Source organism: Podarcis liolepis (genome assembly GCF_965112155.1).
Source record: "Podarcis liolepis genome assembly, chromosome: 4".
Classification (NCBI taxonomy): Eukaryota; Metazoa; Chordata; class Lepidosauria; order Squamata; family Lacertidae; genus Podarcis; species Podarcis liolepis.
Genome location: NC_139558.1, coordinates 3,125,007 through 3,197,095, shown reverse-complemented (window position 1 = coordinate 3,197,095; position 72,089 = coordinate 3,125,007). Strand labels below are relative to the sequence as shown.

The following is a 72,089-nucleotide window of genomic DNA, read 5'->3' as shown; positions in this document are numbered from 1 at the left end:
GGAGGAGCAGGCTTCTCCCCCCCGCCAGCCTTCTAGCCAAGTCGGGGGACAGCGGGAAAGGCGCGCTGCGCCTCCTGCTGTCCCCCGAGTTTGCGGGGCTGGCGACGGGGAGGAGCAGGCTTCTCCCCCCCGCCAGCCTTCTAGCCAAGTCGGGGGACAGCGGGAAAGGCGCGCTGCGCCTCCTGCTGTCCCCCGAGTTTGCGGGGCTGGCGACGGGGCTCTCCTGAAGCCTGGAGAGCAAGAGGGGTCGGTGCGCACCGACCCCTCTCCCTCTCCAGGCTTCAGCGAAAGCCTGCATTCGCCCCATAGGACGCACACACATTTCCCCTTCATTTTTGGAGGGGGAAAAGTGCGTCCTATAGGGCGAAAAATACAGTAGGTTATTCATGAGAACTGTTAAAAACAGCAACAAAAGCCCAGAAAACTGTTTGCACCTGGTGCCTAAAAACCATCAGATTTGGTGTCAGGTGAACATAGAGTGAGATGCGTAGCCTGCTAAAGGATCTTATGGCAGCAGAGCTGGGGAGAGCTGCTGTTGGAAATGCTGGAAACAAGCTGACAGCGAATATAAACACCGGACATTCACATTTTCATACCATTAAGGAAAGGGATGGTGAATCTGTTTTTGGCCTTCACATCCCATCAATCCCAGGCAACATGACCAATAGTCAAGGATGAGGGGATTTGGCCCTCAGCAATATCTGAGTTGTCCTCCCTGATTTAGGGCAATATCTCAGTAGTTGGGTACCTGGTTGCACTATATCCCAGCTTTAATTTGTTTTTGCAAATTTGTTTTTGTTAAATTTGCAAATTTAACAAGGAAAGGGTTAAAGGGGAAAAGTTGAAAAAGAGAAAAAAAAATTAAAACAAAAATACTAATATGCCACCCTGGTTGGCATCTCGGGAAACAATGGAGGAGTGTGTCTTCAGGGGTGCAGTCAAGCCCTTGGAGAGTTACAGCGCCTGCTGTGGCTGGGGAGAGACTAATATAAGATACATGTTTTGTTGCAGCTGGGGCAGAGGAAGGCATCTGGTTGTATGCAGGTGTTTGGGCTCCTCCCAGCAGTCATTCCGCCTCTAGTCACTGCTGTGGGTGCATGACCTGACTGTCTCTCTCCAGGCACTGCAGATGTCTGCAAGGGATTTCTACACAGCAGGGTTGATGTTGCCAGCCTTCATGTCTTGTTTGCAGACATCTTTGTAACACAGAGTTGGTCTGGCAATGCACCTGGTGCCTGAAGCCAGCTCCCCACATCTCAACACCTTCCACATGTGTTGCATCAGGAAGATTGGGGGCATCACATGGCAGGGCAAACAAAGGTGTGCTGTCCCAAACCCACATTCCCAGCATGTTTGTGCTCCTGTCTCAGTGACGTCTACTCTGGCTTGGTCATGTCAACAGAATGGAAGATGTCGGGATCCCCAAAGATGTGCTCTACAGGGAACTAACTTCTGCTAATAATACCAACGATAACAGTAGATCTCCACCAGTTCACACTGCAGGCACACTGACCATCAGTAAATGAATCTGCCTGAGAACTTGAAGACCCACCAAGTAGCTAGTTTGGGGACACATAGCACACACAACTCTGTCCTCCAACATCTGAAATCCTAGTTTAAAAGTCTTCCAAGCAGCTTCAGCAGGCTGCATCCACAGCAGACATACTGTCCTGACCTCCTCAGCCATAATACCTGGTTCTGAAAAATGACTCCTTTGTTCTTTTCTCAGAGGTGGTAGAGATGCTGCCAGTGCTGCTGCAACTATTGCTGAAGCAAAAAAATGTCTTTAAGCAAAATGTAGGAGAGGGGCCTGGGAAGGGAAGGGAAGGGAAGGGAAGGGAAGGGAAGGGAAGGGAAGGGAAGGGAAGGGAAGGGAAGGTGAGCAGCGGAGAAGGAAGAAGAAGGCAATGGTGCTGCTGCAGCTAAGAGGAAGAGCAGGGGGTCCATCCACAGGTGGAGGCAGCACTGGCTGGAGTGTGCTGAGGATGTCTGAAGTGTGATGCCAGTCCGGCATGCCATATGCAACAACACCTGGAATTGCACCTGAAAACAGGCTAACCCAATGCTATAATTTGCTGTCTGGGTGTGTGTGTGTGTGTGTGTGTGCAGCCAGTTCTGAATACTAGGGATGTTCATCTGTTGAATATAGTGGTATTAGGCTAAATAGCTTGTGACCCAGCAAGACAAATACAGCTTGGCTGCCTGCCCAATTCTTCACATGAGAACCTGGAATGGTCTGATTCAGTCATAAGCAAGCAGCAACTGCATGTGCAGACAAAAACTCAAGGCAGACTACTGAGCACTAGGGAGGATTGTGTTCTGCTTGGTGAGTCACAAGGACGTTTGCAATTCATTCCCTCTGTACCTCCTTTTCCTGCTTCCTGTTCCTGTGATGAGTGCTATACATGTGCAAGGGGGGGGGGATCAGCTAGCAAATAAAATGACAGGAAGATGTCACAAGGAATTCATCTGGGAACACTGCAGGTGATAAATGAATTTAAATTGTAAGGGTGGGATTAAGTCTATCTGATCAAATGGGAGTCTATTACAATTCTGGCTTAAATATATCAGCCATAGGCCACATATAATCTGCATAAAACTATAGTGGGTGGAAGATCAGGGCAAAGAGTGGAAAATAGGAAAGGTGCCAATGCCTCATAAATCTGCTATATAAACACAGACTTAATGTGTTTCACAAGGCTTTAATCAGACATTTACTCAACTCTAATGGGATGCTGCTTTAATACTCAACATACATATTCCCAATATATGGACAGAGGCCATCTCCATTAAAAAGCTTTCATTAATGCTGCATTTATTTTTAGCCAACATTGCTATTTTAAAAATAGATTTGATGGAATGCTGGCATCTGTTATAGAATTATAATGTCTAGGGCCGTATGAACATGGCAAGGGCCAGGGTTCAGTTTTTAAGACGATGGCATCCCAGAATGTAATGGCAGTAATGGAATTTTCAATACTTAAGCATGCATTATAAATCAGTCTTCTATATTAGTGCCATCAAAAAAGCAGGAGCATTATTTATTCCAGAGACTGTAAATAATCCATTTGAGCTGTGGGGTGCTGAAATACCATCATCACAAGGGGCAGCATCTCAGGAATCAGGAATCCCTTCTAAAGAGAACCTGGAATGGTCTGATTCTGCCTCACCAAAACTCCAGACAGCAGAATCTGGATTGCAGTGAAAGGTCAGTGGTATCACGTGAGAAAAAGTTAGCTATGTAGGCTCGCTTTGCCCAGCAGAATGCAGCAGGTACCTCATCCAGCCTCCCTCTGCACCCAGAGCCTAACCTCCGACTTGGCCAGGGCAGTAGATCTTGCTTCCATCCCTACTTCTTTTCTGTTGAAAAATGCATAGTGTAAAATGTGATAAAAATCTTGGATGGAGCAGGAAATGTGTATTTGATGTTTGGGGATTAAATGTGCTACCTAGAATGACACAACAGTTGTGAATTATTTACAAATGTGGAAGCGGTATGCTTCTGAAGGGCAAAGTCTGAGCTGGCAACCTCTGTGTACCTGAGAAATAAACCCCTTTGGCTCTTGCCTGGCATTTGGGTTAGAGTTAAGCAGGAGTCAGTCCTCCCGTCATGAATACCTTTATTGATTCTGGCCTTTGAGTAAAAGAAAACTCAAGCAAGGTCAGAAAGTTTGTAGCATGGCAGCCACAGAGCAGGTGATTAAAGCCCTGTCTCTCACCTTAAGTGTTCCAATTCAGCCTTGTGAGGTTTAACACCTCACCTCAAGTCTCCAGTGGCTTTGAGTCGACTTCACAAACACACCTCCAAGTTTAACAAAGAAGGCAAAAAGAGGACAAATAAAGGGAAAAAATGTTTCTATGTGCTAGAATGAGCTGCTCCGCAGAGATTTAAAAACAAAGCAGAGCTGCAAGAATACATTGCAAAAGCACATTCGGTTGTTGTTGTTTTTCCACAGCAAGCAGCTAGAGCCGGGGCCTACCTTTGGAGCGCACACTAGTGTCCAGATAAAACACTATCATCCTTTACCGTAATGAACTCTGCACTGACAAGTCTGTTATGACAAATTTTGTTTTTCTGGCAGTAACTTCGAAACTCGGTGAGATTTGGAGTCCCATTTAAAGACATCTCTGGTCTTGTCTCCTCACCTGTGTGACAAGTTCTCTCAAGTCTCATCTGGGTCACTAAATGGAGATCCCATGATAGGGAAAACTGACACCCCATTCATCTTGCTTTGCATGAGTGCTCTTTCTGTCAGGAGAACCACATAACAATGTTAGTTTTATATACTCTCAAGAAATACAGCCCCAAATCAGCTGCCTCCAGTCAAGTAAAAGAACCAGCACAAAGGAAAGCAGAGGAAAGAAACTGTAAATTTAGATTACAACAGGCAAACAGAAGTACATTATGTGTGTAATTTTACAAAAGAAAAAAACACCTTCCCTCTTTAGCAATCAGAAATTAGGCACATCAAGCACGTTGTTTGCTACAAGCAGGATGTCCATCACTTATACATAACCTACTTGTCAATGGATGAAATGGCTTCTCAATCTGCCATATTAAGCCACACAACAGAGTGGTCATTAGTGCAATGCACTTCACAGAATGAACCCTGGGTGTCACTACATGGGATCCTCCTACATCCCTAAAGTGGTGCTGAAAGTGTGCTAACTCCACATAGCAGATTTTTAAATAGCAACCTTCAGAAACCAGATTGAGAGCATTGCAAATCTCCAAGGACATTGTCCCTCACCTTAAAATTACCATTCTTCCATGAAAATGGAGACACCAGAATAAAAATACCTAGTTGGAATTCATTAACAAACTTGATCCTGTGGAACTCACTTAACAAGCATTGGGAGTTGCTTTGTCACTACAGTAAGGAGTTGTCCCACTTTACATGTTAATACTACCTTTACTGCTCCATTAATTTATCAGCAGTGGCCCCTTTTGGAAAGCAGATCAGGCCTACCCTGGCAGGATCTTGAATTCATTTTTGTGGTGCTCATAACATCAACAAATTTACGACCAGCCCATGTGTTTTATTGACTTTTGGTTTCTATGTAAAATACAAAATAAAATAAAAAATTACCTCTTTTCTTCAGCTAGGTTTTACCATCTTGTCAGTTAGCCTCTGTAGCTGCTCCTTAAAAGCAGCTAAGGATTAGCAGGTGAAGCTTTTACAGCCTTTGTCACCCAATATAATGCAGTCAGATCAGTCAGTAACTGATCATGGATGCCATGCACATTAGTAATTTTGGATGGTCTGCCTCTGCTGAATGTGCTGGAATGGCAGAGGTGGAGCAGGCAAACTAGTAGGCAGGAAGGGAAGGCGGATGAGCCAGATGCAGAGAGGTGTTTTCCCGTTGGATCATCTGTTTAATTTCTGAGTAACTTGGAATTTCCTGTTGATTCTCTTCAACATCTTATCACCTCTCAGAACCTTAACCACAAGTGTCTTCCTGGTTAGGTGGTCTAAAATAAATTTCAGTGAAACTGAATGATGACATTTATGTTTCTATTTGGATGACTTGTTGCAGAAGGACGACTCTCGGGTTCCTTGGCATTTAAGCTATGGAGCCCTACAAGGATGTCTCTTCCCAACCACCCCCAATTGTTTTTTCAAAGCCTACATCAAAACAGCGGCCTTAGAGCTTGGTGCCATCAGTATGGTGGCAACACCCAGTTCTATCTCTCTTTTACGGTTGAAGAACTGAACCCCTGCCTGGACTTGGTCATAGGCTACATAACGGCCAACAAGCTGAAGCTCAGTCAAGGCCAGATAGAGACATTAGGTGCACAAGCTAATTCCACCTGGGATCTTCCACCTGAATGGACAGGACTGCCGGCTGCTATAGCTCTTTCACTGAATGCACAAGTGTCTTACATGGCATTTTGAGACTAGCACACCGCAGACAGCCTGTCCATAGTAACTCATGTGTTGCTAATCTCCAGGATAGATTACAGCAAGGCAGTGTTCATGGAGCTACCTTTGGAGACTGTACAGAAAATGTTGTAAGTTTAGAATACAGCTACTGGAACTGGGTTTTGGGATCACATTTTGCCACAGCTGGAACAGATGCATTGCTTCACTGTCTTTTTCTGGCATTGTTCAGTGTGTTGCTGCTTATCTTCAAAGTCCTGCATGTCATGGGCTATAGGTAGCTAAAAGACTGCCTGCCTCCATATCAGCCAAACTATATAGTGATATCTTTGTCAAAGATCTCCATCCATGTTCAACTGACACCTGAACTAATGGAAGTGGCCATGTGAAAGAGAGTCTTCCTAACATTGATACCATAGCTATGAAATGCTCTTTCTGGTAAGTGTTCCCGAGGTTCTTAATTAATTTTATTCTTTCCAGAATTGGTTCCATGATGCATTTATTTGCTGTTGTATTTTTTATTACATACTTTTAGTGTAGTTTTTATTTATTGCTGAAGGATGCTGAAGTCTCTGCCTGAGCTGATGATCAGTCCAAGGCAGCAAGCATTGTTGGCCAAGAAAAAAAGAAAGATAGACTGTGATCCTCTTTATTTTCTTGGATCTCTCAGGGCCATCTGATATCAAACCATGATATCCTTCCTGAAGGATTCTCCAAGTTGTGTGTTGAATGCATAGGAAGAGGAGAGAAATTCTGTTCAGTTTTCATTATCATATGAAACGTTCTAACTCACAGTTCACCAAACAATATGGAGACTTCATCAGGCAAGGCCTTCTTCCACCTTTCTTGCCCCACCCTCCAGCCCTGGACTCCATTCTATCACCTATGATGTTCAACGTCTACATGAAACATCTGAGTGAGCACACCTGGACAGCTGGACTGAAGTGCCACCAGTATGCAGATGACAGCCAGCGCTCTCTCTCTCTATTTTTCATCTTAATCCAAGTGAGACAGTGTGGATGTCAAATTAGTGCCGCAATGGTGCTGCACTGAATGAGGGTCAATAAACATGGGCGTCATCCAGACAAGATGGGGGTACTGCTGGTATTCCATTGCCTGCCCAGGTGAGTGTTGTTCACCCTGTTCTGGAAGGGGTTGCAATCCCCTAAAGGACGTCGTGTGCAGTTTGGTAGGCTCATTAATTGTCACTAGTGCCACAAGCAGCCACTTTTTAGGTTTGGATGAAATATCAGCTGCAGCCATACCTGAAGAGAGATAACTTGGCTTCAGTTACCCATATTTCCTGTTTGGATTATTTAAATGTGCTGTACATGGGACTGCCTTAAAAAAATTATGCTGAAAACTTCAGTTAGTCCAAAACAGGGCTGCATAATGGTTAATTGCGTTGCAATGGTAACTGGCTAAAACAATAAACACCTGACTGACTGCCAACTGGAACTGGACAGTTTGAACATATTTTGTCAGTTCTTCATCATCTGCAGCAGCTTTCAATCTGTTTCTGTTCCCAGTTCCAAGTGCTGGTTTTGACCTTTAAAGCTCTTTGCAACTTGTAACCTGAAATATGGTTTTCTGTCATAAATACTTGCACAGTCTTTGACAACATCTTCAGGGGTCTTTCTCTGGGTAGCCCATCTAGTGAAGTTAGGTGGGTGACAGTTAGGGAGGAGGCCATTTTGGTGGTGGCACTCCAGCTGGGGAATGCTCTTTCCAGAGGTGTGTGGCCTTGTGGGATCACCCAAACTTCCTCATCAGAAGACCCCCAGCAATCGAGGTGGAACATAAGGTAATATATTCACTTTATTTGCAGTAAACACAAGAGAAGGAAAAGAGATGACTGAGGAACACTGGGGTCCCCATTTCACTTTTTTTCTTCATCACATATAGCTATGCACAGTTTTTGAAAGGTTGCTTATGGTACTTTTTAAAAGGTATCACTTCACTTTATATATGCACATCTTCAGTTATCTAGAAACTCATTTTTCCCTTTCAGTTTTGCTATTCCAGGTTAACTACTTGCAATAAACAACCCATTATTTGGCTAAAGTTCCTGGAATTTATTTAGAATCCTGAAAATTTATATTAGAAATTAATGCTTATATTTTTACTTTAGCAAATGTCTTAACGTGACTATTTCTTATTGTTTTTTAACTAGGAATGGCTGAAAATATGCTTAGCTAAAGTTGTAACATTGCATGGCTGTTTATTAAAAAAACATGCAGCAACTGAGGTATTAAAAATACTCCAAGGTATTTAAAATGAGTAGATATTAAAATAGGAAGATACTGAAATTTTAATGCTTTGTGTTAACATTGGCAGTGGTCTCCCCTGCATGATACCTATAGCTAGGCAACCCCCCACAGCTTTTAATAAACAACATGTTACTTCAAGTAATTCCTAAATGATATTCTAGTCAAATTAAAGATGGCATTTGTCATGTACACAAGTGAAGTGACTCATGCACATAATTGGGAGAAAAAACCCTGTCATGGTAAAGTCTTTTATTTGCCACTTCATCATAATATAGCACATAAGGAAACGAGGCTAAAACTGCCTAAACCCTGATGAAGTCTGAAAGTAATAAACAGGATATCAGCCAAGTCTAGTCAACTGTGAATGCTTATTAAAGATGAGTTTAAAAGGGATTGTAAAGTTACTGGCCTAAAAGAAGGCCAATAAAAAGAACATTAATTGAAAAAGATAGAATGACAAATTGCATTTTACATACACACACACACACACACACACGAAGCATACAGGCAGATTTTAAATTTTCCAAGTCTGAAATGCTTCATAAAAGGAACATGTCCTCCTACTGTGATTTATCCCTCTGTACCTTTTGTCTCACCTCACACACGTACTATTATGGATGTCTGTGGAGGAAAATTGTATAAAGCATAGTCTCCTTTCTGTGAAGGGATAAGTTACAAATTCACTCTGCCAGTGTTAACCCCAATGGAAACAAGCTGGCATTGCTTGGGCAACACATAATAGTCCCCCTCCCCATTTCACCTCCGCCCTTCTCTTGAAAGCAAAGGAATTGAATTTCGCAACGCTGTTTTTCACAGCAGAGACCTGTTTAGTTTAGAAGAAATATAGGTTAAAGTGTAATCTTTTGGTAATCTGGTGGATAAGCTCCACAAGAAGCAGGACTAGGGGCAGCTTGTAGTAAAGCAGGAAAATGTAAAATTCTTAGCATTTTTCACAGGAGTCCAGAACTGCTACGGATCTAAGTGAGGGGCGAGTGCACTGGAAGATGCAAGTTCAAAAGCCCCTTTGGCCATGAAACCTCCTTGGGGACTTGGGACCATTTGCTGAGTCTTAACCTGACCTTCCTCAGAGGGTTGCTGTGATAAATTTGAATCCTGGGCTTTATGGAGGAAGAGCAGGATACAAACTACAAGCGCTTTCTGGTTCCAGTCCTCAAATATACACTGTATCTCACAATGAACTCAGTATGAACTTTGCTGCCATAATGCTTGATTTCCTTTCTGTTTCCCAGTTGTCATTCTAATGGCGATATCATAATGTTATGTAAACAAAAAAGACAGCATTGTTACAGAGAGTGCATTAAATATTAAGAGGAGTTTGTTGAAAGACAGATCTAAGGAGCAATTCACACATCAATTCAATAGTCTGTTTATAGATGGTATTTGCAAACAGTATTCGAGTGTTGTTCCCCCTATGCCTAAGTGAATATAACACCAATTTTTGCTAAGTTTTTGACAAAATAGTTTATTGGCTGAGAACTGTGGGCCACACTGAGAATACACACACAAACACACACAATCTGTCACACAAAGGTGTATGCATACTACACATAACACTTCCTGTACACTGCCCACCCCCAACTAAAGCCTACCGTATTTTTTGCTCTATAAGACTCACTTTTTCCCTCCTAAAAAGTAAGGGGAAATGTGTGTGCGTCTTATGGAGCGAATGCAGGCTGCGCGGCTATCCCAGAAGCCAGAACAGCAAGAGGGATTGCTGCTTTCACTGCACAGCGATCCCTCTTGCTGTTCTGGCTTCTGGGATTCAGAATATTTTTTTTCTTGTTTTCCTCCTCCAAAAACTAGGTGCGTATTGTGGTCTGGTGCGTCTTATAGAGCGAAAAATACTAATTAAGAGGGATGAGAGGGTTGCGATGGTGCTGTGGTCTAAACCACAGAGCCTTGAGCTTGCCAATCAAAAGGTCAGCAGTTCGAATCCCCGCGACGGGGTGAGCTCCCGTTGCTCGGTCCCTGCTCCTGCCCACCTAGCAGTTCAAAAGCACATCAAAGTGCAAGTAGGTAAATAGGTACCACTCTGGTGGAAAGGTAAACAGCATTTCCGTGTGCTGCTCTGGTTCGCCAGAAGCGGCTTAGTCATGCTGGCCACATGACCTGGAAGCTGTACGCCGGCTCCCTCAGCCAATAAAGCGAGATGAGCGGCGCCACCCCAGAGTCGTCTGTGACTGGACTTAACGGTCAGGGGTACCTTTACCTTTACCTAAGAGGGATGAAATTTCATTTCATGTGCGATCCCTGACTGAGTGAGATTGTCCATGTGGCTAATCCAAACAGAAGAATCAGCAGCCGGATGGGGAGGCACTGAAGCAGCTGTAGCCAGATTTCTACAAAAGGCCGGCCCACCCTTCAGGGAAGCTGAGGCAACTGCCTCTGGCGGTAAGATCTACAGGGAAAGCATATCCCACACCCTCTTGTTCCTAATGAAGATCTTCACTTCCCCATTAGTGTGTGTGTGGGTACATTTTGTACAAAATGCATTGTTCCCACCCCACCAAAAACTACCAGTTTCCTTTCTACCCCAAACTGATATTCAGATTGACACTATTGATCAAATTATCATTTGACACGTGATTTGGATGCACAAATGTGGTTCCCCACTGGTTGGCAATGTCCAGCCCACCAGGACCCTCCTGTCAATCACGCTCCCAATTATTCCCCTCCATTTTGCTGCTTCGTGTGCTTCTGGGGGCTGAGTAAGAAGGCACTGCTTCAATCAATGCCTTTCTTGAATTCCCAGAGGTTCACCTTTCATCAGCCATGCCCACTCCTGATTCCCAACCCGCCACACAGCAGCACCACCCTCCTGCAAACCTTCCCTTCTGCAGCTTCTTCTCTTTTTTTTGGTAATAAATGTTTATTAGTTTACAATTACAGTTCAGTAATAGCTTCGTTATAACAATACCAATTTATAACACATAGAATCATAGAATCATAGAGTTGGAAGAGACCACAAGGGCCATCGAGTCCAACCCCCTGCCAAGCAGGAAACACCATCAGAGCACTCCTGACATATGGTTGTCAAGCCTCTGCTTAAAGACCTCCAAAGTAGGAGACTCCACCACACTCCTTGGCAGCAAATTCCACTGTCGAACAGCTCTTATTGTCAGGAAGTTCTTCCTAATGTTTAGGTGGAATCTTCTTTCTTGTAGTTTGGATCCATTGCTCCGTGTCCGCTTCTCTGGAGCAGCAGAAAACAACCTTTCTCCCTCCTCTATGTGACATCCTTTTATATATTTGAACATGGCTATCATATCACCCCTTAACCTCCTCTTCTCCAGGCTAAACATGCCCAGCTCCCTTAGCCGTTCCTCATAAGGCATCGTTTCCAGGCCTTTGACCATTTTGGTTGCCCTCCTCTGGACACATTCCAGTTTGTCAGTGTCCTTCTTGAACTGTGGTGCCCAGAACTGGACACAGTACTCCAGGTGAGGTCTGACCAGAGCAGAATACAGTGGCACTATTACTTCCCTTGATCTAGATGCTATACTCCTATTGATGCAGCCCAGAATTGCATTGGCTTTTTTAGCTGCCGCGTCACACTGTTGGCTCATGTCAAGTTTGTGGTCAACCAAGACTCCTAGATCCTTTTCACATGTACTGCTCTCAAGCCAGGTGTCACCCATCTGGTATTTGTGCCTCTCATTTTTTTTGCCCAAGTGCAATACTTTACATTTCTCCCTGTTAAAATTCATCTTGTTTGTTTTGGCCCAGTTCTCTAATCTGTCAAGGTCATTTTGAAGTGTGATCCTGTCCTCTGGGGTGTTAGCCACCCCTCCCAGTTTGGTGTCATCTGCAAATTTGATCAAGATGCCTTTGAGTCCATCATCCATGTCGTTGATGTTGAATAAGACCGGGCCCAAGACAGAACCCTGTGGCACCCCACTAGTCACTCTTCTCCAGGATGAAGAGGAACCATTGATGAGCCCCCTTTGGGTTCGGTCAGTCAGCCAGTTACAAATCCACTGAGTGGTAGCATAGTCAAGACCGCATTTTACCAGCTTCTTTACAAGAATATCATGGGGGACCTTGTTAAATGCCTTGCTGAAATCAAGGTAGGCTACATCCACTGTGTTCCCTTCATCTACCAGGCTTGTAATTCTGTCAAAAAACGAGATCAGGTTAGTCTGACAGGACTTATTTTTCAGAAATCCATGCTGACTATTGGTGATCACAGCATTCCTTTCTAGGTGCTCGCAGACTGTTTGCTTAATGATCTGCTCCAGAATCTTCCCTGGTATTGATGTCAGACTGACTGGGCGGTAATTATTTGGGTCCTCTCTTTTCCCCTTTTTGAAAATAGGGACAACATTTGCCCTCCTGCAGTCTGCCGGGACTTCGCCTTTTCTCCAGGAATTCTCAAAGATGACTGCCAGTGGTTCTGAGATCACATCTGCCAGTTCTTTTAATACTCTTGGATGTAGTTCATCTGGCCCTGGAGACTTGAATACATCTAAACTAGCCAAGTATTATTGTACTATCTCCTTAGTTATTCTGGGCTGTGTTTCCTCTGCTGAATCATTTGCTTCAAATTCTTCAGGTCGGGCATTGTTTTCTTTATCAGAGAAGACTGGGGCAAAGAAGGCATTGAGGAGTCCATCCCTTTCTGTGTCCCCTGTTTGCATTTCACCATCTTCTCCTCTGAGTGACCCCACTGTTTCTTTGTTCTTCCTTTTGCTACTGACATACCCATAAAAGCCTTTTTTGTTGCTTTTAACCTCTCTAGCAAGCCTGAGTTCATTCTGTGCTTTAGCTTTTCTGACTTTGTGTCTACATGTGCTGGCTATTTGTTTGAATTCCTCTTTGGTGGTTTCCCCCCTTTTCCATTTTTTGTACACATCCTTTTTTAATCTTAACTCAGTTAAAAGTTCTTTAGATAGCCACCCTGGCTTCTTTAGGCACCTTCCATGTTTCCGTCTCATTGGTATTGCCTGATGTTGTGCTTTTACTATCTCCCTCTTAACAAACTCCCAGCCATCATGAACTCCCTTTCCCTTTAGTATTACTGTCCATGGGACACAAATAGCGAATTATATAATTTGTTAAAGTGGCCCCCCACATGCTAGATTTGATGATTTTCTCTATTTCTTTGTTCTAAAATCTTCTAGATTCTAGCTGCTCCAGTGTCGCTGCAGACTGTTACAGCTTGCCACCAACTGCTTCAACACACAGCCACTGGCTCCATACACCACCAGGACTCACCAGCTTCCCGCTGAGATGTTGTCAGTTGTTTTGCACTGCACACGATCAGAAACACTGGGCCCATAACCTGTCAGTGTTTGAAAAGGAAAAGGTTCTGGTCTACTTTGCCTGGTCCTCAGACCCTAGTCAGCACAAAGAGTCCTTGAGAAAGAATACTTTGCAGAATGCTGCTTTTATTCTTAAAAGTCTTCTTTTTCAACGAAAACCGAGAGCTTCATACATATCAAACACAACCAGCTTTCTACCATCCAACCAACCAACACCACATGAAATCAATGACCGCTCTATGTATACAGGCATATGCAGGTGAAAGGTTGCATGAGTCATGCAGGCTTTGCCAATTCATTGTAGGCCGCTGACTCATGGTGACTCAGTTCCCTTTGTATTAAAGAAACAGTGGCTAATTTCAAGCTGTGACAGTTAGTTTCAATTACATTTCAGTCATAATAATAATCCCTTTTACAACTAACTTCTATTCGTGTTGACACATTAAATGATTTATAAAACTACAAGTGAGGAACTCAAACTATATCCTTTCTGTGTGTGGCAGTTATTCTGTCTGTGGTGTTTCTTCCCGTCCTTGTAAGAGGTTATGTCTTTCTTTCCCCCGATTGTTGCTGTTATCCATCATGCCTTGGGCGGAGCTGATATCCCATAGTTGTTCCAGAAATTTCTCCATTGCTTCGTCCCATGCTTCATTGTTTTGCACCGAGAACTTTAACAACAGCTGCAAAAGTTGCTCTGTCCCAGTAAATAAACTTTTATCACCATTTTTCTTCTCAACCTGGGAAGAAGAGTGATCTGTTGAACTGCAGATGACTCAATAAGGAACCTTATCAGTTCCTTGGCAGCTCACAGACTCCTTTCATCCTTCCTTCTAGCTGAAGATATATGGCAAATTATACTTCCAATTAAATTAAATTCCAAGCCCTCTTAGTGTTATTCAGTTCACTTCATAGATAATAAAGGATGGGGAACAGCAAGTTCTAAGTTTCCATCATAAACATTTTGCAATATAGAGCTTTACTCCCTTTTTCCTTTTTTTTTTTTTACACACACAGTTCGTTTGATATTATAATCCAATTTCTTCCATCCTCTCTTGTAGAAATATAATTTGAACTAACATTTAGAGGAGAGTTGCTGAATCATAAATGTAGAAAAGAAAACTTTAAATAAAGAAACTGTAAGCTCCCCACCGCCCCGTCTTTTGCACTGAACGAAGTCTTATCTCAAATTCAAACCTTGAAGTCCTTGCAGTTGGTTTGCTCTGCAGTTTGTGATCTCATCTCTTCTAGCACGGGCCTGTACTTTAGTCCAATTAAGCTCTAATTAACAGAACCTCTGCTTCTTAATGGCAGTGTTGGAGAGTTTACACCAGGTGAAGGGCTTTTCTACTCAGCGCCTCCCTGCCCCCCACATTCTATGCCAGAGCAAGAGCCAGGTATTGAGATGAACTGCGAGTGAAGCCCGTTCCCCCCATCCCTGGGGAGAATTTGCAAGGATGATTCATCCTTGTTTTTCCTTCGCCAACGATCTCCCGCTGTCATGGGGACTGCCTCCATTAAGGCAGAGTGGAACTGGAAGCCCCTTCTGCAGCTTCTTGGTTCCTGCTTCTTGCTTCTTTGAGAATGATTGTCAGTGATTGTCAGACGGTTCCGCTCTCAAGACGCCAGAGATTCTTAAGCCACAGGGCTGGCAGCTGGCCATAGCAGAGGGGGTAACCAACAGAACTTACAAGAAGTCAAGGCTCTCAGGGGCCTTTGTGATGAGGGCCTTCCACCTGGGGGTGAGTTGAAATCCTTCCTTCAGATGCAGCTGGAGTTTAGGACGAGGCCAATCCTGAACCTCCCAGGTCTCAAGGCACCTGAGATTGAGCCTACCCAGGTGGCAGCTGGGGGACGGTCGGTCCCGGAGGCAGCAACACTGGCGGCTCCCACCCTGGCATGGAGAACGGTGAGGTAACAGAGGCTCCTCCCCCCAAGGTATCACCCCGTGGCCCCTGAGAAACCAGCTGCGGGGGAAACCAGAGGGCTCCTGATGCTAAGAGGAACACTTTCTCTGCTGCTTCAAGTGCTAGCGCAACAGCAAGGGGAGGGCCCCCTGAGACCATTGGGCACAGCATCAACACCAAACAGGGAATTTACCGAGCCTGCCCCTACTTCCTTTGCCTGTCCCCCGATGTTGCTTGCTTGTCCAGGTTGGCAGATTCGGAGATCATTTGAGTAGACTCAAGCTGGCACATAATGCTACAAAAACCTCTGGGCCCCAGAATTGTCAATAGCACAGGGGGAAGAATCGATCAGGTTTGGCATTAGCCATTCCTTGTTTAGCTCTTCATTTTAGAGGAAAACATGATATATCACCTCCCTTGTTGTCCATTAATAGCATCTTATGTGGAATTCTGGGTCCAATATTAAGGGTGGGAGGAACTTTTTTCCCTTCCCCCCTTCCTTTGCCAGCTGTTTTAGTACTTTATAGTCCATTATTTCATGATTGTATTTAAGTTTTGCTTGCCTATTGTTAGATACTTGATTGTTGTTTTCCTGCTAGTTAGGTGGTTTTTCTTCCCTGAATGTATGTTATATGGTAGCTTTGTTTAGCCATGGAATGTTTTGTGGTTTATTTTCTAATTTAATTAATTAGTTAGTTTAATATTATAATAGTAGGTTGACAAATAATATCATAGTTTTCATATAATCAGATAGGTAGCTGATGGTTAGCTGGTTTGTCCTACTCGACTAATTAGAGTATATCAAGTTGTTGATATTATAAGCAGAATAACTGGGCTGGGAAAGAATAACATCAGTGCCATCAATGGAGGCAAGTATGAGGCTTGGGACTGCTACCGTGGAGGGGCGAGGGAGGTATGGTGGTGGGGGCAGATGTTATAGGCAAAGGGGATCGAGATATGGATATGCTCGTACCCCTTCCAATCTGCGCCCCATCCCGAGGGACGAGGGTAGGGTGAGCAAGGATTATTCACCTCTGTCACTGGTACTGTCCAACGCCATGTCTATAGGCAACAAAACCGCCACCCTGCGAGATTTCTTTACCTCACAGGGGGTTGACCTGGCTTGTGTGACGGAGACCTGGGCGCACGAAGGGAAAACAGTTACCTTACGAGAGATGGCGCCCCTGGGTTTCTCCGTCCTCCACCAGTTGCAAGGGCCAGTTGCAAGGGTCGGGGGTGTGTGGCATTGTTAATCCAGGAAGATTGTTCTTTCAGGGCTCTGCCATCACCATCAGTCCTTGGCATTGAATGTGTCGGCCTAGTGATGGATGGCGGCTAACAGACTGAGGTTGAATCCTGACAAGACAGAAGTACTGTTTTTGGGGGACAGGGAGCGGGTTGGTGTGGGGGATTCCCTGGTCTTGAATGGGGTAACTGTGCCCCTGAAGGACCAGGTGCGCAGCCTGGGAGTCATTTTGGACTCACAGCTGTCCATGGAGGCGCAGGTTAACTCTGTGTCCAGGGCAGCTGTCTACCAGCTCCACCTGGTACGCAGGCTAAGTCCCTACCTGCCCGCGAACTGTCTCGCCAGAGTGGTGCATGCTCTAGTTTTCTCACGCTTGAACTACTGCAACGTGCTCTATGTGGGGCTACCTTTGAAGGTGACCCGGAAACTGCAATTAATCCAGAATGCGGCAGCTAGACTGGTGACTGGGAGTGGCCGCCGGGACCACATAACACCGGTTCTGAGAGATCTGCATTGGCTCCCAGTACATTTCCGAGCACGATTCAAAGTGTTGGTGCTGACCTTTAAAGCCCTAAACGGCCTTGGTCCTGTATACCTGAAGGAGCGCCTCCACCCCCATCGTTCAGCCCGGACACTGAGATCCAGCACCGAGGGCCTTCTGGCGGTTCCCTCATTGCGAGAAGTGAGGCTACAGGGAACCAGACAGAGGGCCTTCTTGGTAGTGGTGCCCGCCCTGTGGAACGCCCTCCCATCAGATGTCAAAGAGATAAATAATTACCTGACATTCAGAAGACATCTTAAGGCAGCCCTGTTCAGGGAAGTTTTTAATATGTAACGCTGTACTGTTTTTAACACTGATTGGGAGCCGCCCAGAGTGGCTGGGGAAACTCAGCCAGATGGGCGGGGTAGAAATAATAATAATAATAATAATAATAATAATAATAATAATAATAATAATAATAATTATTATTATTATTATTATTATTATTATTATTATTATTATTATTATTATAGTGTGGGGTTCCTAGGAGAGCTTGGCTGTCTGTCTGGTGTACCGGCCACCTAGCGCACCAGCAGCCACCCTGTCAGGCCTACTGGAGGTAGTGGTCGGCTGGACCTTGGAGTTCCCTAACCTATTGGTATTGGGGGACTTCAACATCCATGCTGATGCCACTCCCTCCTCACAGGCTCTGGACCTGGTGTCTTCCATGGCGACACTAGGGCTCTCCCAGTTTGTTTTGGGCCCCACACACCAAGCAGGCCACATGCTGGATTTGATCTTTGGTGCAGGCATAGATGTGATCATGTCCCCCTCGATGAAGGTGCCATGGTCTGACCACTATGCTCTGAAAGCCAGGATTGACTTTCCACCCCCACCCTGCTTAGATTGCGAGCCAATTTGGGCTCATTCATGGAGGCTGATGGACCCTGATAGATTCCACCAAGCCTTTTAGGAACTATATCTAAGCAGGTCTAGGCTCTTCAGAGGTAGGAGACAAAATTAAGTATTACTTAGCAATTACAGGCTTCATGTAGATTTATTACAACACACTGGTCCTGATGCTGCAGTACTAACTGGACTATTACACTTGAGCACTCCCTGAAACATCATCAGTGGTACCTTATAGAAAAGAATGAGAAGCCCATACATATGGAACATTTTCGTTTCAGCTCTATAGTCTTGCTCATGACATAGTTCATCATGAATAAGTCCTCTGAAATTAATAGGGCTCAGTAAGTTGTAACTTTCTATGGATGGGGACCAGTCCATTTTAGTTGCTGGCTTAAATTTATTCTAATTAGGAAAAAACTTTCAGAAAAGGTGAGCAATGACAAGAATTCACAGGGGAAGCTGCAGAATCTCTTTCACTGGAAGTTTTAAAAATAGATGGGATAAACAGCTGTCAGGAATAGTTATAGGAAATGCTGCTCTCATGCTGTGATTTTGGCTAGATGTCTTTGGGTTGTCCTTCACCTTGATAACAAAGATCAAACAGATATTTTAAAAAGTTGCAAGTGTTTGTATGAAATTAACAAGTGGCTATCAATCTCGAAACCAGCAGACCCAGGCCCTAATCCAGGTCTGGTCATGGGAAATAATTTGCTGTGGACAAAAACAAGGGCATGAAAAGATGCACCCAGCCATTTGAATGCTGGATACACATGTCTGGTATTAGCTTTGCACGCAGAAGCTGTTAATGCAGGTGCCCCATCCTGGATTGGGGCCTTCATCTCTTTTTATATGTGTGTTTGCCATTGTGATAGACATTGTTTTTTCAACTTAAAATGGAAACTAATGCTAGTAATATTGCATTTCAGGTTGATTTTATCAAACAGATTACTATTTTGTTGTTTTCTTATATAAGAATTTTAAATATGGGTTGGCTGTACCAAAACTATCAATTATTTTGGGTAACCCATTCATGGACAGTGGGGTCATCACACTAACTTTCTGCTTGCATGATTTTCTCTTAGGAAAATATTTCTTCCCCTAATAGTGGGACAAGTAACTGATGTGTGGTGTTTCCTTCGCCTCAGTTTCTTGTATGAGTTTCCACTACAGCAGCCAATAGATGTGCATAAGACACTTGGAGGAGTACAGTCAACAATCCCTATGCCTGACCTTTCCTCATCATGGTTGATCACTAGCAGCAAGGATGTGTCCAGTTGGATCCAAGAGGTGGTAAGTGAGACTGCTCCTGCAGAAACATCAATGGTAGCAAAACTCCCCCTATTGGGGAAGCTCTTTGCGTGATGGCAGGTAACACCAGACATTTCTGGATGGCATTTCTGAACCCATTTCTGGCAGTTTTGGGAACTGAAACCTTTGTGGGCAGTCTGCACTGGGATGAGATACTTGATTAACTTGTTGTTCTCAGCAGCTTTTACGCCATTCCATCAGTCATGGTATCCTCCTGCTTTGCCTATTTGGAATGCAAGGATGTGCAACACTCTGTTGCAGTGGCTTCACCTGACTTGACAGGCAGATTCCAGCAGGTAGAGCTGGATGACTATTCATTGACTCTGAGGTGGATTTGCCCTGCCAGACTTTAAACTTTACTATGAATCAGCAGCTTTTTGCTGGTTGAAAGAATGGTTGCTTCTTGAAAACACTGACATTTTGGATTTAGAAGGTTTTAACAATGTATTTGGATGGCATGCATATCTGTGGTATGATAAGGTCAAAGCACATAAAGCATTTAAAAATCACATTGTCAGGAAAGCATTGTTTAATGTCTGGATAAGATACAAGGACTTATTGGAAAATAAAACTCCAAGGTGGTTGTCACCGATGGAAGCAAAAGCTCTGAAAAAGCTCAATATGGAGGCCAAATGGCCGAAATATTGGGAAATTTTGGAACAAGACGGAGATAGATTGAAATTGCAGAGTTTTAAGAAATTAAAAAACAAAGTGCAAGACTGGCTTCATTATTATCAGATAATGGAGACATATAATTTGGATAAGAAAATTGGTTTCCAGGTGGAAAAATCAAAATTAGAAACAGAACTGTTAGAACCTAAAACTAAGATTTTGTCAAAAATGTATAACTTGCTGTTGAAATGGAATACTCAGGATTAAATGGTGAAATCTGCTATGATTAAATGGGCACAAGATGTTGGACATAACATTATGTTTGCTGACTGGGAACAGTTGTGGACCACAGGTATGAAGTTTACGGCATGTAATGCCTTGAGAGAGAATATTATGAAAATGATTTACAGGTGGTACATGACCCCAGTCAAGCTTGCAAAAATCTATCATTTGCCCGATAATAAATGTTGGAAATGTAAAGAAACTGAAGGTACATTCTTTCACCTTTGGTGGACGTGCCCAAGGATTAAAGCTTTCTGGGAAATGATTTATAATGAATTAAAAAAGGTATTTAAATATACCTTCTTGAAGAAACCAGAGGCATTTCTCCTGGGCATAGTCGGCCAATTGGTGCCAAAGAAGGATAGAACTTTTTTATGTACGCTACAACAGCAGCAAGAATACTCATTGCAAAGTATTGGAAGACACAAGATTTACCCACTCTGGAAGAATGGCAGATGAAGCTGATGGACTATATGGAACTGGCAGAAATGACTGGCAGAATCTGAGACCAGGGTGAAGAGTCGGTGGAAGAAGATTGGAAGAAATTTAAAGACTATCTACAGAAATATTGTAAAATTAATGAATGTTAGAATGCTTTAAGGGAATATGAAAAATGGGTTGTTAATAGGGAAAAATCTAATGTTACTATTTTAAGACCAAAGATTAGGATAAACAAAGAGGGTAAGGATTTGCTGAGCCAACAAATTGAACTGGAATACAAAAAAGGGAGGTACGAGGAGGTCCAGGAAACAAGTTAAGGAAAATAAGTAATAGAAAAATGGAGTGGTTTTTTAAAAATCATTTTTATTTTGGTTTTTTTCCCCATTTTGTATTGTAATTTTTTTTGAAAATCTTAATAAATATCTTATAAAAAAAAAAGACAGGCAGATTCCAGCAGGTAGAGCTGGATGACTATTCATTGACTCTGTGGCATTTATCTTATGGGATTCCATCTGGTTTTATTCAACCATGCTACATGAAACCACTAGGAGAGGCCATCTACTAAGGGGAAGTACCGTCAATACGCGGACAACACCAAACACTAAATCTATTTTTAATCTTATCTGAAAGTAGCTATGCATGTCCAGAATAGGGATTTGTAGTCTGCAGTGATCTACATAAAGGATAATAGACGAATGCTTAACCCTGTCCAGACAGGAGACGAGTGTGGTGGTTAGTTGAGTCAACACCCATGAGAATAGTAGTTGGCCTGTATTGGATGGGCTTGTACTTCCTTAAGTTTTGCTGTTGGTCACAGAAATGGCATCTATAGCATTTAGTGGATGCCCCCAGCTTTGCCTCCTCCTGAAAAGCGGTGACTGTTCCAGAGACTGGTAATATCCGTGCTATATTATTACAGCTTCTCAAGTCTCTTTCATTTGCCAAAGCTGCAAATTCTGCTGTACTTCTGTTTACATATACTTTTTTGTTTTAATATATTTCATATTGTATTGTTTGGTCTTCATAAGCTACCTTAAAGACTTCTAAAAATATTAAATGGCTGATTTTTTAAATAATAATAATAATGATAATAATAATAATACAATTTTGTACTATGAGAACTTGATTGCTCAGCCTGATTCGCCTTAAGGTTCAGTGGCACCATGTCCCTTCTTTTCTTCCTCTTTCTCACAATCTCATGCGATCTGCAGTTTATATAATATAGTCAAAGCTACCACAAGTCACTGAGCAACCCTTTACATGTAAATATTTATCCTACTTAGTACAAAGTTTGCATAATAATGTGTATACTAAAAATGCAGAAGCTATATTCATGTAGAATTTCTGATTCATAGGATAAAAAGATTTAGATAAAAGGAATTTCAAGGATGATTAAGATTATGCAAATTTTTGGTCATATTTGTATCTACAAATCCATGGGCTGGCACATGCTGGCCCAAAACTTTAAATGTTGGGCACCCATTCACATGTAATACTGTCAAAGAGTTGTTGCACCAGTTCTAATGTGCCATGCACCAGGTTGTTGGCCTTTTGCACCTGAACCATGCGCATGGTATCAGCAGAAAGGCTATGACCTGAAAGCTGTGAAAGAGGGGCCCACTGTTCTTTTAAGAACCTGAACAGTTAACCTGCAGAGGAGTCCCCAAATGGCTCTTCCTTCTAGAACCTAATTGTAAAAAAACAACCTCTCAAAGCGGTTTGCAAAAGATAAAACAGTAACACCAAGGGGCGGGGACACAACCCTACCTTAAAACATACAAAAGTTAAAATACTATAACAGATTAAAAATACCTCAAATTTCTAAGCAGCTGGGTAGACATGGATGCTTGCGCACCACCTCCAAAGCCCACTCCTGAGCTCCCCATACATGAGCAGGAAAGTCTGAAGGGGAATTCTTTGTGGGTTTGCAAGCTTCCTAGCTGGGGAAGATTCCAAGCATGTTCTAAACACATGAATAATTCCCTCTCAGATGTAAGTCTGGGGTGGAAGCAGCAAAGTCGGGGGGGGGGCACGCCTAGTGCACATGGTTCGTGCATTGCTCATTTCCCTTCTGCATTCTGTGAACACCTGAATGTGGCTATTGTCTTTGGGTCGTCATCAGGCTTTACAGCAATCCTCGTGCTTATCTCAAAACCTTTTCTCATGCCTAGCAGTCAACATATCCCACAAAATCTGGGGACTGTTGACTCTGGTGTCTCAGCAGTAGATGTGTGTGGCGGGGGTGTCATTGGTTTTGAACAGGAATGAAATAGTGGAAGGCAAGGTTTTGTCTGAAAATGTTTGTGTTCCTGAAATGGCAACTGTTGCAGTAAAAACAACCTCATAAAATTAGGTGCAGTGTTCTGCTGCGGGCAAAAGTAGATTTGGCCCGCAGCAGAACACTTTTAAGGGGGGAAACCACCAAAGAGGACTTCAAACAAATAGCCAGCACGTGTAGACACAAAGTCAGAAAAGCTAAAGCACAGAATGAACTCAGGCTTGCTAGAGAGGTTAAAAGCAACAAAAAAGGCTTTTATGGGTATGTTCGTAGCAAAAGGAAGAACAAAGAAACAGTGGGGTCACTCAGAGGAGAAGATGGTGAAATGCAAACAGGGGACACAGAAAGGGCTGAACTCCTCAACGCCTTCTTTGCCTCAGTCTTCTCCGATAAAGAAAACAATGCCTGACCTGAAGAATTTGAAGCAAATGATTCAGCAGAGGAAACACAGCCCAGAATAACTAAGGAGATAGTACAAGAATACTTGGCTAGTTTAGATGTATTCAAGTCTCCAGGGCCAGATGAACTACATCCAAGAGTATTAAAAGAACTGGCAGATGTGATCTCAGAACCACTGGCAGTCATCTTTGAGAATTCCTGGAGAACAGGCGAAGTCCCGGCAGACTGGAGGAGGGCAAATGTTGTCCCTATTTTCAAAAAGGGGAAAAGAGAGGACCCAAATAATTACCGCTCAGTCAGTCTGACATCAATACCAGGGAAGATTCTGGAGCAGATCATTAAGCAAACAGTCTGTGAGCACCTAGAAAGGAATGCTGTGATCACCAATAGTCAGCATGGATTTCTGAAAAATAAGTCATGTCTGACTAACCTGATCTCGTTTTTTGACAGAATTACAAGCCTGGTAGATGAAGGGAATGCAGTGGATGTAGCCTACCTTGATTTCAGCAAGGCATTTGACAAGGTGCCCCATGATATTCTTGTAAAGAAGCTGGTAAATTGCGGTCTTGACTATGCTGCCACTCAGTGGATTTGTAACTGGCTGACTGACCGAACCCAAAGGGTGCTCATCAATGGTTCCTCTTCATCCTGGAGAAGAGTGACTAGTGGGGTGCCACAGGGTTCTGTCTTGGGCCCGGTCTTATTCAACATCTTTATCAACGACTTTAATGATGGACTCAAGGGCATCCTGATCAAATTTGCAGATGACACCAAACTGGGAGGGGTGGCTAACACCCCAGAGGACAGGATCACACTTCAAAACGACCTTGACAGATTAGAGAACTGGGCCAAAACAAACAAGATGAATTTTAACAGGGAGAAATGTAAAGTATTGCACTTGGGCAAAAAAAATGAGAGGCACAAATACAAGATGGGTGACACCTGGCTTGAGAGCAGTACATGTGAAAAGGATCTAGGAGTCTTGGTTGACCACAAACTTGACATGAGCCAACAGTGTGACGCGGCAGCTAAAAAAGCCAATGCAATTCTGGGTTGCATCAATAGGAGTATAGCATCTTGATCAAGGGAAGTAATAGTGCCACTGTATTCTGCTCTGGTCAGACCTCACCTGGAGTACTGTGTCCAGTTCTGGGCACCACAATTCAAGAAGGACACTGACAAACTGGAACGTGTCCAGAGGAGGGCAACCAAAATGGTCAAAGGCCTGGAAACGATGCCTTATGAGGAACGGCTAAGGGAGCTGGGCATGTTTAGCCTGGAGAAGAGGAGGTTAAGGGGTGATATGATAGCCATGTTCAAATATATAAAAGGATGTCATATAGAGGAGGGAGAAAGGTTGTTTTCTGCTGCTCCAGAGAAGCGGACACGGAGCAATGGATCCAAACTACAAGAAAGAAGATTCCACCTAAACATTAGGAAGAACTTCCTGACAGTAAGAGCTGTTCGACAGTGGAATTTGCTGCCAAGGAGTGTGGTGGAGTCTCCTACTTTGGAGGTCTTTAAGCAGAGGCTTGACAACCATATGTCAGGAGTGCTCTGATGGTGTTTCCTGCTTGGCAGGGGGTTGGACTCGATGGCCCTTGTGGTCTATTCCATTTTTTTTTTTTTATAAAATTTTTATTGGTTTTACAAAATTTTTAAGAAAAACAGACAAACACTAAAAATGACAAACATACACGTATAGTTTCAAACATATTTTCATAAACCTCTTTTCTTGGACTTCCCCATACCCCCCCTCTCTGCATCCCAATGTCCAAAATTCAACTAGCAACTTCCAATTGTTACTTTCCAATCTTTATCATCTTAGTCCTCTTTTATAATCTAACCTTGTATCCCTGTACCCTTTTGCTTCTGAAAACCACAACATTTTAGCATTCATTAAGTTTATAGTAGTCCTTAAGATAACTTTTAAATTTTTTCCACTCTTCTTCCACCGTCTCTTTTCGTTGGTCACGGATTCTGCCTGTCATCTCGGCCAGTGTCATATAGTCCATCACTTTCATCTGCCATTCTTCCACAGTGGGTAAATCTTGTGTCTTCCAATACTTTGCGATGAGTATTCTTGCTGCTGTTGTGGCATACATGAAAAAGGCTCTGTCTTTCTTTGTCACCAGTTGGCCGACAATGCCCAAGAGAAAGGCCTCTGGTTTTTTAGGGAAGGTACATTTAAGTACCTTTTTCATTTCATTATAGATCGTTTCCCAGAAGGCCTTAATCTTCGGGCATGTCCACCAAAGGTGATAAAAGGTACCTTCAGTCTCTTTACACTTCCAACATTTGTTATCGGGCAAGTGATAGATTTTTGCTAGCTTGACTGGGGTCATGTACCACCTGTATACCATTTTCATAATGTTTTCCTTTAAGGCATTACATGCCGTAAATTTTATACCGGTGTTCCATAACCATTCCCAGTCAGCTGACATAATGTTATGTCCAACATCCTGAGCCCACTTAATCATAGCCGATTTAACTGTTTCATCCTGTGTGTTCCATTTCAACAACAAGTTGTACATTCTAGATAGATTCTTAGTATTGGGTTCTAACAGTTCGGTTTCTAATTTTGATTTTTCCACCTGGAAACCGACTTTCCTGTCCTGTTTAAAGAATTCCATTATTTGGCGATATTGGAACCAATTTTCTACTTTATACTTCAATTTCTCCTGACTTTGTAGTTTGAACTTATCTCCATCCTGTTCTAAAATTTCCCAATACTTCGGCCATCCGACCTCCATATTGAGTTTCTTCACTGCTTTAGCCTCCACTGGTGACACCCATCTAGGGGTTTTGTTTTCCAATAGATCTTTATATCTTATCCAAACATTAAACAATGCTTTTCTGACAATGTGATTTTTAAAGGCACTGTTAGCTTTATCATACCAAAGATATGCATGCCAACCAAAAGCGTTATTGAAACCTTCCAGATCCAAGATGTCCGTGTTCTCGAGGAGCATCCATTCTTTGAGCCAGCAAAAAGCTGCTGCCTCATAGTACAGTTTCAGGTCCGGCAGGGCAAACCCCCCTCTTTCTTTAACATCTGTCAATATTTTAAATTTAATTCGGGGCTTTTTGCCCTGCCAGACAAATTTCGAAATATCTTTGTGCCACCTCTTAAAACATTCCATCTTATCAATAATCTGCAAGGTCTGAAACAAAAATAACATTCTAGGCAATACATTCATTTTGATTACTGCAATTCGGCCTAACATTGACAATTTCAAATTTGACCATATTTCTAAATCTTTTTTGATTTCTAACCAACATTTTTCATAATTGTCCTTGTACAAATTCTGATTCTTAGATGTTAAGTAGACCCCTAGGTATTTAACCTTCTTGACCACAGTCAAACCTGTTTCCTCTTGAAATTTCTCCTTTTCCATATCTGTTAGGTTTTTCCCTAAAACTTTGGTTTTTTGCTTGTTCAACTTAAATCCAGCTACCTGGCCAAACTGTTGTATTATTTCTAATACCTTTTTCGTACTAGTGTTTGGCTCTTGCAAAGTCAATACTAGGTCATCTGCGAACGCTCTTAACTTATAATGTTTAGCTCCGACCTGCACACCTTTAACCTGCTGGTCATTTCTTATCATGTTCAGCAACACCTCCAGAACTGAAATAAAAAGTAATGGGGAAATCGGGCACCCCTGTCGTGTTCCTTTCTCTATCTTAAGTTCCTCAGTCACAACATTGTTTACAATCAGTTTAGCTTTTTGTTCAGAATATATTGCAGCCATACCATTCTCAAAACCCCGGCCTACCCCCATCCCATGAAGATTCTTCTTCATAAAACTCCAAGAAATATTGTCAAAGGCTTTCTCCGCATCCACAAAGATCAATACTGCCTTAGTGTTTATATTCACCTCTAGCTTTTCCAAAATGTCTATTACATTCCTTACATTGTCTGCCAGGTGTCTTTTAGGGAGAAAGCCTGCTTGGTCCTTATGAATCTTCTCCATCAAAACTCTTTTAAATCTTTTTGCCAAAATGTCTGCAAAAATTTTGTAATCCACATTAAGGAGTGATATTGGGCGGTAGTTCTTGAGTTGGGTCTTTTCAGTCTCTGACTTTGGTATGAGTGAAATATATGCCTCTTTCCACGATTCAGGCGCCCTTTTTCCCTCAAGGATCTCATTACAAACTTCTCTTAGTGGTTGAGTCAACCATTCCTTCAGCGATTTGTAGTATCTGGAAGTCAGTCCATCTGGTCCCGGAGATTTGCCCAGTTGCATATTCTGAATGGCAGCCTCTATCTCTTGTTCTGAGATTCTCTGGTTCAAATCCATCTTACTTTGATGAGAGATGTTTTGTAATCCATATTTTCCAAGGAATTTGTCTATATCTTCTTCATTTTGCGGGCCTTGAGTGTAGAGTTTTTTGAAGTAACTTAAAAAGCAATTTCTAATTTCATTGGGCTTAGATATATTCTTTCCATCCACCTCAAGGCTTGTAACTGTATTTAGTTTCTGCCTTTTCTTCAGTTGCCATGCCAAAAGTTTACCACATTTATTTGCTGATTCAAAGGTCTTTTGCTTCATTTGCTTTATCTTCCATTCAATCTCTTGGTTCATCAATTCCATGTATTGTGTTTGATATAACTTGATCTCTCTTAAAATGTCTTGAGACTTTGGTTTTGTTCTTAATTTCCTCTCTCCTTCCTTTATCATTTCCAAAATCTTCTCTTTTTTCTCATTTTGTTTTTTCCTCTTTATTGAATTTTGTTGAATCAAAAATCCTCTCATAACCGCTTTACTTGCATCCCAGATCACTCTTTTCTCCACGTCGGTCCTCAAATTTATTTCAAAATAGTCTTTTAGAGTCTTTTGGGCCTTCGTGAGGATCTCCTTATCATGAAAGAGGGTGTCATTCATTCTCCATCTAAATTGACCAGTTATTGTGAGCTTCATCTCCATCTTCACGGCGTTATGGTCGGAGCAAGTTTTTGGGCAGATTTCCACTTTCTTAATCTTTGGAGCCATTCCACTAGTAACCCAGATTTGATCGATTCTGGTCCAGGTCATCATTGCTTGGGAGAAAAAGGTTCCCTCTCTTTCCAGAGGGTTCCTTGTTCTCCAAATGTCTATCAAGTCCATGTTTTCAGTCATTTCAAAAAAAGTCTTAGGGAGTCTCCCTTCTTTGGTGACTGTTAGTCTTTGTGCCTTGTCCATATTGGTGGAGACCACGCCATTCATGTCTCCCATGATTATCATATTGTAATCCAAATAATCCATCAACGTTTCATGAAGTCTCTTAAAGAAGTCGGATTTGCCTTCATTTGGTGCATAAATTCCAACAACTAGAAATTTTTCTCCTTGTACTTGTATCTCCACAGCCAGATATCTCCCTTGTTCATCTTTGAATATCATTTTTGGAGCCCATTTCTCTTTCACATATATTACCACTCCTCTCTTCTTAACTTTGTCTGATGAGATAAATTCTTGTCCTAGCCTTTTGTTTGTAAGTAATCTCCTGTGGGCTCTAGTTATATGAGTTTCTTGTAAGCATATCAAGTCCAGTTGTTCTCTATTTAATACATGAAATACTTGTCTTCTCTTCAAAGGCCCATTGAGCCCATTACAATTCCAACTGAGGAATTGCAGAGCCATCTTGCTATTTTTCTGAGGCTCCTCCAACAGCTCCCAGTTGTTGCTCTTCTTCTGATGGTGGTGGTTTTTGTCCAAACGAGAGATTCAGGATGTCCAACGCTCTCCTCTGTTCTGCAAGTACGTCCACAGTCCCCTTCTGTAGATCCTCCTGGTATCTTGCCAAAAATTTGTCTTTATCTTGAATTGTCTTTATTTTCACCTTGTTTGCCTTGTAGTCAAATGACAGCCCTTGTGGGAATTCCCACCTGAAGCGGATAGAGTTTTTCTTTAGTAGAAGGGCTAAATCCTTATAAAAGTTTCTTAAGTCCAGAATGTATTTTGGGATGTCTTTGAAGATCTGTACAGCTGAGTTTCCAATTTGCAAGGCCTTTTCAAAGTGTAGTCCCAATATTTTGTCTCTTTCCTCCTTGGATCTGAGTGTGATCAAACAGTCTCTCGGGGTCTTTCTGTTTTGCTTTTTGCCCAATCTAAAGGCAGTCGTGATTTTGAATTCGTCTTCCTGGAGGTCCCAACAGTCCACAAACTCCCTTGTCAAGTATTCCACAAGGTTGTCTCCTTCATTCTCCGGAATCAGTCTTATTTTTAAATTCCTCTCTTTCCTCTGTAACTCCCACAAGGCCAAAGTTGCATCATGCTCATAGACCTTCTTGGCGATCGGCTCTAACTTCTCCTGTGTCTCTCCCGCAGTAGCTTTGGCGTCTTCGGCAATTTGACGCGTAGTGGCGTTTTCCTCCACCAATTTATTTATGGATTCTGTATTCTGGTTTAGTCTTGCTGAAATTTCTGTTAGTTTTAGTGTATTCTCTGAAGTCTGTTTTGTCAGAGACTCCAGAGTTTGATTTATCTTGAGCAAAGCATCTGTCACAGCTTCCATGGAAACGGCTGCTCCTTTGTCTTGTCCTGTTGTTCCTGTTGATCCAACTGTTGCGCCTGAGATTGAGCCTCTTTTCTTTGCCTGTAGCTGCTGCAGCTGTTGTTGTTGTTGCTTGGTTTTGGCTCTTGTGACTATCTCCTCTTGTGCGCCACTCATGTCAAGGTCAGTTCCCACGGGATTTATTCTCCCTTGGAAAATTCCACTGTCTTAGGCCGTGCCGGGCCTCACTTTGTCCTCTAGAGGGAGCAAATCAAAATGGCCATAGAACAAAGTTTCCAAGTATAGAAACAAAGGAGTCTGTCCAGAATGTAAAAAGGGAAGTTAACACAGTCAAAGTCAGTATTACTAAAAACTTGTTGCTTTAGATTGCCACAGTTGCCCAATTTATGCTACTTCTTCTTGTATTGTACAGTAGCCAGGCACTGTGGAAACTTTGTATCAAAGTATCACTTCACAGGGAAAAGTCAGTTCAGTATGGTACAAAGGCAGACCGTTTCATTTTCAGATGGATGAGACAGCAGAGGTTTTTTTACTTCTAACAAATCATGCAGTTGTTGTTCAAATTCACCTCCCCTCTGCCCTGCTAGCTAGAGGGGAGATCAAAGGGTCTAAATGTCCGGTTAAGCTAATCAAGTAGCAGGTTTAAACGGATGCAGGTTTAAAGCTCCGTTGCTTTCACTTTCATGCAGTCGGGGGGAGGCAGACTTCCTTTGTTTAGCTCTCCCCCGTTTTTAGCCCAATTTTTGAAATTTAAAAGGTCCCGGTTATATTTCAGCTCTTACTCACGGGGATTCAGTCCAAATTTTCTTTTCAGGAAGGAATCGGCGCTCTCCGCTTATGGCGACGCGGCTTCACTTCGCAGGCTGGGTAGCGACTCTCAGCACCGCGCTCACTCCCGATGTCGATCCGTAGCCTTTAAAAAGGCTCTTTCACGGTACCGGGGGGCGCAAAGGTGCCCACCGAGTCTCCTTGTTCTCAGGCTTCAGCGCCTGGGATTTTAGGGGTCCCCCGCTTGCCGTAGCGGGTAAGACCCGAACTTGCGAAGCAGTCCTTCTCCGGAGCTCGGAGCTAGGACCGCCATTAAGCGCTGGCACCGACCGGAAGTCTATCCCTTGTGGTCTATTCCAACTCTATCATTCTATGGCAATAATCTTGGTGCTGTTGTTGTAACATGTAGTAGATGAAAATGTGCTTCATAATATCTTTGTGTTGTGTGCCCACCCCCCGGCTCATGGTTATATCCAATGTAAACTGGCCCAACATTTATTTCAATAAAATGACCTTCCCTGTTTCTCTTATAATGAATAAATTAAGTGATGTTGTGAAATTAAGACCATTTCCATAGAATAGGCAGGGTGTATTTAATTTAGTCAATGTGAGCATGGAGACTGCCTCATTATTATTTTTAAATCTTCAAAGTGCCATCAAATACCAGATTAACAGACATTGCAATGGAGCATCATGGTCATATCGATGTCAGTTATCCAGACATCTGGATGGGAACCCCATCATGTGTTGGAAGCCAGTACCATTAAATGGATGACACTCACATTTTCTGCTGTCCTTCTGTTGTTTTCATGGCAACAACAGAGGTGTGATGAATATTTGCTGGAACCCATAACCCAGTTAACATCCCAGAATCGCCTGTGCAAATTTACAGGAACAGTGATTTCACTTTTAACAACCTCTGTTATTAAGGACTGGGTCGCACATGCATATTCATCTCTTGGTTCCTGCAGCATTTGAAGATTCATTGCATGTGTTTATTGCAGAGTGCAGATCTGAATTTATACCTCTTTGACACATATCAATATTTTATTTGATATTGAACAATTCATAGAATCATAGAATTGTAAAGTTGGAAGGGGCCCTGAGGGCCATCAAGTCCGACCACATGCAATGCAGGAATCTCAACTAAACCTGTCACCTCCTAACTTCATCCTGACCTAAATCCACAAGGCCATAGCCTTATAAGGAGGTGACAGGTTTTTTTTTTTTGCAAGCGTACATATTGCTATAAACAAAGTGGTGCTTCAAGATGCAGGTTGCATCAAGTAGATAAAGTGTGTTCTCCTTCATGGAGAGCACGTGTTTCCGGTGGGGGCCGCCAGGACACTCCAAAGTTGGGGGCGGGCTAATTGATCGTTGGCCACTGATGCGATTGGGGCTTCCCTTGTTGTTGGGAAGAAGTTAATGTTGCCATTTGTTGATTGACAGCCAGAAATGCTAAAACTCCTTGCACGAGGCTAGGGCTTCCTCTTTTCAACCATGCATCGGATTGCCCGTCCCTCCCTCCCTAGAATAGGGTTGTTCGCTTTGACCTTGCTATGCCTGTCATGGGGTTGTCTGCTCTTGGGGCAGGAGCCCAGTAGGAATTTTGTCCATCTGGCTGGGGCCATTTGGTTTTTGCCTACTGCGTAGCAAATCGTCACAACTTGTAAGGTTGCGGTTAGGCATTGGTTTATGGTTTGGTTGGTTGAGGGGCATGGATTGGCTGTGCCTGCCCCTCTAATGCTCCTGCTGTAAGGGATTCCGTTAAAGGAATCAGGGGCTAACTATTGCTTGTCCACTCTGTCAAGGGGGCTCGGGCCATAGCAATGAGCTCCTGGCTGCATTTGGGGAGGGCTGAGGGCAGGTTCCCTGCTCCGTCGCTACCCCCAAGTGTATTCCCCTATTCTGACTTTCGCATCGTGCGGAATGTCAGTCTGTCCCCCATGGTGGGGGCAGATAGTCGCAACCAATGCCTAAGCAACCACTCGCATTTTTGTATTTTAATAAAGTTGTGGCCAAAATTATGCCAAAAACCTTAAACAAAAAATTCTGTGTGATGTGTGAGTTATTGGGGTGGCCCTGGGGACCTCAACACGCAAGGCCTTATTTCTACCAAAGACAGAATACTCTAGCTGTTATTTAAAAAGGTGCTATAAGTGGAGAGAATACATGCTGATAAACTGAGACGTTTTGGGGGGGATGGGGCAAAACTAACAAAGAAGTTGCTCCAGTAGGAAAAAGGCTTCTCGGCTTTTGAACAGTGGTTTAATTTAAAAATTGATTTAAAAAAAAATCTATTAAGACTTTTCATAATACAATAAAAAACAAACTAATCTAAGAACAAAAATAATAAAAACAACATGCAAAAACCAAGAAAATAAAGAAAGAAAAAAGAAAAAAATATAGAAGAATGTAAAGTCTTCTCTTAAAGTTATATCTCAACTTTTGTCCCAATCAGGAAAAAGGTGAGCCCCCCTCACCTGGGAGCATCCTCCAGCCTCTCACCCTGGAATATCTCCCCATCTCTTTGTCTCACACAGGATCCTTCACCAAGTGATCATAACCTTCATCTGCGTACAGTTCTCTCTTTAACCCAGAGTATAGGACAATAGCAACAAAAGACTGATCAAAACAAAAACAAACCAAAATAGAAAAAGAGCAGGTAACATAAGAATCAGAAAAAGATAAGAAGATAATAAAAAATAAATAGGACTAAATGGAAAGAAATAAAAATAAAAACAATATTCAGCTGTCTGTCTGTCAGTGGTATATACAAGATTTCTTCAAAATACTTACAATGTTCAATCCCAAATAATATCCAGTTGTTCTTCTATCTGCTTGACTGTGTTTTTCCATCTTCAGTTCTAGGCATCCCAAGTTCATTTTCCTTCCAAACAAAAAGTCCAAAAGATGCTCTCCAAATCCTGTTATTGATAAATGTCAATAATAGTCTTGCTCCAGTTCAGCATACCAGCTTTGCCTCTGGTCCTGAGCAACAAGACATCCTCAATCATTCCTTCAGGCGTCTCTTCACTGTGATCCTATATTGAGACCATAATCCACAATCATTGATTATTATTTATTCATTAGTTCACACACTTATTCAAATTTTCTAGTCTCATTTCTTGTTAACCATGGTTTCCCATACCATAATTCCACTGACTGTTTCACTTCCTCTAGTTCCACTCCTCCCAGTACTCTTGTGAAAGTTCTCTCATTGTTCTGTTCTGGGAATACTCCATCAGTACCCCCCCCAAGAGTCCTTCCAAATACTCTTTAACTTCTTCAGACTCAGCTTTATCCAGTCCATTCTTGTGCATTCCATGCAGCTCTGCTCTAAGTCCAAGAGCCGCCACATTCCCCCAACAATCAGTGAGATGTTTCCCATAATTTCAACTGTGTTGATTCCTATTGCTTGGTTCCACACAATCTTTATTTACTCTCACAGCACACAGCCATGTAGTTTCTCATTACAATCCGCAGATTCATCAATGAAGCAGAGGGTTAAAAGCAGAACAAAGCAAATTAAAAACTTATCAGCAATGGAAAATCTCTGTTTAAAATCTTTTTCGTTGCACGCTTTTTGTTTATTTTTATTTCAGCCCCTGAATAGCATCTTTTCTTAAGCCAGCAGTTGGGACATATTTCATGCAAACATTTTAACTGTCAGAGAGATAGTTTTGATCGTGATTTATAAGGGTTTCGAAGATAATTGAAGAAAGGGAGGTTAATCTGACCTTTGCCCTAAGGACTTATGTCTCGGGTTATTATGCAGGGTCGAGCACAGTTACAATCCTTCCCACCACTCAGCCTGTCCATCCGGGTCCTCCGCAGATTTCTTGATCCCGCAACATGGGATCAGTGCTATCAGAATATTGAAAGTTAATCCCTGTTCTCTCTGTCCCTCGGAGATAATTCAATAGCTAGGATTTATACCCTAGCTATAATTAATCACCACATAATTATCTCTGTCAACAGCATGCTGGCAGAAAGCAGTTAGTCAGCCATGACGCCTCTCCCGGAAGTCCTAATTTAAAAATTTAAAATTAAAGGTAATGTATCTGTATAAACCAGAGTATTTGCTGAGCATTGTTTTTCGAGATGACTGTTGTTTCTTACAAGCTTGTGTTTGTAATTAAAATATACAAGCTAAAACCTGACAAACGTAATCCAAATCAAAATAGAACTGTAAACGTGTTAGAAACAAGGAAAAGTGTATGTTGTATTATTCCACTATATAACCCTCTAAATAAAACTCAGTGGCTCTGGAAGTCTGTATGAGTTTGTTCTTCTAGAGAGAGAACCCATACTGTGAGTTGGTCAGCTTAGGACAGTAGAACATAAATTTATCTGAATTCTTTTCCAGTATGGATCAACAATGACAGATACATACATACATTCAGACAGACAGAATATGCAGTTATAATATACCACAGACTCTTTCATTTTACTCTACCTCACATCAAATGCAAGCCCAGCAATAACCTTCCTTATTACTAGTCCCACAAGTGCTGGCTCTTTCTGCCCCTGCAGGAGCATACTCCATTACCCTTGTGGGAGTTAAGTCAAACTGTTGGAGAGTTACAGCGCCTGCTGTGGCTGTAGAGACAGATAAGGGAGAGGCCTCTCTTACTGCAGGTGGGGCAGAGGAAGGCATCAGAGGAAGGCATCAGGACTGCCATGATTGCAACAACCATCAAGCAATCTCTCTGCTGAGTCCTGCGGGGAAAGCCTTTGCCCATGTAGTTCTCAACAGATTACAGTCACACACTGACAGGGTCTATCCAGTCACAGTGCAGTTTTAGAGCTCAGAGCTCAACAGTTGACATGATTTTCTCATTGCACCAGCTGCAGAACAAATGCTGAGAGCAGAGACACCCCTTGTCTGTTGCCTTCATAGACCTGATGAAGGCCTTTGACCTCATCAGCCGAAAAGGACTCTTCACACTGCTCAACAAGATAGGGTGCCCACCTAAGTGCCACAAGATGACTGTGCCCTTCCACAAGAACATGCACGTGGTTCATCCTTGGACGCCTTCCCTATAGAGAACGGTGTGAAGCAGGGCTGTGTTCTCACCCCAACTGCACATTTTTTGGCTTGGTGTTCTCCTATGCCTTCAGCTCAACTGAAGACGGTGTTTCCTTCCACTCAAGGAGTGATGGGGGTCTGTTTAACCTGGCACATCACCATGCCAAGACAAAAGTATGGCAAGTTCATAGCTGAGAGATTTCAAATCACAGCCAGAAGAGGCACAGCGGGTGGGGGAGTTCTATGCCAATCTTCTTTCTTCAAGGTGGGGAGAGCTCTGGGCACTGGAATCTCAAGCACACAGGAGTGGTATGTGCATCACAGGACTTATTACGTATAAATTGTGACATATTATAAATTGGAACTCATGCTTGCTTGCATTGGCAGGGAGGATTAACTTATAATAAAATGTGTTTTTTCTTTCTTTCTTATCTAATACGTAAATTGTTGTTGTTGTTGTATTTCTATACCACCCTATACCCGAAGGTCTCAGGGTGGTTCACATTAAAAATCACTTACATAAAAGCAAAACAAAAACCAGATCCCCCCCCCCCGCCCAGAAAAGAGCCAGCATTTTAAAAAGGGTATAGGAAATCAGGTCAGGCAAAGGCCTGGTTGAAGAGGAATGTTTTTGCCTGGCGCCTAAAGGTGTATAATGAAGGCGCCAGGCGAACGTCCCTGGGGAGAGCATTCCACAGATGGGGAGCCACTGCAGAGAAGGCCCTGTTCTCATGTTGCCATCCTCTGGACCTCTGAAGGAGGAGGCACACGAAGAAGGGCATCAGAAGATGATCTCAGGGTCCGGGTAGGTTCATATGGGAATGGCGGTCCTTAAGCTATTGCAGTCCCGAGCTGTTAAAGGCTTTATAGGTCAAAACCAGCACTTTGAATTGGGCCTGGAAACTAATTGGTAGCCAGTGCAGTTGGACCAGGATCGTTGAAAGATGCTCGAACCGTCTAGTTCCGGTGAGCAACCTGGCCGCTGAGTTCTGCCTTGCCTTCTCTAACAGGTATCAAGCAATGCTAAAGTCTCATTTAGATGACAGTCCAGAAAGGTCAGCCTAACCTATGATACCAGGAAATAAATACAGTGGTACCTCGGATTACATTTGCTTCAGGTTACATACGCTTCAGGTTACAGACTCCGTTAATCCAGAAATATTACCTCGGGTTAAGAACTTTGCTTCTGGATGAGAATAGAAATCGTGCAGCGGCAGCAGGAGGCCCCATTAGCTAAAGTGGTGCTTCAGGTTAATAACAGTTTCAGGTTAAGAACGGACCTCCGGAACGAATTAAGTACCGGTACTTATCCCGAGGTACCACTGTAAACAGATAGTAATAGTTTAAATCTTGCAAAGCTCATTTGCCATTAGTCTAGCATATGTAACTCTTACACCTTATCACCTTTGGTGGTGGCAGTGATGTCTGTGTGTTCACCCGCAAATCCTAGCCAAAGGCAAGCCCATGATTCTATATCAATATGGCACAGAGGATTAGGTGACAAAATTACTTCGAAAGACTAGCAGCCAATGCACCTTTGTAAAACTTCCCCACATTATTTTAGCTATTGCCCTTTAAAGCTTCACTGATGTACAGTTAAAAAAAAAGATTTCCACAATCAAGTTGCTAAGCACAGGATAGACTGATATTTCATGATATCTCTATTTGGCTTCTGGTATGAAGGTGTTGCTGCTTCCAAGATTGCATGAATTTTCTTTATTTGTACGCTCATGAGACATTAATACACAGAAACAGATAATAGTATCATCCTCCAGATACATTTTAAAAAATGGATTACTGATTAGCAAAGGATTTTTAACCTATCTACATATTATTTTAATTTTACTTTTCTGACCCTTCTTTGTAGCAACTGAATATATATTTTGTTTGTGTATTCCCCCTTCCACATTATTCTAAGGAGCTCAGGGCTGTATATGTCGTTCTCTGCTCCCTGCTCCGTTTTATCCTCACAACTATCTTGGTGGTACATTAGACTGAGAAATAAAGACCAGCCCAAACATACTCAATAAACTCGTGACTGAATAGGAAATTAATCCTACGTTTCCTCCCATAGAAGAGGCATCCCACTGTATCTCTGCATGACCTTTCCAATCAGCCATCATGGGGGTTGATAACTCTGCGTCATCTCTCTGCATTTTGGTGTGAGTGGATCCTTCAGTCACTCCTCATATGGAGACATGGCAAAATTGCCCAATTTCAGAGGAAGCTATCTGTTCTTCCCCACGTGAACCACTGCTCTGGACTTTCCTTCATGCAACCAGGAGGAATGATTGGATCTATGATTTATACATAAAAACCAAGGAGAGTGGAAGGCTTTCATGAGAGTGTCATTCTAATTATTTCACACATCACATGTAAATATTTTAGCTTCAAGACAGAGGTTTCCCTGCAATACATCTGAGAAACACTGCTATAGCATCAGGACAATGTATATATTTATAATTATATATTCACATGTTTAAAATGGGTCCAAATTAAAACATTCAGCTCCAGCAAGTTGCCTGCATACTGCTGCTGCACATTATCTGCCTGGCTGGGCAATTGGTGCTGGACGTCACCTGTTTGGGAAGGACGGGGACCTGAATCCGTGGCACACTCACTCCCTTTCTCCCAGCACAGTCCACCTTGCTATTTTCTCTCTCCCTTATGTTACCTCACCTACACTTAATACTGACTTAAGCTCCTACCCTTTCGTAACTTCACACATATCACCCTAAGTAATCTTGAATTTTCAACACACATAAATCTTTATCTTGCACTACCAGCTAGTCCCAAATGAGTCATTCTAGGACCTCAGGCTTAGCACAGAATTGTCTTTTAAAGACGTCCTCCCAGATGAGTAAACAGACTTCTTCATCAAGTTGAACAGAGATGCTGAATTTCAAAGACCTATCTCTTTTTTTAAAAAAAAATAAAATACCTTGAAACATTGGCCTGTTTTGCAAAATAGGTTGTTTTCGATGTTGCTATTTTTAAAATTGATGGAGGTGCACTGGAGGCAAAATTGAGTGCATCTCTCACTCATGCAGCAAAGTGTAAGCTCATCTTCTCTGTGATGGTGAGTGGAAGCAATGAACCTGTGATGGACTAACTCTCCTTAGACAGGAAACTGTATTAATGACTATGAGACCAAAAGAAAAGTGTCTAAATTCGGGCTGCAGTTAAAGAAGCCTGATTGACCTAAAAGAATGAATTTCATTCACTTTATCAATACATATACATATACATATACATATACATATACATATACATATACATATACATATACATATACATATACATATACATATACATACATATACATATACATATACATATACATATACATATACATATACATATACACATACACATACAAATACATATATATTCATATTCTGGGATCCCCACCCTATTCCAGTCCTCTTGTAAGAGTAAATCAGGTGCTGGAATAGATTGTTAGGGAGTAGACATCTCCTAATATATTGGTACCATTGCTATTGCCCCAGTTTCAAATCAGGGGTGGACAAACACCAATCACCTCAGTCCAAGCTTTTTTGGAGAATGGTTGTCTGTTCTTGCCAGACTCATTCGCAAATGCTTCACTGCTTTCCTTCCATTATTCCCAGCCTTCCTTGCAATGGCCTTATAATATATATACACACACACCCCACACACATTTGAGGGCTTCTTATTGGACTTTCATTAGGCGTGGAAGCCCTACAACCAAATCTTTTCAGAGCAACTGCATCTAAGAATTGTGGGTTGCTGGTGTCTACAGGTCCTTAAGAGTCTATGGCAAACCCCCTTCCCTGGGATTTTATGCTAAGAAATTCTTTTGGTAAGACTGAAGCCTAATTTACACAGTATCTGGTTGCCAGGCTGGCCCAACAGGCTCTGTTCACCCTCCGTGCCTCAATACAACATGGCTGCCATTCTAACCAAATCAATTCAGTACCTTGCACAGCATTTAATTATGGCTTAAATCCCAATTACATTGAAACGGACCTGATCAGACCTGGGACGATTGGGGGTTGCTAAATTTGGGTTGACCCAAATCAGCCCAATTTGCTCTGGGATCTAGTGTACCACCCTATTATTTTAAACTGAGTGCTTCCCGCCACCCATATCCTCCCACTTTGAAGCCAAAATCTGGGACTGCATCGTCCTGAATGCCAAATTCCCATTTTTATTCACAAGAGCCATTTTGGTTGCTGAGCCGTGCCCCCAACCCCGGTGGTCTTTTTGGGCACAGCACCTAAAAATTCACACTTTGGGACACCACATGAGATCACAGCCCTGGAAAAAAAATTGGGGAGGGGAGGGAATTGCGCTATGAAATTGCTTGAGATCACGGCAACCAAAATGGCTGCTGTTCACTCGTAATAGATCAACAACAGAATGTCCTGTCCCCCCGCCCCCAGGATATTAAAAGGGAATAACATAGCTAGAAAAGTCAGTAGTGCTGAAGGAAAATACTTCAGCATCTGTATGCTGAAGGAAAATACTTCAGAATCTGTTTGTAACTGTCTTTTACATTTTTTCTGCACCTTCTCATATATGAATTTCTCCATTGTCTCATTGCAAAGATTCCAAATTACCTAATGATCATATAATAAAAATTACAGAGCAATTAAAAAACCTAAAAATCAATCAAAATGCTTTAAAGCTTGGAGCTAAAAACACAACTGCTACCATCGACAGTGAATGAAAGCTCTTTAAAAACAGGAAAGAAGACCCAAACAGAAGACCCAAATTTCATGCCATGATAGAGCTCATTTAAGGACACTTGAGGACATGGGTGGTGCTGTGGGTTAAACCACAGAGCGTAGGGCTTGCTGATCAGAAGGTCAGCGGTTTGAATCTGGGTGAGCTCCTGTTGCTTGGTCCCTGCTCCTGCCCACCTAGCAGTTTGAAAGCACCTCAAGTGCAAGTAGGTAAATAGGTACCACTCCAGCGGGAAGGTAAACGGCATTTCCTTGGGCTGCTCTGGTTCACCAGAAGTGGCTTAGTCATGCTGGCCACATGACCCGGAAGGTGTACACCGACTCCCTCGGCCAGTAAAGCGAGATGAGCGCCGCAACCCCAGAGTCGTCCGTGACTGGACCTAATGGTCAGGGGTCCCTTTACCTTTAAGGATACTTGAGAATGCATTATTTGATGGCTCTGACAGAAACAAGCCAAGTCTTCCAGGCAAATGTGCAAAACACACTCTTAGGGTGTGCTCACATTGCCACTTACTCTGCATCCAAAGTTGCCCACTGCTAGTTTTTGAATCTGCATTCACACAAGGTTAGCGACAATTCCATGTCAGTCATGTAGGGTCATACTGCTGATGCTTCCCTCCCCCACCCCAAACCAGCTTCAATCCAACTAAAAAACTAGATGTGGAGCAAATGGCAATGCGAATATACCTTAATAGCCATTGTGGATGCACAGATGAGCACTCTTGCACAAATCACAGCTTAATAAACAGGACTTTGGGGGTTGAGGCATTGCAGAGGAAAGAAACCCACAATGTCATGTGTGTCAGGTGGAGACATCTCTACACCCCTATCTGATATGAACAACACTGTGAACATGCAGCTTCAATTTAGCGGGGGATGAAGAAGAAGAAGAAGAGTTTGGACTTGGTATCCCGCCTTTCACTCCCCTTAGAGGTAAAGGTAAAGGGATCCCTGACAGTTAAGTCCAGTCGCAAATGACTCTGGGGTTGGGGTGCTCATCTTGCTTTACAGGCTGAGGGAGCCCACATTTGTCCACTCCACAGACAATTTTTCCGGGTCATGTGGCCAGCATGACTAAGCCACTTCTGGTGCAATTGAACACCGACACCAGAGCAGCACACGGAAATGCCGTTTACCTTCCTGCCAGAGTGGTACCTATTAGTCTACTTGCACTTTTGGCATGCTTTCAAACTGTTAGGTTGGCAGGAGCAGGGACTGAACAACGGGAGCTCACCCTGTCGCAGGGATTCGAACCGCTGACCTTTTTTTGATCGACAAGCCCTAGGCTCGGTGGTTTAGACCACAGCGCCACCCGCATCCCTTTTCACTCCCCTTAAGGAATCTCAAAGCGGCTAACATTCTCCTTTCCCTTCCTCCCCCACAACAAACACTCTGTGAGGTGAGTGGGGCTGAGAGACTTCAGAGAAGTGTGACTAGCCTTGCTGTGCTTAAAGCCACTACCATGAACATCCTTTCAATCATCTACTGGCTTTTGCACATTCCAAATGTTCTGAGGTAATTTTTGGCTTAAAGTATAAAAATGCATCACTCACATCCTTGAGGCTCAATTGCTTCATTGCCCGAGAGGCTGCAGCTTCTTCAGGTTCAGGTCTGTTCACCTAGCAACAGGCTCACTAAATGGTGGGGAGGGATATTTGGATATAATATTGGTGGTGCCATTTTGTGCAATGGTCTGCTGTCAGAGATCCGGAAGGTACCAATTGTGTTATCATTTTGCTAATTACAAAAGATTTGTTTGCCCAGACCTTCCTGGGCTCCTGGTATTTTAATATCTCTTTTACTGTTATCATATTGTGAAAAGTGGAATAAAAATGAATCAAATTACACACACACACGTGTTCTAGAAGTGGACTGATCCTGTAGCAGTGCGGGCACATAACTGGCAGACCTCAGGTATTAATGGGACTTACAAGTCAGTGTACATAGCATAACAGTGCTGTAAGCCATGCTTAGGCATGTTTACGTGAGTCTGCTCCAAAGAAAGAGTATGTATCAGAGTCTCACTGAACTCAGAAAACTTATTTTGGATTAAGCATGCATAGCATCAGCCTCTTAATTATGTTTATTGTTTGTCTTACTTTATTGCTGCTTATTAAATCATTGATTAAATTATTACTTCCCAAACTTCTAATACCTGAGGCACATTTGTTTTCTGATTAAAATTGAAGGCATGTTACCTTCTTACAGGAAGGGGGGGGGGAAACATAGTCTTGGAGCACTGGAAGTAGAAATAGATGAATCAGTCAATTTCATTCCCCCTAGTTTCTCATTTTACAGCCTTAAAACAAGTTCTCCACATATCTGTAGCAATTTAAGTGTGAAGAAAACTCATAAAATTTCATCAGCATTTCAGTGTGAATTTATTCTAATAAGCCCTCTGTTTTTTTGCAGTTTTGGCCAATGTACACATCTTTAAAACAATTTTCACTAATATGATGCATTTTGTATGTTAGTTTCACAAATATATTCATTTTATGCACACTTTCCCCAAATATATGAATTTCTGTGCATATTATTGGTTGGAGAAGTTAATCAGAAAATTCAGAAAAGCACAAATTTTGAAAACATAATTGATTTCTCTCCCACCCCTAATTGGACACCCCCCCTACACACACAGGATACCAGGATGCAAAACTTCATTAGCATTTTAGTATCAAATAAATAATATTGCACAATCACATATTGGGATCAGTCCAATACACAGGAAGCTGGCCTAAAGCACACGGGTGTAAACTGAGCTGGTGTCAAGTTTCACCAGATTCAAACTCCATTCAGCAGTGGAGCTCCTGCTGGCTGAGCCGGCAGAGGAAAAGCAAGCCTTTAAAAGAGGTTTCGGGGTACAGCACCCTTTTTGCCCATTTAGCTTACTCCAGGTTGCCAGTTCACATGACTGAGCTGAATGGGCTCAGGATCTATCCCAAATACTTCCACTGGTCCCGTCCCCACCATACCCCCCAAACACCCCCTTTTCAGGCTTTAGGATAGCTTGTGATCTGCTGGGCTCTGCTCCCAGGTAAGTCAGGATGGGAAGACACACCTTTGTATCTCTGGCTAAGCCAGGGATGAGGGAGTTAAACTGGTGTAGCTGGAACCTAAGCCTGCTTATTGCAGCAGATCCTGCTGTAGGATTGGCCCTGTACACACGCAACCCTGAAAGTCACTCACACTGCACCAGACACATTCAGAAAATTAGCTGAAGTCTACATGTCCCAGCAATAATTGAGCCTGCTATGATTCTTTTGTCTTTGGGGATTTGACACTTGATCCCCCCACCCACCCCCGGCCACTGATGGGGCAAGAAAAGGTCAAATTGGGATTTATTTTCAAGCATAATATTTGATTGTTTCAATTGAAATTGGTTCCAGCACTTGATAGTTCAATCTCTTGCTTGCTAATCCCTTCAAGCAGTAGTTATTTAAAGTGGAGGAGAAGGAAGGATATGTGGAATTCTTGGATTAGCTACCTTCTCACAATCTGGCGGTTGTGCTTTTGGAGCTCACACGCAGCAGAAGACTGCTTCCTCAGTTGCTTCCATCATTTATCAAATCCCAATTTAATATCAGAAACAAGATACTTCCTACCCCATTCATTTATCTGAAATGACTATTTACTTTCTCTCAGGATTACAACCAGGTAATAGAAAATCTTACAATTCATATTGCTATGAATTGCAAGGGGCCTACAACTGTGGTTCAGTAAACAGGTGTATAATTATCAATATATTGTGCATAACTCTGTTGTGCATTCATTTGAATATTATGGGTAAGGGAATTTTGCCTGGTCTCATCATAATATACTTTTAAATTCTTATTTTTAGCACGTATTATGCAGACCTGCATTTTAAGCATGCTATTTTCATAATCACTTGCATTACATCTCTAACCTCTGTAACTGCCCAAGGGCACATGATATATATTCAGTAAAGAAAAATCAATTTGGCCTCAGTGACTCTCTTGTAGGCCATATAAACTATTCACTCATACAGAATCAGCCGTGTCCTTAAAAAGAGATGAATAATGACACAGGCAATGAGCAGCCAAAGGAAAATGCGATATTACTGAAAGAGTCTGCTCCTCACCCTGCTATTCCCTACCTCCACCCCCTCTGTAAGCATGAAAATGTGACCCCATAGACTGCCGTTGGGGGAAAGGGTGGTGTGTGTGTGTGTGTGTGTGTGTGTGTGTGTGTGTGTGTGTGTAATGAAACAATTAGATCATTACTTCCTGGCTCATGAATTGTTGGTGGCAATCATGGCTATAGACGTCTATAGGGCTCTTTAGGCAATTCTCAGCCCTGCACACAGTACCTGTGAGTGTGCCTGATCTCCAAGGGGCATTTGGCTGTCCATTGTTCAAGTGCTGAAAAGTCCCAGGTTCAGTCTCTGCCATTTCTAGGCTGTGAAAGGCTCTCAAGCAGCAGAGCAGGGAAAGAAGACCTTGCCTGAGGCTCTGGAAGAACCAGAGCAGGTGAGGCCATTGTGCTCCCACTCAGCTAAAGTCAGAGCTGTATTCTGTTTGCATTGATCCGAGAGACACTCTTTAGTAGCAGCATCGTTGCCTCCATTGCTTGAATTAAGTTATGTGACAAGAGTGAATTGCCCACTTTGCATTAAAGCTGTATATGTCATGCACAAAATCTGATTTACCTCTGAGTTGCTGCATATTATTCCCCATCTCTGTTACCATATGGAACCATTTAAAAGCTTGAAACATCTTTCTTAAGACTCATATAGCTGTGAGGGGGGTGTTGTTTCTTGGTTTCTTTGTTTTTTAATTCTTTTGGCATCATCGGAGGGGTTTGTGCACAATATAATGTGCTGAGGTTTCACTCTTCTTTCAATCTGTTGTCCCATTTATCTCCAAAATGTGAAGACTTATGGATGACACTTGCTTTTGTTATAGCAGAGGTCCAACTCCACTTGGCTGCATTAACAATTTATTTCACCCGCATACATTTTCCCATGCTCACAACTACACAACCAAAGATATCAAACTCTGTTTTGAAGGCATACATTTAGGCTGATTTTTATCCAAAAATAAAATAAAAAAGTGGTGAGCACCAAGCGTTCTTTTAAAACAGTGTTTCCCAACCGGTGTTCCGCGGCACACTAGTGTGCCGCGAGACGTTGCCTGGTGTGCCGTGGGAGGGAGGCGGGCGAGTCGGGCGGCGAGAGGCGGGGCGGCGAGGAGAGGCCGCCCAGCGCGGGGGTCTCGCCGCCTGCCTGCCTGGCTGCCTGCGTGGCGCTGACGTCACGGGGCTGTAACGTGCCCCACATAGGCACACGCGGGGTGGCGAGCTCCCTCCCTCCCACATCCCATCGCCGCTCGCTTCGGCCGGCCTACTGGGCTGTCGCAGGCGGAAGGCCTGCGCATGCGCGAGGTTTTCGCGCCTTCGGGATTCCCTTCACGCCTTCCTCCTCCCGGGTCCTTGAGAGCGCGGGAAGCGGCAGCGCGAGACCGGCGTTGAGCCTGGTAGGTATTGCGCTTGCCAAGGCAGTCATTTGGGAAATGAAAACTTGCAAAGCAAGCAACCAGTTCAATCTGAAGTACGTGTATGCTTAATATCCTGTATCTGAAACCTGTTCTGCCCCCTCCCCCACACTTGGTGCCATTTTCATCTACACATGCAGCAGAGTAAGTTGACCCAGAATAGTACCAATTCAGATGGCAGATGGGAGAATGACAGTGCTGAATGCTTTCCCATGTAGAACAGTCCCTGCAAATAAAAACCTAGCATATTTGGAAGAGGGATGCTAGCCTAACCATTACCTTCTATGCTGTTACTATTTTTTTTTTTTTTTTTACATAAGTAAAAAGTTACCTTTCCCCATCTGGCATGGTGGTGTGCCTCGAGATTTTTTTCATGAAACAAGTGTGCCTTTGCCCAAAAAAGGTTGGGAAACACTGTTTTAAAAATGACACAGTTAGTGTAGCATGGGTGCTGACTTGCTGGTGGGGTGGGTGGGGGGAGACTGCTGAAAGGCTTTCTCCACTAAACAAGGAAAGCATTCTTTGCCCTCTCAGAAGTCTATCACTGACATTCCCTTTTGCCAAAAGAATGCATCCATGCCACTTGCAGTAAATGTTACAGATGTTCTTCTTTACTTTTTTTCTCCTACTGAAGTATCTGCATTACTAGGAATGACTGGATAACTGACAATCAATACAAGTCCATTCAAACTTCATGTTTGAGTAACACAATATAAACTGTAGCATTGAACTTGCTGTTCATTAGAGCTGCAATTTGTTTTCAGAACTGCTTTGTTTTCATTAAACTTTTCTTGAAACATGCATTTATTTTTGAATTATATTTTTTGGAATTATTATTCTACTTGAGAGCTAATTCCTGCGTATAACAATAAATCTCTACACTATATGTAACACTATGGGAGCAATCCTATAAGCAAGATCTGCTGTGATGAGTGGGTTAGGGTCTAGGGATCTCCAGCTGAGCTGGGAGGTACCCAGTACAACCAGGCTGCCCTGACTTAACTCCCTCATTCCCAGTTCAGCAGGTAATATGCCAGTTTATCTCCACCAGCCCAGCCCAGCCCAGCCAAAAACCAGCTGGCTGAGCTAAGCCTGGTGGATCTTAAGCAGGTGTAAGCCCTGAAAAAGGGGTGCAGTGGGGATGGGACCAGCAGTAGCCCTGCTGCTAAATGTTGTTAGGATCTGGGGTCCCTTTACACCATGTTAACTTAGAGCTTTATGATAGCTTCTTGGGTGTTGAATTGCTCCCTTATTCTGCATACCACTTAAAGATGAGGCCACAACAATCACAAAAAGTCTGTATTTCAAAGAGTTTTTTGCACCAACCTGAAATATGAACTAGGGAATGGTAGAGAATTTTTTTTAGAGCATGATGGCTAGGGGTTGTATGGGTTTCTTGCATAATTAAATTTGCAATGGCATTGTTGATTTAGAATGTTTAAATATACAGTATGTCTGTGCTTTGGGTAGTTATGTTCACATATATATGAAAGATTCCTCTGCAACTTTTCTTTCCTGATAGGGAAATGGAAAGTAATGAGAACAGCAAGTGATATGATGGGCATGAGTTCCTAGGGGCTGGATTGCAGTGTTAATTATTCCCTGATGTTTAGATCCATTAGCCTCTATGGATCCAGGCAAAAGATGCATTTGTGTAATGATGTCACCTTGACATATATCAAGTTACTCATCTACTACACCCCCTAAACCCATCATGCTAGTCAATCTTATAATATACTTGTTCATATCTGGTGGTGATTGTTTCCTTACTTAAATGTAATGTTTGCTGCACTTGTTCTTTCCATTGCCATTTAATGGCTTTTAGCCAAAATTTTCCATTTGTCAAGATTGGTTTAGTCTCTAGAATTTTTTCTCAACAGAAGCAGTTTTAGGGTAGTGCAACAGGTTTGGACACAGTGGGCAACACACTGCAGGAGGCACCACAAAAAGCTGTAGAACTAAGTCCAAGAGATGTTAGTGTTGCACAGGGTGCCACTGAAATTTGAGAGTACAAAGTCCACCACTGATTTGCAGTTCATCTCATTGTCTAAGCCTAATGCCATACTGCTAACCAAAGGAAAGAGCAAATAGAAGCTACCTGATCTTGTCACTATTTGCAGGCTTGGAGACAGAAAGTGTGTAGGCAAGAACAACATATTTATGGAATACTGGGAGTCAGCAGGGAGGAGTGTGGACCTCAATGGGTACCCTATAATGTTGACCCGTAATGCCAACACTGGACATGAATATGGAAAACCAGTCCCAAATGTACAAACATAGAGCAATCAAGTGATGTGAACACATGGGAGAACCAGCAGTTGACTCACCTTGACTATGCATAAGCAACCCTTGTTTGTTTAGGTGTAAGGTTGCCAGACCTCCAAGGCTGACATGGAGTCCCCAGGTTTGCCTGCTCCCTCGAAATGGCAGGTGGAGGACTTTAATTCTCCTGGGACACCTTAATTTTTTAAGGTGGGCTGGAACACCTTAATTTTTTTATTAAAAAAATAAGATGACAGTTCATGCAACTTGCAAGCTTCAGCCTGGCAGGAGTTGAAGTTATTGCCTAGACTCTCAGGGGGAGGAGTCTGCACTTCTCCCCTCCCTCTCCCCATTAACCTCTGTCTCTGGGGCTCAGCGGTGAGAGGGAGCACAGAGGTGGGGGAGAATTGTTCTGGCCTCAAGAGGAGGAGGGGATTATGAGCATGGAAGGTGCAGGGTTGCAGGGCGCATCTCATGCAAGGAGCAAGTGCATAGCTTGGGGGTTCTCCTGGACACATCTTTGTCATTGAGAGGCCCAAGTTCATCTGGTCAAAACATGTGATCCCATTGTTGAAACAGCTGCACTGGCTGCCCCTCCACTACCAAGCCAGGTTCCAGGTCAACAATACAGTGGAGGCATGTATGGATGACTGAAATGATATGTGCAAGGCAGTTTAAATGCATGGAATTCACTACGTGCATTCTAATGTTAATTATTGCTACCACCACTTACTCTTATTCAGTTGTAGTCCCTCCCCTTAAAGTAGATATGTGTAAATGAGTTGCTCCCACCCCCTCCCACCCTGAGCCTGATTCAATTTCCACAAACATCAGGAAGAGAAAATGCTACCAATGAAAGGAGAAGATGTTATATTCTTCCATAGATGGAAGGGAGCATAAGAATCACTCTGGAAGACAGGGTGCACAATAGGCTTATGGTGTTGTAGAGTTGCTATCCTCCTTTAAATAGACATTGCAGTTTCAAAGAGGACCATTTCTACATGCACTTCAATATCTCTATTGTTCTGTGAGGGAAAAGATGATCTATTATTAGGATGTGTAGCCAAACTCATTTGTCTTAAGTGATTCCTCCATAGAAATCTGTTCAATAGAGATACTTTGTTCTATATTATGAGTATAATTTTCCTAAAGGATTGAGTAATCAATGTATTGCTTGTTTAAGGAGGGAAAAATTAAACCTAATTGATGGTGTGTCACCAAGGACACTAAGGAAGAGGCAGAAAACGGGGGCGGGGGTAAGAATCAAATTGAAAATCACTAGCAAGGAAAGGAGGGAGAAAGAGGGGAGAATCTGAAAAGATCATTATTTTGTGTGTGACACATCAGCTCGATAGCTGTGGGAAGGGGGGAAAGCAACAGTAAATGTAATATAAAAAGACAAAATTGGTAATAAGCAGTGGCATGTAGAAAATATCTTGTGGTGTATAGCTTTTCAAATTATCTTTAATGTGCTAAGCAATTTCTGTTTGTAGCTATGCTCTTTAAATCCCAGTGCTTGCTTGATTTTTTTCTAATGAAAAGGCTATTGATGAAACGTATTTTATTTCTTCTTCTTCTTCCTTTTAACTATTTTTATTTCTTCCATAATCTTAGACTCTTTAGTTAATACCACTAAAGAGTGAGTTCTTTGATCCATCGTTATGCAATGCTGTTCTTTTTAATGGCTAGATGCTTAGCTATGTGATGTGACTATATACTGAGCCAGGGCAAGAGACATTCCATTCCAACCAAATAATGTCAGCTCAGGCTGGATCTAAAAACAAACTGAAGTAGGAAATTATGGAGAATGGTCCTGAGTTGGTAGAATAGATATCATTTCAGACTGCTGGTGTGGAGGAGTTGCTGGGGTTGAATCGCTTGTGTATATATTTTCTTTCAGTTGTCTTAATATGGGAAAACGTTTGAAAGACACCATCACCTGAAGTCTAGAACGATGCAACCCACTTAAACCCAACCATCTTATTCTGCTGCATGTGAAGACCAGGTTATTGGACTTTCTCTCTCCCAGTGCTAGCCCAAGACATTTTGCTGCCTGAATTCAAGAAGTCTACATCAGTTTAAACCCAAATTCCTAGGTTTATCTGGGCTTGTCTGGCAGCTATTTTGCTTTGAATGAGGTCTGAAATACAATCTTTAGCTGGCTCTCTTAAGACATTTTATATCTTTGCTTTCTTCTGCAACATATCTTTGAGATTAGACAAAAACTCCTGCATCATCACAACTCCGTCTGTTCCAGTTCCTGTCATACTCGGATGGGAAGAAATTGTTTGTTTTTTGTTTCTTAATAAATCTGCTCTATTTATGACTGTGATCTTAATTATGTTTAGAGAGATGTTTCTCTTCAGGGAAATACATTTCTGTAGTCTTATGCTGTAAAAAACGTGTGGTGCTGTCAGCTCTTTCCTGCACATATTGGGGGGGGGGGGGAATCCATAAATACAGCTTCAGAAACCATTGAAAGAAAAGTTCCAAGTGAATTAGAATTAAACCTTATGGGCAGAATTCACTGAAGGAGCCCTGTCCATGGCAGCCCTGTGTAAGGATTTCCACTTTCATAAGTGGGCTTCCTCCCTTTCCTCTCCCTCCGCATGTGCACATCCCAAAATGGGCTTGAGGAGGTCAGAAGAACCCTCAGAAGAGCACCCAGGGGAGGAGGAGCAGGGTTATCTCTGTCTGGCAAGCTGAAAAGCTTGGGCAGATGCAACTACTGGAAGAGGCTAGGAATTCTATCCTATATATTCCCCACAGTGAACATCCTGGGTTGAGGTCAACAGCTTGAGGTTGAGTCCTGACAAGACAGAAGTGCTGTTTCTGGGGGACAGGGGGCAGGCAGGTGTGGGTTATTAAACATGGCTGAGATTGTGCTTCTCCCATCTCTCTCTCAATAAAGATGGGATTTATTTATAAAATAAATTTGGGATATCAAATTTCAGCAGACCCTGTGTGACACTAAAATTTGGCACCCCTTACCTCTTGCACTACAGTATTGTTGGAGTGCCTCCTGCAGCATGGTGCCCAGTGTGGCTTCACCGGTTGGGCCACCCTTCAACTGCCTCTGATCAAGGTGGATGTACCACACTAAGGACAGCTGGTAACACTTCATTGCATGATATTTTATTTAGTAGACCCATCCAGTTACCCACTCTGGCTAGTATTAGTAAGCCAGGATGGACAATGATATAACAAGCGCTTGTCTGGACACACCACTGCAAGTTTCCTGTCCACATCATCATGCCACATTAACTAAAATGGATCCCATAACACTGGGTCTGATCAGCTGGCACTGCTACAATACGCTGCAAAAATGAACAACTGTATCTTCAATGTGTCTTGCAAACTGATTGCAGCTAGACAGCGTGTGCTCCAGAGGTCTACCACATAGTCATTAACCAACCCTTGGACTACACAGAATTACTCTTTGAAGAAGCAATGGGAGACTGTTTGAGGATGTGATCATATAATAGAATTGTAGAGTTGGAAGGGACCCCTAGGGTCATCTACTCCAACCCTCTGCAATGCAGGAAACCTTTGCCCAACTTCCTGCCAACACATACCTGAACATGCTACCACTAACTGATGGAGGCAGCAAAGTAGGTTTTTGTGTTGTCTCCAAAAGAATTATGCCACTTATGTGGCTTATGCTCCTTGCTCAACCCATGTCATCAACCTTGGTGTACCAAGGAGCAAAATGGGCTCCACAGCTCTGGAGGGGGACCTCAGCAGCAATTGTGTCAATAGCACATTCCATACCAAGACTAGAACTTTGACAGGATCACCTGCTCTATCCGCTAGAAAATCCCTCAGATTCTATCAGTCTCCAAGGATGGGTGACTGTAACTGGTTGCCATCCCTGCAGGGGATAATTTCACTATGAGACCCAAGAAACTGAGGCTAATAAGATGGAGGAGCTTTGGATGGGTAGTCTGGAATTCAGTGCAGATGTTGCACTTTCCCTGATGGAGCAGCTGCACTTTCTGGGAGTGCACCTTGATTCCAACTATTACTGCAGGCCAAACCTCTGTAGCAAGCAGTGCTTATGCTCAACTCCAGCTAGCTCACCAGCTGCAGCTGTTCCTGGACTGAGATAGCCTGGCATCCGTAGTCCGTGCTCTAGTGGCCTGCTGTCTGAACTATTGCAATGCTCTTGAAGATGGTTCAGAAGCTGCCTCATGCACAGAGCATGGCAATGGGACTATGTATCGCTGGTCCTAGGTGCACTGCACCTGCTACCAGTGAGCTAATGGGCCCAATTTAGGAAGTTGGTATTAACCATGAAGTCTAGATGAAGTCCTGCTGCCACTGGTGCTACTGTGGGACACTCTGTAAGGGGCAGTGACCCAAGGCAAGGCTTTATCAGTGGTGGTCTCCTGATTATAGGACTTCCTTCCTAGTGCTGTACATTCGTCTCTCTCATTTCTATCATTCAGAAAAAATCAGAAAAAAGTTTCTGTTCACCCAGGCATTTGGTGACCGAAATATAATGGTTTTTATCAGCTTTGAAAATGTTCTTTTGGGGACTGTTGTGAAATTTGTTTTATATTGTTTTAAATTCAGATGTTGCGTGGCCACCTCGGACTCCTTTGGGATAAATGGTGGGGGTCAGGAACCTATCGCTTTGTCTCTAAGGGCTTGGCACACTCTTCATAATGAATTTCATATATTTGCAAGTACTACATACATAATGGGAAGAGTTAAAAAAGAGCCACTTCACCTAATGAGAGGATTGGTGTAGCTGAACCTCACCTCCCGTATAATGAAACCAAGCTGGGCAAGTTGGGTGCTAAATCTGCTCTTGCCAGAAATGCTTTTCTGGTATCCAGTGCTATGAACTTATGTGCACTACCAGAGAGAGGAAAGGCAGTTAACTCAACCCCCCTGGCTTCTATCCAGGCTATCTTTTTAGTAAAAATGCAAAAATAGTGAATTTCAGAGGACAAGGAATGAATCCAAATTCATTCAGGCCTCATCCCCTCAGAAAGGCAGACCATGCCTACAATTTGTCTCTGATTCTGGCAAAAAATTAAACATAGATAGACTTTCTCTATGTTTTTGGAAGGGACTCCAAGGGTCATCTAGTCCAACCCCCTGCAATGCAGGAATATCACCAAAGCATCCATGACAGATGGCCATCCAATCTTTGTCTTAAAAATCTCCAAGGAAGGAGAGTTCACCACCTCCTGAGGGAGTCCCACTGTTGAACAGCTCTTACTGTTGGAAAGCTTTTCCTGGTGTTTCATTGGAATCTCCTTTCTTGTAACTTGAAGCCATAGGTTCGAGTCCTACCCTCCAGAGCAGGAGAAAGCAATGTGACTTACATAGTGAAACAATATGAATTAGGAGGAATTCTTTTATGCTGCAGCCCTATATAGACCTACCTGGGAGCTCCACTAAACACAACAAATGGGACTTACTTGTGAGGGAAGGAACTCACTGCTTGCCTGTGCTTGTGGTTCCAATCATACTGGCTTGGTTTATGCCAATACTTAGTCCACTTTAGCAGTACAGACTTGTAGATGAATCAAGAGTGAACTTGCCTCTGCTGTCACAGATGGCTCACAAATGCCATGACTGATGTCGACTCAGATGCAAATCATCTACCTCTAAGAGACAAAGAATGAAACAATGATTCCTTTTTTTAAAAAAACTTCTTTCTAGATTGTAGATTGAATCTGTGTAGCCCCTTTATGTCTGTTGATGCCCCCTCCACAAAATAAGTAGTATTGCTTTGCCATTCCCCCTCCCCACAATTTGATATTCTACAGTATCATTTACATCCCTCACCCAACAGTCCATTTCACCTCAAACCAAGAACCTCCCCACAAAATCCTTCCTTTGCCTTCAGGGCATAGATATCTAAACAAAGAACATTCACTCTTCTTCAATTTAGCCTTTTCTTCTTTGATAGGATTACCCAAAAAGCCTACCCCCACCTCCCCTGGAACTTAATCTGTTAAAAGCTGTATTTCCCCGAGTTCTTCAGGTATTTCATTTAACAACAAAATAAAATTAGCATTTTTAAAGTAAAGTTGGTATTCTAAGCAAATACGATATTTGGAGGACGAGCAGGAGTCTAAACAGAGGCAAATGGCATATCAGACTTTTCAACCAGATTTAATTTTGACCTAACAAAATTCTTAGTTTACCATGCTGTATTGGAAAAGAAAATAATGGCAGAATCAGAATAATCTGCCTACTTTTGCATATTATTTAGAAATACAAAACACATAATATCTGTAAAAATGCTAAACGGAAATAAGCATTTAATTATCACTGACTAATCCTTTTTAAAAAACTGCTTCCTAAAAGTGAAGCATATTGAATTAGTAAGTGAAGAAGATTTTCAACATTCAAACTAATATAAAATATTTCTAATTCAGCAAAAGATAAAATCACTGAACTGGTAATGGAAGGGGGGCAGAAAAGGGTCTGCACTGTTGTAAATATTAGAGAATGTATTAGAGGCTTTATTTTTACTTCCTTGCTCATGCAGAAGGCCAGAGCAGTAAGCCTCATTGAACCTAATAGGACTTACTTTTGAGTAAAACATACTTGGGCTGCTGTTTTGGTAACAACCCCATGTGAGCAAAAACATTTCATTTTAGCTCCCTGTTTATTGAATTTAGTGTAAATCAAAAATAAGGCATACAGTCCCTTGAGCTGAAGTCAGAACTCTGGGCCTCTGTATAAGAACCTTCCATTAATGTTTTAGTAAGCTTTAAGAGCTCCACTTCCAGTGGGGAATGCTTATTAGAGCATTAACAAATACTCAAATGGGCATTTTGCAGTGAAAAATACTGCCATAATGTTGCAAAATGACTACAGGGACTTCCCTCTTTCTGAGCAGGGCATCCAACATGCCTCCTTGTGGGTTGCAGTTTTTAAAATGACTATTTTTGGCAGCAGAATTTTCATCAAATTGTAATAAAGCATTTCCCTTTGGTGGAAAAAAAGAAGCAACTGTCCAATGGAAGCCAGAGAGGTAATCATGTAATATAAACACTCATAGATACAAGTTTTATTCTTTATTGATAAAGTAATCACACAAAGAAATGTCTTGGGAGTAACTTCAAAGGCCACTTAAGTTTTTCACTCTCATATTCACTTTGCTGTTCTTGGTACCTTTATAGCTTCCGATTACATACCGATGGATGCCTTCCCCTCTCTGTGGATCAAGACCCACAGTCTATCATTTGTACAAGGTTCCACGGAAGCCAACGGGGATTTATTTTGAATAACGACTCATGGAGTTATTTTCTCTCTGAAATAGCATCTGTCTCTGCCACAACATCTTAGAGCAAAAGCAGCATCTTTTTTCTCTGGCTGCATTAAGCAGAAATCTCCACCCCAAGCGATTTTTCCCTATTCAAGGTGACAAGGGAGGCTTAGGAAACATATGCAGCACCAATATGGTAAGCGTGACATGTGTTCATTAAAAGCGTTTATGATGCATTCTTTGGGGGCGAACATGCTTTTCTGCATTGTTAAGTTCCACATTTTTGTTATTTTGTTACTATAAATGCGCACTATGACAAGGTCATATTCACAGGCAAATCTTTCTGTTGCTAATTACTAGTGATTGCTGGACCATTCCCCATGTCTGATTTGGAATTTTAAAAAACAGGCTTAGTGCTGGATTAACTGAGGCAGAGCACCTGTCCCACGAGGAGGCCTCTTGATTTGGGATGGCTCTTCAGAGGCTGCTTCTGGTGCTGGGACAGAGAGAGACTGAGGTTGCCTTTGGTGTCCTGCCCACTAACCACCCAACTAAGGTGTTCTCAGCGGCAGTGTTAGAAGAGCAGAAGACTGTAGTCCTGGGTGTTTTCAACATTCATGCTGAGTCTACTGTGATAGGTCAGCTTAGGACCTCATGGTCTTCATGGGGCAGTTTAAAGCAGGGCATTGTCCCATGTACGGAGGAGGAAGGTCTGGATATTGGGGCAGGGGAAATATTTGCCTGTTTTCATGGTCCAACCACTTCCAGCTGAGTTTAGAATTACAGCTCCTAGACCTCCCTGCAGAACTGGGAGACCAATCTAAATGGTCTGTCTAGGAAAATAAATGGAATCCCATGGAATTCTACACGCTGTGGGGCATTTTCTACCAGACAGAGCTGGTGATCCTGTTGATGCTCTACTTGTGCCTACTGCATGTCTGCATGGATAGCTAAGAATGTGTATTTTCACTGCCATCCTCAACTGAGGCAGATGTCAAAACACACTGGACAACCTTTACAAAGCCCCACTCAGTGAGGTCTATGAGCCTCAGTTAATGGAGCAACTAGATCCATCAGTTGCCAGTCGTGATTTGTTTGCAAGGAGCTTTGAGGGTAAAACAACTTAACTGCTCTATTATCTTGATACTATTACAGAGAATCCTGATGTGGTATCCAAAACCCCATCGAGGCAAGTTTTATGGAATCAGTTTCAGCTGATGCAGCTCAAGGACATGGACAGTGTTTTTTCTGATAGGCATCCATCCACACACACTCTCGATCCTTGCCCATCCTAAAGTTTTACTATGTGAGTAGAGGCAGCAGTGAAAGTGTCACTATAAGAAGACATGATGTGGAACTGCAGCTGCTTTAAATTATAATCATATTCAGGTTACTCAGAAGTAAGCCCTACTTTGACTGACCTGGGTTCCTAGCTTTCTGAGATGGCTCCAAGAGCTCAACCAGTAATGGAATTTAAAGTCTTCTTTCTTTCTATCAAAAAGGAGATGCCCTGAAGTTACTAGTTTAACGGCATTTCAGTCTGTGGCATACAACCTTTGCAACAGATTGTATGCAGTGTAGATTTTGAAGTGTGAGCAGAAGTGCACATATAATTGAGAATACCAATTATATTCAAAAATTAATAGTCACAAAACAGCTACCTTCAGGTTTAATTGAACCTGATATTCCTCCCTTTAAAAAAATCAGGGGAATTCAATGATAAAAAACCCTGCCTGATCAGAGTGAAGGCTTGTGTTGGCTCAAGAACTATAAAATCAGGAAATTGAAAACTAAGGTTGATGCCTTAACATATGGTCCCCGTGATTAAGAATCATTTGGGTCTTGTAATCAGGATTCAGATTTGCTCATTAGCAAGCCAGTGGGACAGGGAATAAAGTATGACCAGTGATAGAAGACCACAAACTCAAGATTAGGACTGAAACAAATCAATTGGTGAGCAATGTTTCATTTAAGACATATATTATAATATAGGAGAAAATGAGGACATGAATTTTGAAGAAATCAAAGCAAAATATAAGGGAAATATAGAAAAAATTATAAAAAATATATAGCATAACATAGCTTGAAATTGTCATAATAACTGAAGCAATCAATATAGCCTTCTAACTTCCTCCAGTCCACCTAGTTGTGAAGCAGAATTTCTAAGATCCCCAACATGTAGAAACTCTAAGTAACTTAGGATCCTAACATTGGGATCAAAGGAATTTTAAGGCAAAGTGATACCAGTATGCTGAGATGCACCTCTGTTTCTCCACAATATGCAAGTCAGACATGTTTATGATTAATTTTCATAGATTTTTATCCATTCAGAGAACCTTTGGAGAATGCTGATTCTGAATTACATTCACAATGTGCAAGTTTCACTGTGCTGAAATTTGGCTGAAAAACAGAATCATCTGAGCTGTGGGGACACAGTTCAGCCCTTTTGATGAACAACAACAACAAATTCCCAAGTTTACAGGTGTACAAAAAAACCCCCAAAACCCTACTTTGAACTCCACAGCATAACACGTGAAAGACCCCCTCAGGGGTCCATGTAACATCTGCCAGCTCTGGTAGTAGGTGGGAGCTTTCAGTGTTCTCGAATAATTGTGGCTTTGCAGCAACAATAGTTCAGTAGACACCAATTATTATACTTTGTAACTGCACATCTGGAGCCATAATGTCTTGGAATCACATGAGGATGAAAGAACAGATACCAGATTAACATTGCCAAACGTCATAGGGAACCACAAAATACCTTGACGAACTAGAGCATATTCGCTGCCAGAGCATGTCAGTTTAACATGAGAGAACGGCCAGTGTGCCACAAGAAATACATTAATTAAATAATGTAAGGGCTCCCATGAGCCAAAAGTACACACCCAACCGAGACTGCTCTATGCATCTCTGCATGATTTGCTGCTCTGGCTCTGCCTCCTGCCAATCAGCCTCAACTGGGGGCAAATTAAGCACTCCCATGCAGAGATGCAGCTAAATTGGCCTGCCCTGGGATGAGACATTTGTTGTTTCTAAATGAGTCACTGCCCTGCCTTGTTTTGATTAGGAGGCATGCCCAGAATGTGACACAGGGCTCCTTCCTGGGAAGAAAACTAAAAATAAACTGCTCTGGATATAAGACTGCCTCTAATTTTAATTTTTTAAAAGAGGGTATCGCAGCTAGTGGAAATCACTTCTATTTCTCTTCCACTTCCATTTCTCTGAGGAACCCTCACTCCTTGCATCAGAGGAGCATGTGGGGTCACTCCCTCTTTTAGCCAGAGTTCAGGTCCTCTTCTCAATGGATCTATCTGTGACAGCTGTTAGGCAAGCCACAAAAAATGCACAAGTGGGACTTTCTGTCCCCGCAGCCATCTGCGTACCTTCCACTATGCACTTCTTCTTGTATCAAAAGACAAGCAGAGCTAGAAAGAACTCAGAAGTTGTGGGTGTCTGCAGCAACATGTCCTGCTTGTTAATCTGGTGATCTAGACCAGCATTTCCCAACCTTGGGCCTCCAGCTGTTTTTGGACTACAACTCCCATAATCCTCAGCTAGCAAGACCAGTGGTCAGGGATGATGGGAATTGTAGTTCGAAAACAGCTGGAGGCCCAAGGTTGGGAAACACTGATCTAGACAACACCAGCATATACCATGCCAAATCCTGGTGCATGCAATAGCACTCACTGGATCCCAGCTGAGGTTCTGTTTTGCCCAGTAGCAACCTAGTGGAACAGGGAGTGAATCTCACACACATCGAGGAAAAACCCCAAAGACTGCTGAACGTAACTGAAATGAATTACTCAGTTTATTGATATACAAAGCTTAATAGGAATGAAAAATGTTGATGATATGAAATAAAATGAGAATGCATGTAGAAAAATGGAAAACAGAAAATTGAATATATGGGAATTGATACAAAATAGGTAAAAAATGATTAAATGATTAGCAATTGAATATGATTTGCATATGGATTAACAAGCAGCAGGCATTGACAAAGCAATCAATCAAAGTGAATAACGTAATTCCCATCTCCCTCCAGCCCATCTAGTTGTGAAATAATTCTAAAAGTTCCTAGTATATTAGCATATATTAATGGCAATGCTGCTCTAGGCCGCAGCAACACTCGTGTCCCAGTCAAGTGAAGTGATAGCCCTGCTCTCTTCTGCCTTGATCAGACCACACCTGGAGTCCTGTGTCCAGTTCTGGGCACCACAATTTCAGAAGGAGATTAACAAGCTGGAAAGGGTGCAGAGGAGGAAACCAAGATGACCAAGGGTCTGGAAACCAAGCCTTATGCTGAATGGTTGAGGGAGTTAGATACGTTTAGCCTGGATAAGAGGAGACTGAGAGGAGTAATGATAGCTATCTTCAAATATCTCAAGGGCTGTCACCTGGAAGATGGAGCAAGCTTGTTTTCTCCTACTCCAAATTTTCTCCTACTCTAAAGGGTATGACGTGAGCCAATGGAGTCAAGTTATAGAAAAGGGGCGTCCGGCTAAACAACAGCAAGAATTTTCTGTTCAACAGTGAAACAGGCTCCCATGAGAGGTTGTGGACTTTTCTTCCTTAGAGGTTTTTAAGCAGGAATTGTGTCGCTATCTGTCATGGTTGCTTTAGCTGATATTCCTGCATTGCAGGGGTTGGTCTAAATGACCCTCAGGACCCTTCCAACTCTACAGTTCTATGATTCTAACTCCCTCAACCTCATAAAGCTTGGTTTCCAGACCTTTTTTCATATTTGTAGAAAGTTGGCATGCTCTTCTGACAGATAGATAGGTACACATGTTCTTTGGTGGTAGCAGCTCTCCTGAATCTCAAGCAGCAGAGGATCTTCCCAGCCCTCTTCCCAGAGATCATATGACTAGAACCTAGGAATTTCTACATGCCAAGCATGAGTCTAGCAGGGAGGAGTGACCCCCCACCCATCAAGACTGTAGTGCTTAGAAATAGCAACCCTTTGGAGTTTCAGTGTAGCAGAACATCTAGGCCTCCTCTCTCTCTTGAAGATATGGGGCCTTATCCAGTGTTGCAGCTTTGATGGCACAACAAACTTCTGTGTGAGCCATGGAGCTCCCTCTCCTCTCCAGCCCCCCACATGTCCTCAAAATCAGTTCTGGGGGATTGGAGGACCCCCCAGAGAAGATACAACCCATAGATTGGCTATTGTTTCCAGCAGGGCTTTTTAAGTACCGTACCTCAACATTTTATATGTAGGCACAATATTTGGATGATCCACTACTATATGTTGTAAATCAATTTCACTAGGACATAATTACACATAATAATTTATAGCAGTATTGCAGGAAACAGCCTGTTTTGCTGTGTCTCTCTGTGTGTTTTCTTAATGAATTTATTATTACAGAAGTTTAACATTATCAGCAGCTGCAGTTTAGATAAAAAGATAATTCATTTGGTTCTGGTTGTAATTTTTTTTTAGTTAGCATTAAAATAATAATCATATTTGCCTTTCCATTGTTTGACAAAGACTTAGGGAGTGCTATGTTTCACTTCAGTACTTGATATATGGCTACAGTAATTAATAAAGCAGACATTGGCTAGTGCCTAGCAGTAAATAAGTAAGCGACATGAGTTCATCAAAAACAAATCAAGCTGAACGAACTTAATTTCTTGTTCTGATCAGATAACAAGCTTAGCGTATAAAGGATATGCAGTGGACATACAATGTCTTGATTTTAATAAAGTATTTGATGCAGTTCAGCATGACATTCTCACAGGAAAACGAAGAAGTGATGATTAGCCGCAACAGCTCTAAGATGCATACCCAGCAGGCGAAATAAATTTGAACTCAAAGAGGACAAAATATCAATTCTTAATGGTTCAGCATTCAGTTGGAAGAAGGAAGGGAACATGATTTCCCCCCTAGTGTGGAATTTCATCCCCACCCCTCTGATTAAGACGTTGGTTGTTGCAGTGGAATAGGCAAGCCTCCATAATCTGTGCACCACTAAACCAAATGCAGATCATGGAAGTGTTTGCAGCTCCACCCTGCATGCACAACCACACAGTTGTTTTATAGTATTAGGCCGACAGCAAAACCATGAAGTTTATTGAACCTTTGATGTACTTCCTTGCCCACATTGCCGATTGATTGCCTCCAGCTTGGCAGGCAGCAAGGTACACACTCCCAATGTTTGTTTTCCATGTGACTGCATCCAGAATTATCACTTTCTTTCTTTTGGAACACAATAAACTGTTATGACTATTGGGTGGTAGTCAACAAAGTTTTGCTCTGAACAGGTCTGCTGAAATTAATGGACCTTTCTTAGTCAGGCTCATACATTCTTATTCATTAATGGAGCGCTCATTCATTTCAATGAGTCCATTCTGAGTAAAAATTAGTTGAATACCACTCACTGTGTGCAATAGATTCATCTAACAAAATTCAGCAAAGACACTCTGCATTTTTTATAAGCTAATCAGAGTGAAATACGGACTTCACTCTTCTCAATCCTCTTCTGTGAATTTTGATTTTTGACTATTTGCTATTGGTACCTGCCATGATATCTGAAAGTAATCAAAAATTGAAATGCAATTGTATTTAGCAAATGAAAGTGTATAATAGAGGACATACAATGGTATTCAGTATTTTGACAGTTTCTGATTGTTCATATGCAGTGACACTTAAGAAAATCAGAATTTTGCATTCATAATTTGAATGGAAAAGTGGAATGCTGGCAGATATATAAATATTAGGTAATGGTGGTTTTGTCTCTATTACTGACCATCCCATCCGTACACTTTCACCAAGGTATCTTGTGGTGCAGGGAGAGAACAATTTCAATAATACAAAAATTCTTCCCATTCTTTGGGTTGTACCCAACAGAGCTGTCCTGTTTGCTCAAGGACATCTTCTTGGGCAATGGTACTCCTTTCACTCTCCTACATGTCTCCAATGCACCCACAAATCTGCTCTAGGGGGTTGAGGGAGACCCCAAAACAGACTGGGGGCACATGAGAAGAGGGAGAGGAAGTCCCATTGTTCAGGTGAAAATGCTTGTGCTAACAGAAGGGCTTCACTAGATCCCCCTGCATGTAGGAAAGGCTTTCTTGCTCCCTTTTATTTTATTTATTTATTTATTTATCCATGCTGCCTCTCTACAGACTTTCCCACCCTGGTGACCTCCAGATGTTTTGAACTGCGCAGCTTCCATCATCCCTGACCATTGGCCATCCTGGCTAGATCTGGCCACCCGGGGACCTGATTCGTGAAGGCTGTTCCCATGACTGCATAGAGGCTGGGGCAAAATCTTCCACCACGATTGTGCTCTCACTTCCCTTCCAGGAACTTTCATTAGAACACTTGAAAGAGGCTGGCATTACCCACTTTACCCATTACTGGAAACAATCAAAACACTTTGCATCACACAAGTTGAAAAATAATTGGTGAGAGGGAATTCATTGATCATTCCTAACTCAGCTTCTACTTCCCTTCAAGACTGTCTATTTATGAGGAAGAGGAATATTTGATGGTTCTAGTTATGAGCAGTGAATGAGATGGGATGTGCATCAATGGAGAAATTCAATGAGTTCCCAATGAAAGCATAATGACGCAGAGTTAAATGGCAGATGGATCTTTCCTAAAGATATGAAACTTGTTTTATGTGGGATCAGATCACTTAATCTTCTCTGATCTGCTGCTTGGAAGTCTTTGGCTGGAAAGAAGCTAGGGATGGAAGAAACCTGACTAGAATCTCATGAGCAAGTCCTATATTCTGCCACTGAACTAGGGCTGGTCTTCCTGCACAGCAGCACCTGGCAGCTATATGTTGTGCACATACTTCCATATGGACAAGTCTTCCTTTACGGAAATCAATGGAAGAAAAAAATGGCTAGAGTATGCACATTCCTCTGTTTTTATTTGTGTTCCATATGTGTTTCACTTGATCTTTTGGGGAAAACTAAATGAAACAAAGAGAGACTAATAGAAAGAGACCCTTCACTTTAAAATACCCCCCAATCAACCACACACAACAGAAACCTTTCAATATCTTAGGTGACTTAAATGATGGATATTTTACTCAGCAAGAGAAAGGTGGCACTGTCATCTTTTTGTGGCTATAACTACCTTAGAAAATAGTTCTTCTTCTTTTTGCAATATGTCCTTCTTAGACACATTTTGAGCTAATTAGGAGACATGCCAGTGTGCATCAGGTGTGCTGTGGTGAAGTAGCAGTGGGTTTTTCTAACTATATTTGATTGTAGTGCACTGCATCACAATGCCCATATTCTCAAAGCAGGAATTTTTCATTATATATGTGTAGCCTTTTGCAATCTCCTGACTCCTGCTCGCCTGCTGTAGCCTTAGATGGGGGGACGGGACCGATGCCATGTAATAAAACATTTATTAAAAAAAACACAAAAAACCCCAAACCATACATATCCACATGGATCAAAGAAAGTGCAGGGTTATGAAACATCCTCAATAGTTTTGTTAGAATCTGCTAACCCCCCCCCCCCATTTTTCTATAGAGTAGAAACTTGCAAAAATTAATGCTTGTTTTCTCTCACTGCTGCGAGACTTCATTGTAGGCTGGCCAGCTTTCTCATGAGCACACTCAACCAAACGTTGGTTGTTCTTGGGGTTTGGTGGTCTTTCAGCAGTAGCAAAGTGGTTTCATGATGGTAGGAACCAACATGCTTTATTCATGGGTGCAAGAAGGGAAGGAGTTCTGGATAGATCAGAAAAGAATTGAACCCTGTGGCAAGGCTTCAGTTATTTCTATTCCCTTGCTAGAAATAAGGCAGAACCAGAGATAACCTAACCCAGCCATAAGCCATAAATGTTCATCAGCACTCCTGGGAGGTTGCATTTGCTGAACAGTTGCTTTGGGGGGGGGTGTGATTCTCTACCACCTGCCTCTGCCCCCAAGGTGGAATAATTTGAGAACAAATGAACTGCAGGTCATCTGCTCCTCCTGCCCTCATCCAGACAGAAGACTTGGCTAAAAATAACAAACCAAATGTAAATTCTCTCCCCTCTTGCCACTAGCAAGCAGACATGCCCAGCAGTTTAAGGCTAGCCTACATACTGTATACTAGCTATGAGTCATGGGAGATTCGGGGTAGAGATAAGGGGTCAGTTAGCCATCTTCTCTAGATGATCTTCTTCCCTTCATTGTAACAGCCATCCCCACATACTTTGTGTTTTGCCAATGTTTATATACAATGTGTATATAGACCTCAAGGTCTTTGCTTCTAGTGACAGGATACTTCCTGAAGTACTGTTGTATGATTGCAATCCAAGGATCTCCACTGCAAAAAAAGCAAGTGATGAACAATGAAATAAATCTGGATTGTTATTTATTCCCCGCTCCCCAATCTGCTCCAATCCGTAGAAGCCAAGGCATATAGCATTTCATGCAAGTAAACTTCCTTGGCTCCGCTATCTAACATGAGGACATCATGGGCAGAGCCAAAAGAGCCTGCAGTGAGAAAACTGAACCTCCACTGCCCCTTTAGCTGCACAGCCTGCAATAATAATGCATGTTTGTGTTCATGTGGAAAGTTCACGCTGGAACAATTGCCTGGCTCAGGCTAGATAGGCCATACTAGATCTCACCTCCTTTAAGGTTTTAAATTCTCTTGGAATATGGATTCCAATCCTAGCATCCACATTCCTATAGGGATGTGTGTATTATTATTATTATTATTATTATTATTATTATTATTATTATTTGCTACACAAACAATAATTGTTAAATCATCTGTCCTTGCCTGTATCACAGCATGAGATGAGCTCTTCTGGGAAACAGCGACCAGATGACACAGCAATCAATGTGAAGCTGCGTGTGAAACAACCTTGCTCTGTTTGTGTGAAACATCCTTGCAGAAGCGGACCGAGAGTCAGTGATGACAAACCTGGCATTGGTAATCAGGCAATTACCACTCCTTTTCAGGCTGATGAGCTAGGCTAGCCAAGTTTTAACTAGAGTTAAACAGAAATGCTTGGAGAAACGATTACTTACCTTAGTTTGCCTGCCTGATGAAACCTACGTTAAAGCTGCCGTCGCTGCAGGCGTTGCAAGTGCAGTTTTAATTAGAAAGTAAATGTAAGTTTAATACAAAGAAAATTGTCAGCAAGACTGAAATACCTATAGCCAATTTGACACAATTCATCATGCATTCACATTAGATTAAAACTCTGTGCTGTGGCAAGGCATGTTAATGGGGTATATTCTGCACTAGATTAAAATATGTAGTAAACAGGACCACAATTATGTTATTGAGAAGAACAAGTGAACTCAATCCTGACGGTACAAAGAGAATATTATTCAAAATGCAATTATATAGTAAATGAGAATATACAAATATATTATTTTGCCCTTTTCAGCAGCACCAGCAGCACAACCTTGATGCACACCTAATTTAGGACTGATCCACACATGCCAATTTCCCATCATTCATCACTCACTAATCTTTCATCACTTGGTTACTCAGTATTTGGTAACTTTCAGACAAAATTGTGAACTATCAGAATTGAAAAACAGCATGTTAGAGTGAGTTTTGATGGCATAAATGTTCTATGCATGATAATTAATCTTGGATGGCTGATTCACACATGTGCAAGTTGTCACAGATAATGAGCAATTAACATGCATGACTGAATGAGCCTTTATGCTTTCAGCAATTAAAACATCTGGGAAACTGTGTAAGCGTGATGTCACCACCACTGTAGTTAAACCAGGACTTTTCTTGATATAATAAAAGCCATGCTTTGAAAAGCACATAATACTCAAAATAAAACATCCCTGCATTAACAACTATGTTAAGCACATAACATAGAGGTGGCATGTGCCATATTGACAGGACACATATGAAATCCTGTGTAATAGCTCCCTGATCAGTAGCTCTTGCTACAAATATTCTAAGCCATATACCATTGCCTCTTTAGGAGAAATAAAGGATAAGGTATGGTGGAGACATTTATTTGGCTTGTCAGCAGTGCTGGGGCTCTCATTAGGCCAACGAGGCAGCTACTTAGGGTGCAGTCTTCAAAGGGGTGCAATACTGACTTCGGAGAGGAGCACTTTTGAAACCACTGAGATATCATCTTGGTAGTAGATATGATGCTTTAACAGAGTTCTTTAATGACACAAGTCTAAAAGGTTTATATGGAAATACTTCCCAAATTGCTGGTGTTAGTTTGTGGTATCTTTTGTTACATGGCACAACATCCTTTTGGAAGTCAAGCTTACAAGCAAGCTATTACAAAACAAGGAAGCTGATTTAAATTTAGCTACAAGTCAATTGCAAGTGGCCAAGAATTACTTTGTGGGTTGAAGGTGTGATGAGTGTTTTCAACAAGTTTTGATAGATGCTACTGGGGTTGTAAAGGAGCTAGAAATACTACCAAACTTTGAGACATAACAAGTTAGAAAAGGGAGAAAGAAATGGCAGTTTGAGTATGAGGCCCAAGAAAAAACACCACAAGATCCAAAGCAGAAATTAAAGTATTCAAACTATACTGTCTTAGGACCATACAATCTGCTGAAGAGAGACATTCCAACAGCTACAATATAATTTCCTATTTGGCTTCCTGTGTGATATATACAGTATTAACATACAATCTGTTGAAGATGTACTTAAGGCCTGAAAGAATTTGGAGAAACCACTGATGTGCAATGGAAACAAAGATATCATTGCTGAAGAGCTGTGCTGTGAACTTACAGCAATAGTTTGAAGACTTCCAAAGTCCAGGGGTGATTCTGGCCTTAAATAATCTATCACATTTTTAACTGGAGGTATTGTTTTTGTTTGTTACTATGTTATATTGTATATGTGCTTTTATCTTGTAAACTGCCCTGTGATCCCTATGAATGGCAGTGTAGAAAACAAACAAAGAAACAAAGAAACTCTGTTGCTGGAGGTCTAGGTGATCTCAGTGGCTAGGAGTGCCTTTTACATGCATTGGATGGTAAAATAGCTACAGCTATTTCTAGAGTAGAAAAGGTTGACCACTGTCATTCACCTACATGTAAACTCCAGATTGGATTAATGCAATGTGGTCTGCATGGAGCTGCCCTTGAGATTGACTTTGGGCTCTCAAATTTCAGCAGCACCCTGTGGAACACTAACGTTTGGTTCCCTCACCCCCACCTCCTGGGCTCCATTCTACAACATTGCTTTTGTGTTCCCTGCAGGGCGGCATCTAGTGCAACCCCACCAGTCGTCCTACCAGAGAACCACCTCTGAGCCAAGTCAGAAGCTGCAACTCGTGCAAAATGTGGCAGCTCAACTGCTCACTGGGGTGCAATGTTGCCATAATATTAAGCTGCTGCTGAAAGAATTTCACAGGCTGTCTCATCCTCTACATCCCCAGCTGATCACTGTGCTCTGTAGGAGAGGGCACCCTGCAGATACTGTGTTATCAGGAGCTCTGTTGCACACAATGTCAGAATTGGGCCTTTAGTGTGGTGGCACCTCACCTTTTGGCACTGGCTGCCATTGCATACCAGACAGGCACCTTCTTGACTGTCTTTCTGGTGTAGGTGAAAAATGTTTCTCTTTCTAAAAGCATTCTTAAAAAAAATCATCCCAGTTGGTATCTGCCATGGATTTGAATTGATTTTATGTACAGTGGTACCTCAGGTTACAGGCGCTTCAGGTTACAGACTCCGCTAACCCAGAAAGAGTGCTTCAGGTTAAGAACTTTGCTTCAGGATGAGAACAGAAATCGTGCTCCGGCGGCGTGGCAGCAGCAGGAGGCCCCATTAGCTAAAGTGGTGCTTCAGGTTCAGAATAGTTTCAGGTTAAGTACGGACCTCCGGAACGAATTAAGTACTTAACCCGAGGTACCACTGCACTTGGATGTTCTTGTTTTAGACTGTTTTGACTTTTTTAACTTTGTTTTTATATAAGCAATTGTTTTTTATGTGTTACTTTATTTCACTTTGCAGATTGCATTTGGATACCTCATGGCAAGATAAATGAATGACTGAATGAATGTTGTTTTGGGTCCAAAGAGGATTTCTTCAGAAGTGATCTCACCACATCCTCTTCTGGGTGCCCCAAGGCTGCTGTGTCTGGTAAAGAGACATTGATCAACTCCCTGGCCCAGCTGGCTCTTCCCTGACTTCCATTTTTAATTAGCCATCAGAGGAAAGACTCCCCTGCTCCTGTTATCCGACAGATTTGCAAGCATTTTGAGCAGGATTGTCTCAGTTTTGGCACACGATAACCAAAGACTGTCAAAGAAGAATGAGAATCTTATTTGTGTGTGGACATCTCATGCTGGCATCATACCCCAGATCATACAAAAAGACAAGGCTGCATTGCTTCCCAGCCCAAGAGCCCGCTTTGAAATCCTCCTGCTACATTCACGGGCAACAGACCAGAATATACTTTGTTAAGGGCGCATGCTGCTTACAAGAATAAGATGCACGCACAGTGTATCTTAGCCGTCCCCACATATTAAACATCAGTAAAGTTACATGTACACAATATACTTTTTTGTGATGCTGTCATTTTTACATATTAACCTAGAGAATAGCTAAGCTGAAGCTATTTAGATTGTTTCAGGATATTTTCAATAGGCAGAAAAATGCTTCCCATTTTCAGACAGACTTAGCATTCCTTATGGAAATGTTCACATTCATTTGCATTGCCCTAATTACTTTCAGCAATAAGACCACAGAGCCTCATTTGGCTAGGAAGTGTTGCAGCAACATCCCATCCACTAACTAACCCAGGAAAAAGCAAGAGAAGGGGCTAGGAGGGAGCGGGGACAGAAATAGCAGCTTCGCACAGTCTAAGCCTTTATTTGGGAACAATTTCTATCCATTGAACTTCTCAGTTTTTGCCCCACTATCAAAAGTGGATCAGCCATGTTTAACACACAGCTCTATATTATATTTCACCTAACCAGAATTATTTAGGTTAATGGATAACAGTAGGCTTTCACTCTTGTCTGATGTTCCTAACCCTTCTTTTAGGCTTTATTAGCTTCTTTTGGATTCTTATGGAGATTTTATATATACAGTGTGTGTGTGTGTGTGTGTGTGTGTATATATATATATATATATATATATATATATATATATATATATATGCAGGTTTTGGTGTCTTCGGGTGTCTTCCCGTGTAAGAGTTGGGGTGTCTAGACACCCCAACTCTTACACGGGAAGACACCCGAAGACACCAAAACCTGCATTCCTGTACCCGTGAAAATCTACGAAAGCATATATATATATATATATATTCTGTTTTAACTCCTTTTACTGTTGTTGTTTTTAGATTTTAAATGATTTTAAAAGATTGTACCCCTCCCTCCTTATGCTGGTCTACAACCATAATAAAGTGTTGTGTTGTGGACAATAGTAGTCACAATTGTAGTAATAAATAATAACCATAATCAATGGCAGCATTTTCTGGGACAATGTAATCTCTCAACTCTTATTAGGAGATATGCTATTGCTACCCATAAGTATAACTGAGCCACAGCTATGTTTATCAGAAAGATTATTTGCTCAGTGCAAACATCACTTTAATAAAACAAATGCAATACATTTCAACAAACAACCTTTGAAACAAAGGAAATGCAGACTGTGTGGGAAAGATTTGGTGGGAAAAGGCTACCACTCAAATATTTATAATAATGGGGAAAGCATCTTTTTTGTGCAGCCCCCCCCCCCAAGCCACCCAGACACCTGCTTTGGCATTCTTCCTTTATATAACCAGAAAGGAAGACACACTTTTGTTCTGATGAAGTAGGACATCAAGTTAAAAGGGTTCAGAAATCCAAGATGCTGCTTACTTGCAGCATCCTTTCGGTGGGGCAACAGGCAGCAGAAAGCATGGAGCAAACGAAAATTTTTCAGCCTGCCACTTCAGGAGCAGATTTTGGAAGGCCAGGAAGACCTGAGATATCTTTTAATTGCAGATATTGACAGAACAAATAATTCTAAATGAAAGTGCAGTTCCAAGGAATTATCATCCTCATAGTTCAGTGGATGGCTTTATCCAGTTTGGTATACATGGGGTCAATACACAAGAAGCAACACAATGTTTGCATTGCACATTAAGAATTAGAGCTTCCTTCAAAGATGCATGTCAATCACCTGTTAACTAGTGCTTGCATGTGTGAATGGAACATCATGGAAGAATCCCCTTAAATGCAACTTCGACAGGAGAAGCTTACACCTTCAGCAGTGACTCAGCAAATGTGCAAAACCTGAGATATAGTACAACCACTGCTACTACCACCAATATTATTATTATTATTATTATTATTATTATTATTATTATTATTATTATTATTTAATGCATAAATACCCTGTCTTTCTCCCAAGTTTGGATTCTAAGCAGCTTGCAGCATCTTGAGAACATCATTATAAAACACAAAGTAATAAAACCAAACCTGTCAGGTGCTGGTGTGGTTGCTCGAGTGCAAACAGTCAAGACTCCGACATGTCTTTTCCAGGCTTTCTTCTTAGTGCAAACTATTTACAGTGAAGAGCGTCGTAAGTTCATGTCTGGTTCAATCGCTAGCAGAATCTGGGAGTGGTCGGTCTTTGTACCTCCCCCAGCATAACAGTTGTGTGACCCCCAACCTTCTCCTCCCCTCCCTGCGCCGAAACCTACTGCGCAGAATGGGCACTGGCAAAGGGGTACTTCCCTCCTCTCTGGTTTGCTCAGGCTTGGTGTCAAGGTTCTCCCTAGCATCCCCTGGTCCCTGCACCTCCTCTCCACTGGAGGTGTGGCTTCCCTCCTCGCCAGAGGAAGATATGTTTCGCAAGATTTTCGGAGGTTCCCTATAACACCTCTGAGCTGATGGCAGTTCCCTGACAAAACCAATTAAATACAATAGTTTAAATACAATAAATGTAGAGTCAGCATTAAAATACCAAATACCCTGAGGGCAGCCCCGTTGCCAACATAAACTGTACCTGGTTTTCAAATCCTGCCTCAGTAGGAAAGTCTTAGCCTGCCAGCAGAAAGATAAACAAAGCAGATCCTCTAACCCAAACAGTTATGGATCTACACTTACCCACTCTTATCCATGATTACAATGATTCAGGAATCTTTGGTGTGGGACTTTACCAAATGCTTTTTGAAAATCCAAGTACATAGCTTTAACTAGATCACCTATAAGCTTGTTGAAACTGTAAAAGGATAAAGAGCCAAAGCCATGCTGGCTCTATTTCAGCAGGTCTTGTTCTTCCATATGCTTGATAACCCCATCTTTGGTTTCCACCAGTTTCCCAGGAACAGACATTAAGGTAACTGTTGTGTAATTTCCTGGACGTTCCCTGGAATTATTATATTATATTATATTATATTATATTATATTATATTATATTATATTATATTATATTATATTATATTATATAGTGTTACAGTTGCCACTTTCCAGTTCTCAGGTGTGAAATCTGAGCAGATCAGCAATTTCCCATTTGAGTTCTCCTATGGATGCCATCTGGGCCTACTGTGAGATGTTCCCAAACAGTTGAACAACACTTACATTGATTATAGTGCTATCAAATTCAACATAAATATGTAAGTGGGCAATTGCCAAGAAATTGCCAACATAGTCACATTTGACTTCGAAAGAGGAAGCTTCACAATAATGAGGGGACTGGTAAAAAGGAAGTTGAAAGGCAAAGTCAAGAGGGTCAGATCTCTCCAGAATGCTTGGGGATTATTCAACACCACAATAATAGAAGCTCATCTAGAATGTAAACTGCAAAATGTCCTTATGCTGGCCTTTTGTTTTTGTTTTTTAGGTTTGGGTATTTTAAAAGT

The 72,089-nt window shown here is 42.2% G+C and overlaps 1 protein-coding gene across 5 annotated transcripts; it reads left to right on the top strand.

Annotated features, from left to right (window-relative positions):
* The first annotated feature begins 14,591 nt into the window (after positions 1-14,591).
* Positions 14,592-68,753, top strand: LOC310706044 (uncharacterized protein). Of its 5 annotated transcripts, XR_014525576.1 has the most exons (5): positions 14,592-15,345; positions 19,060-19,267; positions 65,075-65,216; positions 66,926-67,090; positions 68,246-68,753. XR_014525576.1 is itself a non-coding variant. In XM_083501391.1 (4 exons), exons 1-4 carry the CDS (start codon positions 15,197-15,199, stop codon positions 68,281-68,283), a joined length of 474 nt encoding a protein of 157 aa, XP_083357517.1. In that variant the 5' UTR covers positions 14,592-15,196; the 3' UTR covers positions 68,284-68,753. The 5 variants fall into 5 exon arrangements, 2 of the variants coding, with proteins under 2 accessions (XP_083357517.1, XP_083357516.1); XM_083501391.1 differs by lacking the exon at positions 66,926-67,090 and having other exon boundaries at positions 19,123-19,267; XM_083501390.1 differs by lacking the exon at positions 66,926-67,090.
* The last annotated feature ends 3,336 nt before the right edge of the window (positions 68,754-72,089 follow it).

Excerpts from the sequence above, each read along its gene's own strand:
- LOC310706044 (XM_083501390.1), top strand. The coding sequence starts at position 15,197 with ATGCAGCTGGAGTTTAGGACGAGGCCAATCCTGAACCTCCCAGGTCTC. Across the intron at positions 15,346-19,059 it reads CTGGCATGGAGAACGGTGAG|GAAAATATTTCTTCCCCTAA; the intron begins GTAACAGAGGCT and ends ATTTTCTCTTAG. Across the intron at positions 19,268-65,074 it reads CCAGTTGGATCCAAGAGGTG|CATGAGATGAGCTCTTCTGG; the intron begins GTAAGTGAGACT and ends CCTGTATCACAG.